Source organism: Rattus norvegicus, chromosome 8, assembly GCF_036323735.1.
Source record: "Rattus norvegicus strain BN/NHsdMcwi chromosome 8, GRCr8, whole genome shotgun sequence".
Taxonomy (NCBI): Eukaryota; Metazoa; Chordata; class Mammalia; order Rodentia; family Muridae; genus Rattus; species Rattus norvegicus.
Window position 1 is genome coordinate 77,575,801 of NC_086026.1, and position 60,948 is coordinate 77,636,748.

General features: G+C 43.2%; 1 pseudogene; it reads right to left on the minus strand.

The window, feature by feature from the left end:
- Positions 1 to 32,520: 32,520 nt before the first annotated feature.
- Akap8-ps1 (A-kinase anchoring protein 8, pseuhogene 1) lies at positions 32,521 to 41,163 on the minus strand (annotated as a pseudogene).
- Positions 41,164 to 60,948: the final 19,785 nt, after the last annotated feature.

Consider the following 60,948-nt stretch of genomic DNA (forward strand, 5'->3'; position numbering starts at 1 on the left):
ATCAGTAGACAATGTATCTTGGGGAGCTGCTGGGACCTGAGAAAAATGAGTTTGCCAGACACAGTTCTATTTTGATTTAGATCACAAATAGCTTGGCTCAGTTTTTACATTGATAACAAGGAGGATGGTAGCATTTCCCAAGCCCTGCAGCCTGAGACTCGTTTATCTCTGCGGGAGGAAAGACTGATCTTTTTGTCCTAGCTGTAGTAGTCTAGACCTGGATGCTGGGCATCTGACTGACTTGACCTCCATCCCCCTCGATTGAGGAGGGGGTTGACCTCTGCAGGGAGGACCAACCTGGTTTCTTGGTTTTCTCAGTCCCTCCTCTGCTACCCTAACCACTCTGTACCAGGGATCAGTGAACAGCCTCTGCTGGGGTAGAGGCGGTGAGGGTGAGAGGAAGCCAGGCTGAGAAGAAGGATGGTTTCTGAGGGGGCTGTGGTGGGGCCAGTGAGCAGGTGCAAGCGACTTTTTGCCTTTTCTGGTGCGATGGTTCATCTCAACTGTCAAGTTGATGGGATCTAGAGTCTAGGAAACAAGCCTCTGGGCATGCTCCCAAGCACCCAACTTCTTGAGAGACCCTGACTTTTAAAAGTTTTATTGCATTTCTAGAGCACCACAGACTGGGAACCAAGCCTCCATTTCAACACAGGACCTTTGGGGACAATGAAGATCCAAACTATACTGCCTTTATTTTTTGCTTGTTTTTCATTTATTCACGTAGACACAGAATCTCATGTATCCAAGAACACTCCAATTCACTACACAACCAAGATGACCTTGAACTTCTCATTCATTTCTTCCACTTCCCCAGCACTGGATTATAGTTGTCTGCCTCCGTGTCTGGTTTATGCATTGCTGGGAATTGAACCCAGGGCTTTTACTTTCTGAATCCTAAGTAAACATTCTACCAAACTGAGTTACATGCCTAGAAGCAATCCCCCACATTTAAACATTTGCATTTTCACCGATAAGGAAGAGGCTTAGGTCTAGTTGGTGATACAGTTCCTTGTCTTACTTTGCTGAGCTGAGGTGTTGGAAGTTTGAGCAGGCTCAATGGTGAGAAGAGAAAGCATATGTATTAGGTACAGTGCATGGGTGTTAGAGGGGCATACATGAGGTGAGTGTGTGCTGATAGCTAGAGACACAAACTGTGGACCTAGAGACTCACTGATGACTTCATTTCATGTCACTGTAAGTCACAACAGACACTTTTATTATTGTAGCATTGTAGCGTTCTACAAAGTACCCCAGCTGAGTCCCATCAACTCAGACTCTAGGTGCTGACACCTCTGTCAAAACATCTCTTAGAGGCACACAGCCTTCTGATCACTTCCTTGGAAAGAATTGTACATTGCATGCTGTCCCCACTGGGGTGAGGCATTGCTTTTATTTTTTATTTTTTAAATCTGTTACCAGTTGCTAGTTGCCAGTTAATGACTTAAATGTTTGATTAAGGAAGTGAGACTGGACTGAAGGCTGGAAGGGAGAAAGGGGAATCATGTGATTTTTGGCCACGTGACAAGTCTCTGTTGTTTGAAAGATGCCATGGGGAAAGGATGGTCATAAAAATGTCAACTGAAGTCACAGTTTGAAAACCAGGGAGAGGTGAGGTAAAGAGCTCCCTGTTCTTGCTCAGAACCTGAGGGAGACACTGTGGTTGGCTTGATGATTAGAAGACATTGAGATTGATGCTATTTATCCAAGGATGAACATTCTTGGACTCTACAGAAGCCCAGGCATAGCTGCAAAGGAGTCTTGTATGTGGGAAGCGTTAGGTGACTGAAAATGTGAGAGCTGCACTGTGATGGTGGAGAGGAGAGATGAACATGAGAGGAGGCACTGGGTACCTGGAGGGATGGAATGCTTTCTTCTGCAGGGTATGGGAGTGTGAAGGTAGACAGCTTCAGACAGAACAGTCTCAACTGGGCACTGCCAGTACTGACGTTGGGATGTAGTGCTAAGCAGTGTGGGTTTGTTGGTGTGATCCAGGAGCCTGGCTAGATGGTGTATTAGGTTTTTCATTTGCTGTAGTTAAAGTTCCAGAGAGAACAATACAAGGGGGGGGAAGACTTACTTAGAAGCACAGATCCACAGTGTCAGTCTATGGCTGTTTGGTTTCTTCAGCTTGGGCAGAACATCATGAAGATAGGAACAAGAGGCATGAGGGATCCTTTTACTTTGTGGTAGATGAGAACCAGAGAGACAGACAAGAAGGAATCAGGGACATGTTACCCACAAGGTCCTCTTATGTCCCCAGTGACTGACCTTCATCACTAGGCTCTACTTCCCAGAGTTGAAGAAGCTCCCAGAAGAGTACTGTCAGCTGTGGCTCTAGACTGTAACCCATGGCCCTGTTGAGAGCTAGGCTGGTCCAAGACATTTCCCAAGGCCTTGATATTTGGAGAAGAAACATAGCTCCTCCTCTAAACTAGGAACATGCTTGGCAGTGTCAGTAATATACCATGAAGTGGTTTTATGGGATTAGCGCCAGGGTGGATTTGGCTACATAACTTGTCACTGAGGGCACAGTCTTTGGGTTAAGGTTAATGCAGCCTTCATTCTTTCTTTTTTACATTTTTATATTTATTGTATTATATGATGTTTTTATTGATTATTTGGGAATTTCATAATCCATGATCAAACTCACCTCCCCGTCCTTCCAGGTCTACTCCCCTGTGTGACCTCCTGAAGAAAAAGATGGAGGAGGAGGAGAAGGAGGAGGAGGAGGAGGAGGAGAAGGAGGAGGAGGAGGAGGAGGGGGGGAGGAGGAGGAGGTGGAGGAGGAGGAGGAGGAAGAGGAGGAGGAGGAGGAGGAGGAGGAAAGTCCACATTGTGTTACCCATATATTCACTGGAGCAAACTGTCAGTGGTCAGCCCCTTAAAGAAAACTGAGTCCTTCCTCATCCATCCCTGCCAGAAGCCATCAGTTGGGAAGAGCTGTAGTTCCACATCCTTATCACGATTCTAAAGAGTTCTCTTTGATGCCTTTCTCTGGAAGCTGTCGGGGTTGGGTGGGTAGTGGTCATCCCAGAAGCCTTCCATATCCCTCTTTCTCAACTGTGAGTCTGCAGTCATTGATACCACTGCAAAAGTAGCTTCCTTGCCCGTTAGAGTTAGTGGGAGCATGGGTCATGGGCTTCCTCATGATTTCTGGTACGTCATGTGCCTGCCTTTAGTCTCAGCACTTGGGAGGCAGAGATAGGCAGATCTCTGTGAATTTAAAGTCAGCCTGGTCTACAGAACAATTGCTAAGACAGCCACTGCTATATGAAAAAACCTTGTCACAAAAGAGGAAAAGGAAAAGAAAAAACAACAACAAAAAAAATCCAACCAACCAACCAACCCCAAAACCCAAACCTAAAGCAGCAGCAGCAGCAGCAGCAGCAGCAGCAGCAGCAGCAGCAGCAGCAGCAGCAGCAGCAACAACAACAACAAAGAACTAGCCTTCAATCTCAGTTCAAAGGCTCAGCATCTCTGGGATCTTGGAGATTGTCACTCAGTCTAACCTCATCTTCTGTGTCTTTTTAAGGAGTTATGATAACAGTAGCTACATCTTGCATTGGTTGTTGCAAGAATGTTAGTCATGGCCTTTTATTCAGGGTTCTGGGGGTTTGCCCCTGAGGCCCTGATGATAGAGAAGGAACACAGCTCCCCTCTAAAACCAGGAACGTGATTGGAAGAATTGGTAATAGTCTGAGGCCAGGGCCATGGGGGAAGCTGCTGCTTCAGATTCTGAGAACCCAATTCTCCCTCCTGTACAACCCCACCCCTGAGTTCCAAGGCTGCTGTGTGCTCTGTCTGTATGTTCTTGAGATATTCTGTGTCCCTCCCAAAGTATAAATGCTTGATTAGCTTCCTCCTGACTTCGTCCCATTTTCCCCTTGGAAATAGTATATATGGTGCTGTACTTCTTAATAAGATGGCTTGCCATAGATACAGCTTGGGCAATGTCCTGAGTCTACTTATTCTGTCTACTTTATCTCTGATAGCGTGGACCTTCCTTTTTCAGGACTCTGTCACTGAAAAATGACTTGCTGGTTCACGAGACTGTGAGGGCCATATTCAAATGGATGGCAGTGTTGCCTGGAAGATATAATAAAGCGATCTAAGTAGCGAATCCAGGATCACCTTCGCCTTTGTCAAAATCATGGAGTCCTGGGAATCTCTAAGACGATGCGAGTTGAGAGAGTTATGGGTTGAAAACAGAGAAATGAAGGTTCGACAGCCATTAGACTTGGGATCTAGCTGAGTATAGCATATAGCTGGTGAGAATGGCCCGGGAGAAAAGATAACCAAGTCCAGGGAACACCAGGATTCATAGATGGAAAGACAACTCGTATTTTAGTTTTATTTCTGTTGCCATGGTAAAACATCCTTACAAAAAAATAACATATGGAGGAAGGAGGTATTTGACTTACAAGTCCAGGTTGTAGCCTGCCCTTTTGGAAACGTCAAGGCAAAAACTAAAGCAGCTAGTCACAGCGTATCTACAATCAAGACAAGATTAAACTCATCTGTTTTTGTTTGTTTGCTCTTAGTTAGCTTTCTTCTCTCTTACACAGTTTGTAGTGTAGCCTACGAGATAAGGCTACACACAAGGGGGCTGGAAGGAGATGACAGAGCTAGGATTAGTTACCCTTGGGCAATGTCATGGAACCCCAAAGAGGGGGCATTTTTAAGGAGAGGACACTGGTGACAGTGTCCTATGCCATGGTGTGACCTTATGGGACCAATGCCAGGGTGGATTTGGCTGCATAGCCTCCCACTTAGGGTACAGGGTTTGGGTTAAAGTCAATGAAGCCTTCAGTCTTGGTTTAAAGGCTCAGTATTTCTAGAATCTTGGAAATTGTTCTCATCTATGTTTTTCGGGTGTCATGATAACAGCAGCCACTTCATTGGGTAACTGCAAGAATCGTATCCACTTTAACTGTTATAGTTAGGACGGACAAAGTGGTTGTGAGATCTACTTACAAGCCCATGGTAAGAATTACACAAGAGAACATATTAACTCCATACCTCCTGTCCTGTCCCAGATGAGTGGGGCAAAATAGCCAGCCAGAAAAAATATTGGGCATGATCCAGGTCCATACTGGGAGGAATATGGTAAAGACCTGGGAGAGGCTTTGGATTTTAGATCCTGAATGAGCCAGGGTATTGGACTCAGCTTCAACGTATATAGGGCTCATGTTTGTAGGATCTGGCCTTAAAGTGATGACATCAGATGGTCATATGTATTGGTTTTAATGATGATCTAAAAAACCAAGTCCCTTAAACAAATGGACTTAAAAGGTTAGAAGAATAAACCTTCTAGGCAAGGATCTCAGCCTCTATTTCTATCCCCAGAAGCTACTTGGACAGCACACACTCAGATGCTGGGTTCCTGCTTTACAAGGAGCTGCTGCTTAGGGTCATTGTGGCACCCAGTGGCAAGTCTGCCATTAGTACACAGGCAGGGCATATCTTCTCTATCTCATGGCTAGGAGCTCTGCATGGTGTAAGTCTGCTTTTCATGGGCCCAGGACCTAGACCAGCCTGAAGGTGAGGGAGCAAAGTCTGGGTAACTAGGGATGGTTGTATAAGGACTGCCATCCAGTAAAAACCCCTGGACTGGTCTATGTAATGTGATTGTTGTTTCACATGGTAAATGACCCTTTGGCTTAAAGATCTTTCCATGATAAAACAAATGTTCAAAAATAATTCATGCATAGGCTCATTCAACAAGATTAACACTTGAGTTATCTAGAACCAAAACTTCAGTAGATAGCAGATGACGTTGCAGACTTGCTGGGCCCTGGGTCTTGAGAACAGGTAGAGGTGGTGTGCTTTATCTTATCTGTGATGTTGGAGTCCAAAAGCTTTGTATTCACAACTGAAGACAGACAGGGCCAAAGATAATTAGATGAAACTGACAACTGTAACACACGCTGTCTCCATTCAGTGCCTGGAAGAAGAGGTAAACCTTGAGGGTTTCTTTGTCAATGTTTTATCCCAATCCCTTACTGCCCACCTCTCTCCTCTCTCTCTCTCTCTCTCTCTCTCTCTCTCTCTCTCTCTCTGTGTGTGTGTGTGTGTGTGTGTGTGTGTGTGTACATGCAATCAGAGGTCAACTTGTGGAAGTTGATTCTCTCCTTTTACCTTGTTGATTTAGAGGATGGAACTCAGGTCATCAGGCTTTGCAACAAATACTTTTACCTACTGAGCCATCTTGCTGTCCCTGAAGGTGGCTTCCACTAATGCTTTGAACTATGATGTATTGTCTGTGTGGAAGGAAAGAACATTCAAAGCCATATCTCCAGTGCTTCAATTGGCTCCTGCTGATTCAAGGTCTAAATCTGTGATGACCTCAAGACCCCCAGAACAAGAAGCCAATCTACCATCATCAGACCTGGCCCTGGGCTGTGGATCCTAAGGGAAGAAACTAAACAATTTGAAAGAGAGGGATTGTAGGAAAGAAAGTACATGGGGAGCCAGAAAATACTCTATGTGAATTCAAATTCCCCAAAGAAAATTCCAAAGCATAAGGGTTGGAGCAGAGGCTCACAACTATTGGGAACAACCAGTGAGCTATGAACAATAGCATTTACTCCCACTGAAATGTAAATACCAAAGTGTCTTAGTTAGGGTTTCTATTGCTTTGAAGAGACACAGAGACTTTTATAAAGGAAAGCATTTACTAGGAGTTGGCTTATAGTTCTGAAGTTCAGTCCATTGTCAGCATGGCAGGAAGCATGGCAGGAAGCAGGCAGACATGGTACTGTGGAAGGAACAGAGAGTTTTATATCTGGATCTGCATGCAGCACACACACACACACACACACACACACACACACACAAACACACACACACACACACACAGAGAGAGAGAGAGAGAGAGAGAGAGAGAGAGAGAGAGAGAGAGAGAGAGAGAGAGAGAGGTATTGAACTTCAAAGTCTACTCCTGGGGAAACTCTTCTTCCAGCAAGGATACATGTTCTAATCCTGTGAGCCTGTGGTGGCCATTTCCTATTCAAACAACCACCCAGAACAATCTGAAGATAACTTTAAAATGAGCATGCCTGAGTTTTACAAAGATACAGAAGAAGGAATGACAAATAAGATGTCAAGAAGAAATCATGAAACAAAAACAGCCACAGAGAAATAAGAACAGACGCATATGAAGATGAACAAATTGGCCTCCACACCCAGAAAAAATAATTTAGGATAAAAACTTGTTTCAGAGACAAGATCAACTCTGGACTAGGTTTGTCTAAAACAGCAGCAATGAATTTTGGGATCTAACACTAGTGACTTTATCCTAAGGCTTGCACAAAGACAGAGATGTAAAGGAGAAAAGACAAGTTTGCAGACATGGAAGACAGACAGCAATCCAAGCCTATGTCTAACCAGGCTGCTAGAAGTAAGCATCTGGGGAACTGGGGGGGAAAGTAAAAAGCAAAACAAAAACAAAAACAAACCCATAAAATCTGAGATGATTATGAAATTGAAAGATAGATGAAAACATTCTGTTTTCTCTTTAAGGGCTTCCACCTGTTTACCTGTGTTGTTCTGTATTTCTTTAAGGGAGTTATTTATGTCCTTCTCTAACATCATCACAAATTGTGATTTTAAATAAAAATCTTGCATTTCCGGTGTGTTGGGGGATCCAGGGCTTGCTGTGGTGGGGGAACTGGGTTCTGATGATGCCAAGTGGTGTTGGTTTCTGTTGCTTCGGTTCTTGCCCTTGCCTCTCGCCATCTACTTATCTCTGGTAGATAAGTATCAGCTGGTCTTGCTGTCTCGGATAGTGGCTTGACCCTCCTGTAAACCTGTGTGTCAGTACTCCTGGAGACCGCTTTCTCCCAGCGAGATCTGGGTACAGAGAGCTGTGGCACCGGATCAGCTTCCCGCACAGGTGGAAATTAGAAGGAAGGATCCTGTCAGACTGCTCCTGGGTTCCTGTGTTCAGAGGGCTCCAGGTGGGTTCCTTCAGCAATGTGAGCAGAAGTGGTGGTCTCACCTGTGCTCTCAGGATTGTCCACACTTCTGAGAGTCCCGTTTTTTCCCCACAGGATGTGGATACAGAGAGCTGAGGCACAGAGTCAGCTTCGGGTGCAGGCAGAAACCCAGATGTAAGCATTCTGATTAGGACACGCTGTAAACACTGAGCAGAAATATGGCTCCCATAATGCCAAGTGAATAGAAACTCCTGGAAAAGCCCTAGTTCTTCCTTGCTCACCATGCCTCTGATTAACCATCGTGGAGAGATACAATATTCTTTTCCCAGAATTGCCAAAATTCTAGAGAGAGAAGCTCAGGGCCTCCCTCCCGACTCATTATACTCTGGCCCTTAATGGAAGGACTCCCACAGCCCTGGGAAGAATGGACCCTTTTGAGGGCCCCACTGATTCTGGCTGCTTGGTGGGGGAGGGCTTCATAGCTTTTCTGTTCTTTCATCTGCCTCTGATGGGTGACAACCTATGTCACTTCCGTGTTTCACAGATGCGTTGTTATTGGGGTGCTCTTTGATACGTAGAGATGAAAGATGCTGGATTAATTCAAAGCTGTGTGTGTGTGTGTGTGTTTTACTATTATTAATAGTTAAATTGCCGAGCACTGTGACAGTCCTGTCAGAAGCCCTCGGATGCGTCTGCATCCTCTTTCCTGCAAGAGTAAACACCACCTTCAGAGGCTTGGCTACTGTTTTATTTATTTATTTTTTTATTTCTTAGCACCGAATAAATGACTTGAAATCACAGTATTTAGGTTGAAGATATTTTTGATGTGCTTTCTCCTCTTTACAGGCGCCTTTGTACTTCTTACTCCTATGTGAACAGTGGGCAGGCAAAGGGGAGTTTAGGGGCCAGCTTCTCTTTGGCCTTGGAGGCTGGCTAGTGTCTGCACAAGGGTGACTATTCAGAAACCAAGGTGTCAAGAGGGTTTCCTCACATGCATTGGAAGTGCATACAAGGCTGTGGTCTGGATGTCCTGATTGTTACCCTTTTCAGAGTCACCTCTGAACATGGAGTGAATTTTTCTCTCTAAATCTAAATCTAAAATATGTAACACATACATTCATATATATATAATTTTTTATCAAATATTTGTACTATATTTAATATGTTAATATTATATACATCTCTACTGCAGTTTCCCTTCTTCTGTCTTTCCAGTCCCTACCTCCACCACCAACTCCCCCACCCTATCCACTCCTCCTCTATTTCTATTCAGCAAAGGGTAGACCTCCAGTGGATATCAACCAAATGTTGCCACAAGTTGCAGTAAAATTAGGCACCTTCCCTCATGTTAAGGCAACCTAGTATGAGGAAACAGGTCCCAAAAGCTGTCAAAAAAGTCAGAGACAGCACCTGCTCCCACTTCCAGGATTCCCACAAGAAGACCAGGCTGCACAGCTCTAGGATCTGTACAGAGAGCCTAGGTCAGTTCCATCATTTTCGTTCTTGGGATGGAAAAGAAAGACTTCAAATCAAATCAAATCAAATCGACATTTAAGACTCATTCACCTCAAATCCCACCCCAGGCCCTAAGAGATGTCCTGACAGCTTTGTCAGAGGTTGTACAAATTATGAGGAAGGACAAATACCTTTTCGATTCTACATTTACCCTGAATGCAGATAGTGCATGTGGCCAGTGGTGAGTTGAGGATTCCACGTAACGGAAAGTTGACTAGAATATTCCACTCGGAATGCAATTTACTGAGATTGCTAGAATTCAACAATAAAACAAGTCACAGGTGCCTAATCTGGACCTGCCTGAATAACACCTTCTTTAAAAAAATCTTATTTATGAAGGAACTGGGAGACAATTCAGATGAAGATTAATGGACCATGAAATGAAAGCAGTAAGATAAACGACTAATTCGATAACGTTCTCTGCTCCTTGATTGTAACCCAAATCTCACATTCTATTCAAAGCAGCAACTTTCTGAAGAGAAAGAGGTTTGTTTTGGAAGGAAATACTGATTAGGCTTTTGGGTTGCTTACCAATCCAGTTAATGACGTGGAGTGAGTCATATGAACACAGTGGAAACAATTTAATTAGGGAGAGGTCTGGAGCGAAACTGAGGTTGGCAAAGACAGTAAAATCTGCTAGACCCCATATTAGCATAGGACACTGATGGAAAAATTATCCCCAAAGCCATCACTTTATAAAGTAGTTGATCAGTTAGAGAGAAGTGAAAGACAACAGAAACTTATAGTTCACATGTAGAATAAACTAGATTTTCTGAGTTACAAGGATTTTAAAAGTTACAAGACATTATCAATACTGAGCTAGAGAGATGGCTTAGTGGTTACAAGGGTTTGATACTCTCGTAGAAGATCCAGTCTGAACCAACATCATCCCTGTCACAAATATTACTGGCTGAACCCCGAGGTGTCATGCCTGAGTCTCTTAGAGATGACTCAGACTCATGTCTAAGGAGATCCCAGAAATATGTCCTAGGCGCAGACTCTTAGACCACTTTTATAACCTGAACCCCCACATCAGAAAGATGGACTAGTGGGGCTAGAGAGACTGCTCAGCACTTAGGATCTTCCTGAGGACCTCAGTTTAGTTCCCAGCACCCATGTTAGCAGGCTCGCAGCTGCCTGTAACTCTGTCTGCAGGGGCTCAGGTGCTTTCCTGAATTCTTTGGGCATCTCTCCATATAATAAATAAAATAAAATTAAATCCAAGAATGAGAAAGGGACGAGGAGGAGGAAAAAGGAAAACCATTTGAATTTATCACAGAGAAGTGGAATAGACAGCAAACATGTAAATGGGGAGACCCTCAACATCATTAGTGTTATAATGCAAACAGAAATGACAGGCTTCAGATTGACCACCATTCAAGAGTCAAACTCAGACGCTAATGAAGGAACTAGGACCTGATGTTACTGCTGGTTCTTTAGAGTTTCAAAGGTAGTCAGTCTTACTGTGAATGAACATTACATTCATCTGAGAAATGCGTTTGGATTGTGGTTGCCTAATTTATAAGCCCCCAAACCATGGGAGACAACCCAGACGTCTTTCCGTCACCACAGGAACGAACAGACTCCTGTATGTTCATACAGTGGGATGCTACCCATTTGATAGGAGTGACTCACAAAATGCAAATGGATCTTTAAAGCATTTGCAAAATGATAGCTAGCAGGACCATGTCTTCTGTTGCTAAATATAATGAGATCCTTGCAGAAGTTCTTGATTTCATGAGTCAGGGTGGGGTAAAGGTAATGTGACCCAAGAGATGGAGGAGAAATTTGAGATTGAAGAAGCACAGGAGCCAATCTAAAAAGGGTTCTGAGAGGTCAAAACTTCAAGAAGTTAAGCAACAAACACAAATTATGGCATTTGCTGCTGTAAACTTTCCTCTTAGGACTGCCTTCATTACATCCCTAGGATTTTGCATGTTATATTTTAATTTTCATTTAAGTCTTGGAACACTTTTTAATTTCCCGCTTGATTTATTCAGTGACCCATCTATTATTAGTATGTTGTTTAATGTTGTGATGGTTTGTATATGCTTGGCCCAGGGAGTGGCACTATTAGGAGGTGTGGCCTTGTTGGAGTAGGTGTGTCCCTGTGGGCATGGGCTTAATACCCTGGAAGTCAGTCTTTCACTAGAAGCCTTCAGATTAAGATGTAGAAGTCACATCTCCACCTGCACCATGCCTGCCTGGTTGCTGCCATGCTCCCACCTTGATGATTATGGACTGACCCTGTGAACCAGTAAGCCAGCCCCAGTTAAATTTTGTTCTTTATAAGACTTGCATTGGTCATGGCGTCTGTTCACAGCTGTAAAACCCTAACTAAGACAAATGTGTACTTCAGTTGCTCTTAACCTGTGGGGAGAGTCACAGATCCGACATCCTGCATACATTGTAATATAATATTTGTATTACAGTTCATGACAGTAGAAAGTTACAGTTATGAAGTAGCCACAAAGTAATTTTATGGTTGGGGGGTCATCACAACATGAACCGTATTAGTCACAGCATTAGGAAGGTTGAAAATCACTGGTGTATTCTCTGTATCCCTGCGAATGTGGATATCCAACTTTATTCCACTGTGATTAGAGAGAATACAGACTGCGGTTTTAGATTTTCTGTATTTGTCAAGACTTGCTTAGTGTCCTAACACGTGATCAACTGGGAGGAAGTCCTATGGTCTGCTGAGACGACGTGCACTCTTTCATGTTTGGGAGGAATGTTCTGTAGATGTCACTTCACTGCAATGTTTCTCTCTTTAGATTTTGTCCAGATGACTTGTTTTTGTTTTTTTTTTTGTTTTTTTGTTTTTTGTCTTTGTTGGTGAGAATAGAAAATTGATATAATCCACTACCACTATGTAGGGGATAATCAGTAGTTTTACATCTAATAGTAGGTCAAGTGGAATTGTGTGCAACTGTGTTTGGTGCATAGATGTTTAGAATTCAAATATTGCATTGGTGAATTTTTCTTTTAAAGTTGTGAAATGTTGATAAAGCAAATTGAAGAAAACACAAATAAATGGGAAGGTAGCCCACATTCATAGAGGAATTAATTATTAAGTACCTATACTATCCAATGTGATCCATAGATGTATAATTACTCTTAAATTATTTTCCTTATGGCATTTAATTTTTTAATTAATATGTAGTTATACAAGTTTCCATCCTTTTGCTTCCTGCCACTTCTCTTATGTACTACCCTCAAATTCATGGCCTCTTGTGGATATATATATATATATATATATATATATATATATATATATATATCTGCAATCTACTGCGTTTGCTTAGTGTTGCTTATTTGCACACATTTTTAGGGGTCTACTTGGCATTAGATAATCATCTAGGTGGCTTATTCCTAGGGAAATTCTCCATCTCTGCACTTGTTAGTTGCAAAGGTCCTGTGGTCCTTGTATTCTTCATCTCCCCATTCTGTGATCTTCCCTGAGCCTTAAGGTCTAGAGAGACATTATACTGTGGATGTACCATTTGGTGTCTCATGGTCACTTGTTCTTGGCATTGTGACCAATTGTGGCTGTCTATTATGGTCTTCCTCTGCTTTAAAAAGAAGCTTCTTTGGTGAGAGATGAGAGCTACACCTGTCTATAGTTATAAAGATCAGTACTTAGAATGTAGTTAAGAGTTACACTTGTTTAGGGAAGTGCCAATCGTAAGTGTTCTCCTAAGGTCTATGACCTAACTAACCATGGATAGTTGGCTGGGTTCCCCAGAAATAGGAAAAACAATCCTAATAGTTGTATGGAACTACAGAAGAGCCCAAATAGCTAAAGAAATCTTGGTCAGAAGAAGAAAAGTTGAAGGTGTCATTTGATTTCAAAATTTGCTACGAGGCAATAGGGATATCCCATCATGGTGCCAACATAAAAACAGATTTCTATGCTAATGGGCCAGACTAGAGAGCTGCATGATAAACCCAGCACTTATGGCTAACCGCTCATTGACAAATGCACCAGGAACAAACAACAGGGGAAGAACAGTCATTTCCTAAACAACAAATTGCCTAGCCTTTGTCCAAAAATAAAATCAGACGATATATCACTCCATTCACCAAAATGAAACATAAAAATCTAAAATTATAGAAGAAATTTGAGATGTCTACATGACACTGATCTGGGCAAGGGTTAATTGGAACTGAAGCTAAAGCAAAGAGTGGGAAAAAACCAGACAATGAGATTACATTAGAGGAAGATGCTGATATACAGCAAAAGAGTGAAGAGTATAAAAATGGCATGGATGTCTGCAAGCTGAGTGTCTGCAAAACAGCCAACAATTGATATCCATAACAAGACAGCAAGAAGCCCAGTGTGGGAAATGACCAGAAAAGAAAAAAACTTTTCTCAAAAGGGTAGGATGGCCAACAGGTATAAAGGTTTAGCATCAGCAAAATCTCTCTCTCTCTCTCTCTCTCTCTCTCTCTCTCTCTCTCTCTCTCTCTCACACACACACACACACACACACACACATACACACACACACACACAAAATGTTTATATATGTACATATACACATGTATGTTTATATATATCTACACGTGTATACGGTCTCTCTCTCTCTCTCTCTCTCTCTCTCTCTCTCTCTCTGTGTGTGTGTGTAAGTACTTAGCATCAGCAGTCATCAGGGACATGAAACTTAAAGTCTGTTAGGGCAGCCATCATGGAAAAGAAGATGTGTGTAAACAAGGATGTGGAGACAGGACGCTTGGACATGATTGGAGGGAATATGAATTAGTATAACCATTGTGGAAAATAGTATGTGGTTTCTTCAGAGAATTAAAAGCAGACATTCTATAAGTCCCAGCAGTCTCCTTCTTTCTGCACAGCCAGAGAAAGCACAATAGTGTGCTGCCTGGGTCCATGTTTACTGAAGAGTTATTCACAATAGTCATGCCAAGTGTTCATCAGAAGAAGAGTTAACACAGAAAATGTGGTGTGTGTGTGTACAGTGGAATACCAATTCAACCTTCACATAGAGAAATCCCATCATTTGTAATGGCATGAATACATTTAGATGTTTATATATATTACTAAGTGAAATAAGCCTCATCTAGAGACAAATTCAGAATGGCCTCTTATACATGTAGACTCTAGACACATTGAACTCTCAAAGGCAGGAGAAGGATAAACCCATCCAGAGTAGTTAAAGGAGGACCAGCAAAGGTTCAGCTGTTACAAGAGTTTCATTAGAGGAGTAAGGTGTGGAGAGCTGTTGAAGGAGACCAGAGTTAATAATGTGTACTTGAAAATTGCCAGAAGTGTTAGCTTTAAATATTATTGTTACTAAAAATGATGAGTGTTTCAAACAATGGATAGACTAATTAGCTTGATTTGGCCAGTTCACAATGTGTATATAGGTACGCATATGTATACACACACACACACACACACACACACACACACACACACACACACACACACACACGTGTATCTTTAGTCAATTAAACATAACCAAAGGGGCACTGGGAAGATGTCTCTGCAGTTAAGAGATGTCTTGAGTTTTGGTTACCAGCACCCGTGTAGGGCAGCTCACAGCCACCTATAACTCAATTATATGGGATCAAATACCCTCTTCTGTGTACATAAACACACACAGATATATACGCAATTCATTAAAAATAAAACAGCATCTTTTAAAAAGTGAGTAAAAGGCCAACAAGATGGCTCAGTGGTAGAAAGTGCTTGCTCTAGGAGCCTGGCCACTTGAGTTTGACTACTGGACTCCATAGCAGAAGGAGGGAACCAACTCTTGAAAGTTGTGTTTTGTCCTCTCTACATGCCCTAGAGCACACACATGTCCATACTCACAGCACATCTCTCTCACATACAATGATACACAAAACAATTTTAATACAGAGACATTCTGTTTACAGTAACCAGGGTAAATTCAATGGCATAACTCCATCCTGTGTCTGTCTTGCACATGAATAGATACATTTTAAACCTTGGTTGAGACAATACTACATGGATAGTTTTGCTTGTAAACAGCACAATGTACGCATTTTCTCAGACCCGTGCATGGAGTTCTCTATACTGCTTGCAAACTCCTCTATGGAGTGAATACTATAGTCTCTTTAACTCTTTCTGGATGCAAAATGGGATTTTCTTTATAGACTATGCACATGCATGACTTTTATGAGCCATATCAAAGGATAGCATCCAGAAAAGTTTATACAAGCATAAACCACTTAGGTCCAGCCCAGAGTCTGTGAGGTTTGGGAAATGGCCCCTCAAAGGTTATGACGTTGGAAGCAATGGAAAATCACATTTTGGATCTAGGAAGGGCATGGAATTAAGCTCTTTGGTTGAGCTAAATGGAGTCTATTTCCAGGATGAGTGCCTGAGAGAATGTTTATTAAGTACCTGGAGAAAGGAAAATTAATACAAATGTCTATTAGTCACTAAAGCCCATGGAAGGACGAGACTGAGCCATGGCAGCAGAGAGGAAGAGAGAGCCATGGTAGTGGAGGCCTCGGCATGTGTGGAGACTTTCAATGAAGACAGAGCCTCACGGCATAATTAAATCAAGTCCTTGGACAGCTGAGCGACAGGCTGTTAATGTGACACAAAGGAGACTGAAGAGACTTTTGAGAACATAGATTTGGTGTCAGTGTCTGTGGAAGCCATGCAGATGTTGTGCCCCAGCATCTCAAACATAATGTGTGTGCTAATTAGTGATGTGTCTGATAAAGAGGGGCCTGGTTCTGCTGATTTGCCCAAGGTAATGACATGCAGATGGTCATCTATTTATTTAGAAAATGCCAGCATCATTTTATCAAGGAAGATTAGTCAGTGAGCAAAATCCGGATGCCTGGTAATGTGTGTGTGTGTGTGTGTGTGTGTGTGTGTGTGTGTGTGTGTGTACATACACATGTTTGTGTGTGTGTGAGTGTGTGTGCACTTGAGTATGGAAGTCGAGGTTGATGGCCAGTGTCTTTGTCGATCATTCTCCACTTATATACTGATCTTGGGTCTTCACTTGAACCTAAAGCTCACCCATTCATCGAGTCTAGCTGGCCGGCTTGCTATGGAAGTCAGTTCTTCATCTCCATGTACTGAGTGCTGGGATTACAAGCAGGCTGTATCCTGCCTGGCATTTATGTGGAACTGGGACTCCAAACTCCAGTCCTTATGCTTGTGTGACAAATGCTTTATCTGCTAAGCCATCTCCCTAGAGCAGCTGTGTATAGTGTTAGCTTTAGTCTATCCACATACTTCTAACGATACTGGTGACAATAAAGCCAGAAAGTCTTGGCAGGGGAAGAATAATATGAATGAAAACCATCGGTCCCGAGTCTTTGAAAAGGCTAGCTTAGCATGAAGCAAACTAGTAGCAGGGACAGTCAGCAACCTGCCAGGAAATCAGGACTGTAGAAGCTACCACTCAAGGAAAGGCTTGGGATCAGAGGTCCTTGTTCTTGTCAGGAATGCCTTCTTGATGACTACAGGTTTTCCTAGATTTTTTTTAAACAAAGCAACCACACTCTTCAGACCTTGTCCACATATCCTGTCAAGTGGATAGTCAGGATACTCCCAGGGGCTTGCTTAGCTGCTCAGTGGAGGAAAGAAGAAAAGAGGAAAATGGTTTCCATGATCTAGAGTGAAGTTGACTGTGGCCATTCCCAGCATTGTGTAGGTGTCTGATGGGGCGATAGTTGTTTCTGCCAACTAGAGAGGGATGCTGTGCTTTCCAATGAGATTAGCATTGTATTTCACCTTACAGAATAAGACTCAGTCTGTGGGCTTGTTTCCAATAAGGCATTATTCTCTGAAAGGAGGAGAAATAACATATTCCCAGGGACCAAATTTGACATGTTTGGATTCTGTTTTCTGCCATCCATAGGAAGATGGCATATACAAGGATCGCAAATTCAAGTTTCTTTGGAATCGCTCATTCCTGCCATGTGCTCCCATGAACTCATGGGTTTTAGAATTCATGGGGTTTTCTTTCAGGTCTCTAAGTCCTGGAAGATTGGCAAAATCAATGCTTTCCTCTGTCCCATGTACTGTCCTGTGGTGAATTGCTAAGATCCAACTTGATATTCAAGGCTCTTAGAGAATTTTCATGTCAGTCAAAGCTTCACAAAGAAGTAGATGATATCGTCATACTAGGGTAAGTCCGTTCTCTCTCTCTCTCTCTCTCTCTCTCTCTCTCTCTCTCTCTCTCTCTCTCTCTCTCTCTCTCTGTGTGTGTGTGTGTGTGTGTTAGTGTAGCAAAGCCACCAGTTGAAATAGTAGAGCTAACACTGTCAAAAGAACGCAGAGGGGAGACCTGTCATCGTTCATCATTCCAAGGAGATGAGTTACCAGAATCCAAACCCAAAAGGTCAGTCATGCATAAAAGGCCACCTTGTGGGAAGTCAGACCCAGCTGGTCATGCACAGGTTGTACAAACCTAACCCAAAAATAGGAAACTCAGAATATTTTCAAATCTGAAATGATTGAGTTCTGAATGTGATTCTACAATTGGAAAATTTTACCCTTGATGTTCTGCGATGGTCACAGCCAAGATAGACACACTGAAAACATTGAACCAAAACACCTTTAACCTACATGTATAAGGTGTGTATGAAACATGCATTTTCTGTTTGGGTCTTTCTGTAAGACATCTCATTTTGTATATGCAAAGATTCCAAAATCCCAAAGAAACTCACAATCTCCAAACATTTCTCGTCTCAAATGTTTCAAGAAAGGGTTGCTGAGTCCATAGGTCCTGTAGCTCTCCTTGTGTCTGTCCCTCTGATCTATAGGAGGTCCCAAGGACCACAGCTGAAAGCCAGGAGGAGGCTCTGCACCTGTGAATCAGCTCAGTTCTGAGTCCAAGAGCAGAGCAAGCCAGAGAAGGAAGAACAGTAGATGTAGCTGAGGAGAATGAAGCCCCATAACAGTCTCACTCTTGGGATCTGCTGAAGCCACTCTTGTCCCTTGTGGCATTGAAACGTTATAGTTTCCAGTTAGCAAGTGTTAAATCACCATCACTCTGTTTTCCCTTATGTGGGAAACATAACCCACAATCACTGATAATGCTTGAATACAGGTAGCAAAGGAGAAACTGCGCAATTAAGCAACATAGATGCTCTTGTCCTTACTTCTGTAGTGAGCCTTGAGGGTCAGAATGATAATCATGATTATTTATTTCCTCATGGGTTTCATCTGCCCTGTATCCTTTACTAGCCCCACATTTGAATGGGCTTTTTAATTTCCGCATGGCTGAAGACACTGGAATCGTCATTCTATCATGGTGGTGGACTTCATTTTATTGAGGTCTACTGGTCAAATCCATTGTCTAAGGAAGTACTCATAAGGCACTCAAGGGGATGGGGTGATGGCTCAGTCAGTAAAGTGTTGGTGGCACAAGATTGAGTACTTGAGTTTGGATCCCTAGCATCAGCAATCAAAGCTGGGTATGGCGTGGCAGCCTGCATCTGTAAGCCCATCACTGGGTAGGCAGACAGACAGATCTCTGGAGCTTGCTGACCATCCAGCCTACTCAAATTGGCGAGCTCAAGATTCAGTGAAAGACCCTGTCTCAAAAAATAAGACATTGGCCTCTACTGAAATATACACAAGGGCTCATGTATCTGTCATTACACATTACACACACACACACACACACACACACACACACACACACACACACACATGCACACATGCACAGAAAGAGAGAGAGAGAGAGAGAGAGAGAGAGAGAGAGAGAGAGAGTAGGGAGAGAACATTTTGTGTTTCTTATTTTAGGGGTTTGTATTGGCTGCTTTTGTGTGTCAACTTGTCAAAAGCTGGAGTTATCACAGAGAAAGGAGCCTCAGTTGAGGAAATGCATCCATGAGACCAGCTGTAAGGCATTTTCTCAACTAGTGATCAAGGGGGAAGGGCTCCTTGTGGGTGGTACCATCCCTGGGCTGGTAGTCTTGGGTTCTATAAGAAGGCAAGCTGAGCAAGCCATGGGAAGCAAGCCAGTAACATCTCTCCTAGGCCTCTACATCAGCTCCTGCCTCCCCTGTGTGAGTTCTAGTTCTGACTTCCTTTGGTGATGAACAGCGGTGAGATGAATAAACCTTTTCTTCCCCATCATGCTTCTTGGTCATGATGTGTTGTGTAGGAATAGAAACCCTCACTAAGACAGGTTTGTTTGTTTTTTTCTTTTCTTCTATTGGATAATTTCTTTATTTACATTTTGAATGTTATCCTCTTTCCTAGTTTCCTCTCCACAAACACCCTATCCCATCCCCCTCCCCCCTGCTTCTATGAGGGTGCTCCCCCACCCGTGCACCCACTCCCTCCTACCTCTCCACCCTGGCATTCCCCTACACTGGGGCATCAAGCCTTCATAGGACTAAGGGCCTTTCCTCCCATTGATGCCCAACAAGGCCATCCTCTGCTACATATGTGGCTGGAGCCATGGGTCCAACCCTGTGTACTTTTTGGTTGGTGGTTTAGCCCCTGGGAGCTCTTCAGGGTCAGGTTGGTTGATATTGTTGTTCTTCCTATGGGGTTACAAACCCCTTCAGCTCCTTCAGTCCTTTCTCTAACTCCCCCACTGGGGACTCTGTTCTCAGTCCAGTGGTTGGCTGTGAGCATCCGACTCTGTATTTGCCAGGCTCTGGCAGAGCCTCCCAGGAGTTTCTAATCCAGTTCTTATTTTCTAAGACATCGCTGATTCCTGTTCTTCCTGGATACTGTATCCATGCTCACGAACCCTTTCCAATTCCTTTTAGTTCAATTATGTAAGGTCAGAATGGCCCCTGAGCACTCTCAGCCTCTAACTCATTGGGACACTGGAACTATGACATCCAAACCCACTGAATCCAGGTTGTGGGGTGAGGAGCAGTAATTATTTAACTAGGCTTTGGGAAATGATCGGATATTAGTTTTCTAGTAGTTCCTTACATATCTTACTAGTTTCTTGAAATCCTAATGAGAAAGATGAACCCATTTGGAGTCTGCTGTTGAGAGTACATTCTGAGTCCTTTTAGGGGTGACCTAAGCTCACAGATGTTTCATTGAATGGCTTGAAACAGCCTTCAGGAGGCCACAGCACAACTCTACAGAGCCAGACACTTCTGAGTATGGTAAGACCCAGTGTATGATGTTACTGTTGTAAAATGTTTCACCCACCCTCCCCCAGTTTTTGACATGACCCTGAACACCACAGTGAATAAGAGACTCTGTAAGTCTGTAAAATAGCATCTTTAGTCCAAGCAGCTTGGATGGGTATGACATGCACATGTCTATCTTATATGCCTAGTCCCAAAATGACAGGGCAAACCAGCAGAGAAGTTCAATTTAATCAACTGCTACCACTTAGTAATTGTTAACTAATGACACGTGAACCTTTAATATTGAGATCAGCCTTCACAAGTGTTAGACTAGGCTAACCATGAACTATACACCTTTTATTCTTGAAAATATTGCCACATCATTCTCAAGGTATTCTTTATTTGTCTCTGCAGATGTAGTCACTTTGTACATGATCAGGCATCACACCTGTTGAGCAGGTACCAGGTGACTGGAGAAAGGGGTTACCTTGCTACCCACAGAATTGGACATCTTGTCTACCTGATAAATGACTGTCTGCACTGTGGATGCTCCAGGTGACCATTCTATTCTGAGAAGTTTGTCCCATCACTTCTTTTCTTGTCTTTCATCTTTCTTTTATACTATATTGGTTCTCATCAGGCAACCTCTATATCCCAAAATACCAAATAGAAGCCCATGCCATATCTCCTTTTGTGAGTTAGCTTGTTCTTAATGTTATTTTTTCTTTCTTTTTAGACAAATTTCAGAGAGTCTACTAGTTTGAATGAGGGGGAAAATACATCTCCATTTTCAGAAATATCAATGTGATACTTAGCATCTCTTCTATGAGTCTAGTCATCAAACCACAGTGGTGCTTATATACCCATGGCTTGACATGAATTGAAATCACATAGCAACACATACCATTGTTTGTAGATGGAGGCAACATATATGCATCACTACTTTGGTACCACATCAGTTTTTAAGAGATGCTGCTAGAAGCACTATGCGGTTTTCTGTTTGAGCAATGGCACTCATACAGCTAAAGTCATTTGTTCTTTCATAAGAACTTGTATTACATAAAGAGTTGATTTACTATTTTTTAGATTTATTTTATTTTTATTTGTGTCTATAGTGTCTGTGTAGTAGTCAGCTAAGTGTGTACAGGTACCTGCCAAGGTTGGAAGGGGGGCATCAGATTCCTTGGAGCTGGAGTCACCCAGCATGTATGCTGAGAACTGATCTCTGGTCCTCTGGAAGAGCAGTCCACAGTATTAACCACAGAGCCATCTCTCCAATCCCATTTATATTACTTTCAAGTATTTTTTTTATCTTCATCTCTTTGTTGATAAACTTAGGAAAATTGGTTGCCAGTTCTCAGAGTTTGCTAAAGTTTGAAGAACTAGATGGTTCCATGAAAATTCTTAGCTTTGTACAGCACACTTTCAAGTTTGCATTTGCCAAATAAGGAAGCACAATGCTACTGGAAAGATAGTGGTAGAAGCCATATGTCTTAGACCAGTCTGGGCTGGTTTGTGGACTGGAACAGAGGGATGAAGCTGATAGCCGCACTCTTGTTTGATTGTGGGCACTGGTTTGCTGTAGTTGACTTTTAAGGAAACCCTTCTGAAATCTGTCATGAAGAATTGGCATGCTCAGTGTACGGAGGAGGAAAGCAGATGCTTCTCATGATAGCCAGCTCCCTGCTTTTGCTCCCTATGTGCACGCTGGTGCCTTTAGAGAATTCTTATTTTGAGAGTCCCTTTTGGACACTACAAAGCCCTTCAGTATTTGGAAATGGTAGGAACATTTTTTTCCCCAAACAAAGCTTTGCCTAGAAATAAAAGCTTAAGACCTGCAGATGGCATCTGAAATGCTCCAGGAGGCATCTACTTTGGGTGTGTAGTGAAGATGGAAGTTTCTTGTGTCTGTGTCACTCATTCACAGATGTGCATTGGCATCATAGTTTTTCCTAACAATCCTGGAAGAATCTCCGTCAACATCCACAGGGCTTTTAGTTTCAGTAAAAGCAGATCTCTGGAGCCGGGGTGATGGTCATTCAGTAAACTGTTTGCCGTATTTGAGGCAATCATGGGACCTGACTTTGTTCCCTAAAAGCCATGTAATAAAAATTGAGACACGATGGTGTGTGCCTGTAATCACAGATCTGGGGAAATGGAGCCAGGCAGACCATGGCATTCACTAGCTAATCAGCTTAGGCTACTCTGTGAGCCCCAGGCTAGTGAGAGACTCAATTTCCACAAAAAGGCCAAGGTAGATGGTATGTATAGAGTGCCATTGAGGTTGAACACTGGTTTCTAAATGTATGCACATGCCTACACATGTGTGCATCTGTATCTACATTTTATTCCTTCATACACGTGGAGGTGCACATATGTAGATCTGTACACATGAACATGTGCACACACATGCACCTCTGTACTCACACACACGTACGCATGCACCTGCACACACATACAGAACAGGTCTCTGAATTATAGGGTATTAAAACAGCTTTTCCAAGAAATGGAGTCCTGATAGAGAAGCCTTTTTACACCTAGTAAAGTTTCTTTTGGAGGAGGACCAGGAACCGTCAGTAACAGGGAAAGGGAGAATGTCACTTCTTCTCAAGCAAAAGAAAACCCACTCTTGAAACTTTCTGAAGAAAGAATTTTACCCAAGAGTCTCTGACCTTGAAGGTATTTTTAACCATATGAATGAGATAAATCTTTCAACTCATGCCTTGAAGTTACTACCACTGTGGCTGAGGCTGAAAAATTCAAACTCTTCTTGCTTTAGCTGCTGATACAGAAGGAGACATGGGACACCTTCATAAACACTCCTCTGTCTGCAGAGTTGTCTCCAAGATGGAGGTGAGATACCGAATTCTCTGTCAATTTCTTTGAAATGATAAATCAGGAAACACCTGGAAAGTCTTCAAATATCTTGCCAATTTTATCTCTTCCTCCATGGCCCTGAAGTTGAATTGTGGCTTCCCTTCATAGGCTTTTTCTAATATAAATTATATGGAAAATATGTGGGGGCAAGGGAGAACATGTTGATTTGGGCTCCAGTACAAGCTTGGTACAATTAGGAATTTAACTAGGACCACCTCAAAAGATGGCTCCTGAGAGAGTGTTTGGAACTTGAGAGGGGAACTCTGTAAATGTCAGTGCATTTAACATGAACTTAAAAATTGTGATTATTAAAAGAAAAGATAAAAATCAGTTGAAAATCCAGCTTGACATGGCTAGTGCTGTTCCAACTGTCCAGAGTTTAGCATTCCTGTTCAGGCTAGTGACTATTATGACTTGGACATGAAGTTGTCGCCTCAAAGGCTTATTTATCGAAGGTTTGGTCCATAGCCAGTGACATTATTTTGAAAGATTCTGGAAAAATTAGGAGATGAGGCCTAGCTTTAAGAAGCAGGTCCCTGGGGTTAGGCCTTTGGGGGGGTTGTTCTAGGCCCATCTTTATTTTCTCTGCTTCCTGTCCATCATGAGGTGAATAGCCCCACCCCATTCCTCTTCTATTACTTCCAGGTCCTTCCTGAACCCATGTGGCTAAAGCAACCATGGATGGAACCTCTTGAAACCTTGGAAGCGAACAAACTTCATATCCTCTGAGTTGTTCTTAGACAGAATTATGTAAAATTTAACTGAGACAATTACTTTGACATATCTTCAAAAAGAACAAGCTTCAATCTTGACTTGCCTATATTATTCTTCTGTTTGATGTGATACTAAAGTACATACATTGCTATATCATATATATATATATATATCCCAATATAAAAATTAAATGTATATATGATTACTTGTAAATTACATTTTAATATAGTTGGCTTGTTTTGTTTCATATATTTTATCTTATGTACTTAAAAATAATTCTCTGTAAAGGAATACAGACTACACAGGGTTGTCAAGAAGGATCATGGGATATAGAACATTGTCTATACCAGTGCCGACCAGATTTGTAACTGTTTGGAGAAAGCCAGTCTGAGAATATACATGCTACTGATTTTTTTATTTGCCCGATTTGCTTGCTGTGGTTGCTTACTGCTTGAATGCTCTTTGAGTGCTCTGTGAGCCAAGGTTAGGAGAGGTTTGGGAGCCCCTCCCCCACAAAGTCCACATTCAAGGACTGGCAGCAGTTAGCAGAAAGAACAAGAGCTCAAGACAAAATATTTATAGTGAATACTAGGGGCCAGCAGATGACACAAGACTTGTTTGTAGGAAAGCTTACTAGACCCAGATTAGCAATTTCTCTTCTGGTGGAAGCTTAAAGTTGTTGAAATCCTTCGTCCCCCACATTCGAATCTGTGAAAGTTATATTTGCTTGCAATATGCATTATTTAGGGATTTTTGACAACTCTGCCACTGCCATAATTTAGGAAATCATAGTTGTTTTTGCCTTCAAATTGCTTCTGTGCTTCCCATTCTCCCACTCTGATTCATGCTTGAAACCTTCGTCAAGTCCTGAGAATTCAGTTGACCACTTTGGGTTCAACGCAGTTCTGCCCTTTCATCCACTAGCATCTCTCGGATGGTCAGATAAAATTTAATGGGGGGGGGGTCTGACCAAATCCAGTGGGTTTAACTTCCACAAAGCCTTGGTCCCAAGTCTCAGCATCAATGCTGTTCATAGCTCCAGGCTCCCATTTGCTGGATACTGCATTTCCCTGCATGTGCACATGGATTTGAATGAAGACTATTTCATTCTTGCCCCCAACCCTACCTTCCCATGAACAGTCGCCATGCATGGAGGAGTAAGTGAACCCAGACCTAAACTATTAAGCCTGAATCTCTACAATCTCTTGAAGAGAATACAGGATGGATGGGTAGAATCTTTTGGAAATAAGGTAATGAATTGTTTCGAAGATGGAATTTAAGAAATCATTATTTGTTATTGCTTGTGAACTTTATTACAAAAATATTGCAAGTAAAAAGATCAGACACCAAAATTAACCAGACCTGAAGCCCATACATCTCAGTTAAGTTCTGTACACTTTGAATACAAAATTCCAAAGCTGTGGATCTTCATGTTGGATTTGAAAACATTTGTCATCAAACATATTTTCATCGACTGCCAAACACGTTCGTGACAGAATTAGAACCAGAAAGACAGGCACCTCTACAGCAGCCTCTTCCGTAATTTGTGTCTGTCCGTTATTGTCTCTTCTTCCTCCCCTAGCACTCCGCCATTCTCGTTCTCTGTTCTGCGTGTAACACTTTACCTGCGCGCACCTTTGTTTACACATGCACATGTATTATTAACTCCGTTCCGCAGATGAGAGAGAACAAAAGGCATTAACTACAAAGGAACATTCTGATAAATTTGATTTCATCAAGCTAAATATTCCTCATTTTGAAATTGCTGTTAGAACAATAAAAGAGACAAACCAATCTGGAAGAAAAATATTCATAAATAACACAAAAAGGTTTTTTTTAAAGAATTAATTAATTAATTAACATCCCTGCTGCTCCCCCTTCTGGTTCTTTTCTCACAGAGTCCCTTCTCCCATTCCCCCCTTCTCCTCTGAGAGGATGGGGCTCTCCTGTGGATCCCCCTACCCTGGCACTTCAGGTCTCTGCCAGATTAGACATATCCTCTCTCACTGAGGCCAGATAAAGCTGCCCTGTTGGGGAATGGATACCACAGTCAGGCAACAGCTTTAGGGAGAGCCTCTGCTCCAGTTGTTGGGGGACCCACATAGAGACTGAGCTACACATCTGCCACATGTGTGCCAAGGTATGTGCTTTGGTTGGTGGCTCAGTCTCTGAGAGTTCTCCGGGTCAAGTTTAGTTGACTCTTGGTCTTCCTTTGGGGTTTCCATCCCCTTCAGAGCATCCCCTTTCTCTAACTCTTTTATGAGTCTCAGATTTCCATCCAATGTTTGGCTGTGGGTATCTGCATCTGTTTCAGTCATAGCTGCTGGGCAGAGCCTCTTAGAGGACAGTTATGTTAGGCTCCTGTCTGCATAGGCATAGCAGAGATTCATTAATAACATCAGGGATTGGTGCTTGCCTATGGGTTTGGAGTTGGGCCCGTTATTGGTTAGCCTTTCCTTCAGTTTTGTTCCTATCCCTTCCTGTCCATTTCTTCTGGACAGGACAAATTTTGGGTGGAAAGTTTTAAGGGTGGGTTGGTGTCCTTATCCCTCCACTGAGGGTCCTGCCTGGCTACAGGAGGTGGCCTCTTCAGTTTCCATGTTTTCCTTGTTTGGCATCTCAGATAAGGTCACCCACATTAGCTCCTGGGAGCCTCCCCTGTCCCAAGTGACTGGGGCTTCATAGAGATTCTCCCCTTCCCTGACCCCTAGCAGCTGAAGATTCTCCTGGCCTTCTGGTCCTCTCTCCTGTTTCTCCCTACACCTGATCCTGTCTCCCCATTTCCCACCCCTTCCCCTCTTGTACCCAGTTCCCTCCCTCCTTCTGTCTATGTCTATTTTGTTTCCCCTTCTAAGTGTGATTCAAGATTTGATTGAGTAAATATCCTCCCAGCCTCTTGCAGGCAGCCCAGGTTAAATGCAGTAGTCTTTCCTTCACTCTCCATTTGTGAGTAACCCTTCTGTGTATTCACATAGTGAGTGCCCCATGCTTGCCTTGAACACAGCTTTTTCAGTGTTTCAAATGTGAAGTGTTTGCTAAATGAGGTCTTGTGTCCTTCGTGTTCCCTTAGACCCATCGCTTTCACACAGTTGAACCAAATGCTTACTGGCAAAATAGAAATGTCCGCTAGACAGAACTGTTGAGCACACAGAAAGAAGGGACTCTCTGAAAAATGGGTTGTCAGAGAGCCTTGAGAATTCCCAAGCTTTCGTATCTCTTCCACTCCAAGGCTTTTAGCATCTTCCCCATGTCTCTGCTACTTAACAATGCTGTTCAGCCATGCAGCCTTTAAACCATTTCCTTGGTCTAGGCTCACAGAGATCTTTGATGCAAATTGTCTTATGGTCAGTGACCCATAAGCTCTAGGATAAAACTGGTACATTCGTGCAAAGTTCTTTCAGATTGATTAGTGTCTAACCCACAAGATGCGTCAACAGAGAACAATGGGAATGCAGTGCATAATTTAATTCCACTCCAAGTGTACAGTATTATTTGTCAGCCTGACTTATATCAAACTTCAGTTTGACAGGTGTCATATAGAGGGGTCTATAGTCAACTTTGATCCCTCTCGAGCAAACTCCATTTATGTGGTTAGGGTTTCTGTGTGCTCGTCCACGAGCCTCCAGAAAAATGCTAACTGGAGCATCCTCCAAGATCACTTTCAGACTGTGCACACATCTTCGCTATTAGGCAGAAGGCTTTGGCTTTCCAAAGAAGTGTGTGTGAGTAAGTAGGTGACTTTGATGTGAAGAACGGGCTCCGTCCTGGATAGAGGTCGGTGGGAAGATAAATGCTTCCTCTGCATTCATACTTCACACCGGTGGACAGAGTGATAGCCAGCCAGTTTATTTTCTAGCAGAGGGACGTGTCCGTGTGACACATGAAGAAGGAGCCTGCATTTACCTCCCAGGTATTTGACCCTGTCCTTCCGAGAGCTACGGGGCATATTTCAAGCCTAAATCCTCAGGAGAGCACTTCCAGAGCACAAGGCCCAGCACTTAGACAAGAACAGGAAGCAACCTGAATGGAGATGCATGAAGGAAATCTAATTCCATGACCTTCATCTATGTCAAGTACAAAACCCACGTCCTGTGTCATTTTTTGGTAATATGGCTTGACTGTCATTTTCCTCCTAATACGTCTTCTCCCCATTGAAGGGTTCCTACCTCAGGACTTGCAGTGAGAGGCACACGATTAATCTTTCCTGGACCTCTTCATAGGTTTGCAGGCAGTGTGTTTACAACATTGTTGTTGCCCTGAACCCCAAGTCCCGTGAGCCAAGGCCCTGGCTGAAAGGAATGACTGATTTAGTTCAACTCGAAAACACAGCTAGCTATTTGGGTTCAGCTCCGATGGTGTGTTTTTAAAAGACAGTCAGTGACGGATAAAACCCACTTTGTTTATAAAAATGTAGACCTGTGTGTATGTGTGTGTTTTCATGGGATGGGGTTGGGGGAAGGGTTGGTAGGAGATGAACTTTCTCAGCTCTAACAAAGTGTGTCCCCTTCCAGGATCCTGGCTTCCCGGGTGCCACCCCGTTTGCAAGCACTCCCCCTGCCATCAAAACCTCAACAGGGGCCAGCGTGCTTAACAGATAAATTGGTAGACATTTTAATAGCAATATGTTTTATCAGCTCAAAACTTAACTATGGGGTTGGGGATTTAGCTCAGTGGTAGAGCGCTTGCCTAGCAACTGCAAGGCCCTGGGTTCAGTCCCCAGCTCCGAAAAAAACAAAAAACAAAAAACAAAAAACTTAACTATGCATATTTAATCAGCACAAGCAGGGAAATATCTGAGGAAGGCAAGCGTTTGAACCTGTTGGTCCCTGGTGATGATGGCAACATGCACTAAGTTCAGCTTCTGCTTTAGTTTTATTTAAAAACAAAACATTCAGGTTTGACAATATTAAGTAAGGTCAGTAGCTGCAGATTTTAAGGTTTCTTGCTGCCTACCTGCTCCCTCAGAGAGTTCTTGCATTAAATAAAAGGTAGGAGGGACTTCATTCTGAAAGCTCCATTAAAAATTGGGTAGGGGAGGTGGCTCAGTGGTTAGGAACCTGTACTGCTCTTCCAGAGGATCGGAGTGTGGATTCCAACATCCACATCAGACGGCTTGCAAATTCCTCTAACTCCAGTTCTGGGGTATAGTTCACCCTCTTCTGGTCTTCACAGGTACTGCACTCACGTGCACATACCTCCATACAGGCACACATGTGCACACACATAAGGGAAGTTAATAAATCTTTTAAAGAATGCAATGAAATAACCTGGCAGTGGCTGTAATGCACATTCTCATAGTTTTCTTTTTGTTGAAGTTTGCCATGTAGTGCGTTTACATGTTCAGTGTGATTTTCAACAGTTTGATGAAGAGAATTCAAAAACCACAGTGTCAACTGCTCCATCTCTGGAAGATGGGTCAACACACTCTGCTGTGTGTCTGCCAGTAACCTCAAAGGGGAATGCCAGACTGAATCCATATGAACTGGAAATGAAGTAGAAGGAGGCTCCCATGTTCTTCCAACTGCAGGCAGGGAGATCCTCTGATTCTTTCCCCTGGGTCACTTAGTTGGAATTCAATGCAACCTCAAAGCCTGAGTTTTTGAGACAGGGTGTCTCCATAGCCTGAGATTTGTTGATTAATTAGGTCGGACTAGCAAAGCCCAGAGATCCTCCTGTCTTTACCTCCCTAGTGCTGGGATTGCAGGTACATGCCACAGCCTGGCTTTTTTAATGTGTGTTCTGGGGTTCTGAAATCAGATCCTTGTACTGGCTGAAACATCTCTCTAGCCTAGTGATGTCTTGTGGCCATAGTAGCAGAAAATGACCTATATAAGCCAGAAAGGGGGAAATCTTCATCCCTCTCCCATGCCTTTCTCTGGAACATACACCAAAAGTGGCAGAGAGCAACAGGGCTGTGGAAGTCTCAGGCTGGCAGTGCTTATTCCGAGGAGATCGATTTTCCCATGAGGGTTGAATCCCGCTGGCTACCTTTTTTTCACTACTTTATAGGTCCAATGGCTGGGGCAAGCATTGGTAAAGAAAGACCCTGGTTTTTGGCTATAGTGCTGAGAAGGGAAACTCCAGAGAGTTTGAAAGTGCTGAGATTAAAGGAGCAATCCTCAAAGTTGAGTATGAATTTTTAAGTTCAACTTCAAGATGCATAGGTGCAGACCTGATCCTAACCATCACAACGATGTTTAGAATCTATGTGAGCTGGAAATGAGGTTCTAGAAGGAGACTCCCAGGTCCTTCCAACTGCAGGCAGGGAGATCCTCTGATTCTTTCCCTGTGGGTCACTTAGTTGGAACTCAATACACTCTCAAAGTCAGAAGGGTACACTGGAGTTTTTGAGACAGGGTCTCTCCATGGTCTGGGATTGCTTTGAAACCTTAGCTGCAGGGTAGATGATGGCTGGGGTCCTAGCCTGAGAATTCTGGCATGCGGAAGCAAGGAACCAAACAGAGTCAACACTGAAGTCTGAACACAGCTTATAATGACAGAAAATAGATCTGAACTTGCAAAGCCAGAGCCTAGTCTGGCTGCTGGGTAACTGAAGCAAGCAGGCAAGTGTCATCTTCCTTTGTAGGACTCCAAGAGACCAAGGCAAGATACAGTCTAAATGTACTCGCGTGAAGAGACTTGGGAGAGGTCTAGCATCTGAGGAAAAGGATAATTGACAGGCAGAAATGACAGATGCTGGAACAGTTAGAGAGTTAGGCAGGCCACTGAAGCCAACAAAGAAATGAAAGATGGAAAAAGGAAAAAGGAAAGAAAGATTGAACATGAAAGTACAATGTGTAAAATGTTGGGGAAATTCCTGAGGTGGGCTCAGTAGCAGAATGGACAAGGCAGGAGAAGGAGCCAGAGACACCGAGGAGAGCCCAGCAGAAACTGGTATGAAAAGAACTGTCTGGTATGAAAGACAGAGAGAGAGAAAGAGAGAGAGAGAGAGAGAGTTCAGAATCTGTAAAATAATGTTTTAAAAATTTTTGAAATACATATCTGTGGACCAGAAATAATTGCAAACATAAACCCAAGTCACTGATTAAGGTCAGGGAAAAACTTTGCCTTCTTTGAAAAACAGCCACATTGCTGTTAAAGACGGTGAACCACACGAAACACATTTCAACATTTCCCTGCATCATTTTGTTTGCCAGAAACTGGCGAATTACATTCCAGCCTCTTCTGTAACAGTAAGTTTGGGCTCTTCCAGCCGAACACCATTGCTTATTTCTAGGACAAAAGATAAAGAAAAAGTAAAAGGTATAAAACTGGAAAGGAAGTCATGGAATCCTTTCTACCAGTAGATGGTTATCTTCACAGAAGGCCTTATGAACCCAAAGTCGAATATCAGACCCAATACATGAATTGTGGGGGATTGGCAGTTATCAGGTCAATATATGTGGCCCTGTGTTTTTAAATAGTAGTCCCCAATGGAAAATGAAAACATTTAAAACTAGTATCATTTGCAGCAGCAGCAGCAGACACAGTGAGATACTTAGGAGCAAATCTAAGAAAAGGATGTCTTTGCAGGGAAATCTATGAAATCCTGGGTTGTATAACACAGAATTGCTGAGAATAACCACAAACGATGAGATCTGTTTATTGTGCTTTTCTTTTCATCTGCCAAACTCCCCTTGTATTCCTTATATAAATCAACCCTCGTTGTCATGAAATATTAATCTTCTCAATAATTCTGGCTTTGATTCCCTTTTCAAAGATTTTCATCGTCGTCATCGTCGTCGTCATCATTGTTGTGTGTGTGTGTGTGTGTGTGTGTGTGTGTGTCTGTGTGTCTGTGTCTCTGTCTGTGTCTATGTGCATTATATAAGTGCACTGCTCTGGGAGGACAGAAGAGGGCGCTGGATCTGCTGGCAACAGTGAGCTACATGATATGGCTGACCATTGGGAATCAAACTCCTGTCCTTTGCAAGAGCAGAAATCTTAACCTCTGATCCAAATCTCCAGCCTCTAAATTTGAATACTTCAAAACAATTTTTTTGTAAAGATTTAATTTTCTTTACAAGATATGCTTGGATTTGATTTTCCTATAAAACTCATGTTTGGACAGTCAGATTCTGTAAACTCATTGAATAATTTGAAAATTGTGAGAACTCTATTTGTGGAAACAATTTGCATATGATTGGTATTCTTTTGATTTTTGACAAAATTAACCTGAAAAGTCATCTGGCACTAAAATCTCCCCTGTTAAGCAGTTCTGATTGTTAATTTAATTTCTTCTGCTAGGGGTGGCTGTTCAAGTTTGTCTCCATCTTTTTGTGTCAGCTATGATAATGACATCTTTCAACAAATTTATGCATCTTAACTAACCTTTTCCCCCTTCAGTTGGGAAAGCACTTTATTACTCTGGGCTTCCAGCCACGGCTACCTGAGCCCTGCCTGGTAAGGGCTATGGACCCCCTCCGCTCTCCTCATCCTCTTCCATGTCGAGGCCTGGGATCCCGCGGATCTGGCACTGCAACGCCTAGCAAGGGTACTGGGCTCTCCTCGTCCCCTGGTGGTGGCGGAGGTGTTGATGTTACAGTCCCTGCGGTGGGCTCCAGGAGAACGGGGGACTGTGCAGGCATGGCCTCTGTGAGTCCTGTTGCTTCCCTTGGTGCCCGTTTACCCAGAGTGCCAGCCTCCACCTCATCTTGTTTCTTTTCCTCTTCCGGGTTGTCAGGGAAAGGATTCTCGCCCCTGAGGTTTTGGTTGTCGTCCATAGTCTTGAGACGCTTTTGGATGATTCCAAACTGCATGGGGATGAAAAGGTCACAGGCCGCACAATAGGCCTCCTCCACCTTCTTCACAAAATGCTCCATAGCAATTTCTTGGGTCAGAGGTTGGTCTCTGTAGCTTTGTTGGATCAGACCATCAAGGTCCTCTACAGTTTTTTGGAGCTCCTCTGTCTTCTTGGTCTTGTTGGTGACATATTCCTGCAGGAAGTCGGCGGTCTGCTTGGAAAGCTTGGTACCTATGTATCTGAGGTGTTCCTTGTGGAACTTGCCGTCAAGGTGGCTACACATCTCATCCTCATAGAAGGTCCGATATTTGCAGGGAGAACACACAAACTGGATCCTTTCCACCTTTCAGTCTCGCTGCCACTTTTTCTGTTTGTCTTGGCTCTTCTTGCTTTTGTGCAACTTGCGCTTGGCCTGGCTGCTCTCATCCTGGGCGGTCAGGGCCCTTTTCTCTGAATCTTCTTTGCCTTCTTCTCTCCCATCCTCTTTTCCCTCCTCATCCTCTCCTGCTCTGGAGCCTTTCCCCATAGCCTCAGCGCTTTCCGTACCTCTGCAGCTTTCCCCTCAGGTCCTTCGTCATTGTCGGAATCACGGTTGTCTGAGCACTTTGTTCTTGTGGCTTTGCTGTCTGACTCATCAGGACTGTCACCCTACTTTTCTTCCTCTTTGTGGTCCGGAAGTCGGCTGTGGTCCAGGTCTTCCATGTCTGCCTCATCTGCTTCATGCCATTGCCAAATCTGAAGCCAAATCGGGAGCCACCAGAAAAGGCACCCCTACCACGCATGCCATACTCTACGATGTTCTGGGAAAAGAGGGAGGGCAGCCAGGAGGCGCCAGACATGCACTGGCCCCAGGCTCCCATGGGGTCTTCCCACATGTGCCTATAGCCTGAGGCCATTGACTATCCACTCTGGCCATCCCAGGCCCAGCCCTGAGCCCTTGGACCAAATGTATCTCTTCTGTGCCTTCGAAGCTGGTCATGGTAGGCATCATATTGACCCTAATAGGCATTTCCATCTCAGGGTCAAGTTTGCCATAGTCATAGCTCGACCGGTAGAGGTCTCATTTGTTCAGGATGGTCCTTGAGGCACAGGCCTCACAGGAGTCGTATCTTTCTCCACCTTCTGAGCTGTACACACCTCCTTGTATCATGTCTGTCTCCAAGTGTGTTATCATATCTACATGCTGGTTAAATCTGGATAAAACCAAATCGGTGCTGGCACTACCTGAGGCACTTAGGGTTTGCATTTGTGTCAGAGCCAGCCATTTCCCAAGAGTGTGAAGTGGCCATACCGTACCCATAGTTGGTGATGTTATCCTGGCCATCTTGATGTTATCCAAGCCATAGTTCTTGTAGCCTCTATTTGTCCCAGAGTTCCAAGTTTCATATCCATAATCACAGGTGGGCTGGGAACTGGTGTCAAAGTATGTAGACTGCAAAGTAGTTTAGGATCCTTGGACAAAGCCTTTGTAGCTCCTGGTCTCAGAGAACACTGAGCCTTGGACACAGACCTCTACTCTGTGCGTCTGACACCACGACAGTCCCTGGGAGCCTTCCACACACACCCCAGCCACTTGTTACTTTTTGTTGGTATAGTTTTTTGTAATATATCCTTGCAATATTTTATGATGTTACCTCTAGTGATGCCCTTATATTATAGATATGCTAACGCATATATATATATATATACTTTATGATTTATTTATCTATAGTTTTTACTTTTTGCAGTGCTGGGTATTGAACCTAGGTACTTGTGCATGCTAGACAAGTGCTTCACCACTTACCTGTACCCCTAGCTATATCCGTGCTCATTGGTTTTTGTCAACCCGATACAAACCTAGACATTTCTGGGAAGAGGAAATCTTAATTGAGAAAATGCTCACAAAAAATTGGCTTGTCAGCAAGTGTTTGGGGTATTGTCTTAATTAAGGATGGACGTAGGAAGGCCTAGCTCACTGTGGTTGGTGCTATCCATGGGCAGGTGGTCCTGGCTGCTATAAGATATCAGGCTGAGGAAGCCATGGGGAACAATCCACTTAGTGCTGTTCCTCCATGACGTCTGTATTAGTTCCTGCCTTGAGTTGCTGTCCTGACCTCTCTTCATAATGGATTACCTCTATAAGCTGAAATAAACCCTTTCCTCTCCAACTTGCTTTTGCTCATGGTCTTTTTACCACAATAGAAACAAACCAAGAGAATTGTTCAGGCTGACCTTGAACTTGTGATTCAGCCTCAGGTCCCTGAGTAGCTAGAACACAGACCCATACCATCAACTCCTGCTCTTCTTTTAGTTTTGATAAATGTAGCCAGAGAGGTTGTGGCATTAAATCAGAGAACTATTTGCTTACATTTGTTTCATCTTTCCTAATTTCCTTTCTACGGAATTAAGTTCTCTCTATTCGACATTTTACTTACATTGTATCCAAGTTTCTTATTTCAGCTTCTTAGGGAGGAAATCCAGATCATTGCTTTTATGGTGTCTCCCTCTGCAGACAGAAGCAGTTAAAGCTATAAACTCTGTCCCCTGCGCCAGCTCCCCTGGATCCCACACGTTTTCACCTGATGCAACTTTCTTACCGTTCGGTTCTGAGTGTTTCCTCACTTTCCTGAAGATCGCCTCCTTGGCTTCTAATAGTGCTTGAAGTCCAAATATTTTGGGCTTTTTCATCCGTCTTCTTTTTCTCTTTTATGTGGGCCTGTGGTGGCTGGTGGCTGTCCTCGGATTCCAATATTCTCAGAGCTCTGTTTCCTAGCTTGGTCAGGTTGGTTCAGTAAACATTGTGTCGACCAATCCCTGAGGAAAGTCCACTCTGCTCTTGAGTGGGAACAACCTTCTGGAAATATCAATTAGATTAACTTACGTGGCCTTCGCAGACTCTGCTGTGACTGGCTTTTGTCTATTTGTTCTGCTGGTTCCGTCCCTGGGACTTTGGTGTCATCTATCTCCTCAGCTCATGCCTCACAAATCTTGAAGTTCTGTTGGATCTATGCATAATTGGGACAGTTAGGTCTTACCCCCAAATTGACAGGTTTATCATCACAAGATGTCTCCTTTGATCTTTGCTCCCTGTTTGTGAGCTTTGTTGTCCGTAAGCCTACCTTAGATCAGGTCTTACTTGAGGCAATGCTTTTGTCTTTTTTCCCCACATATGTGTGGTATCTGTCTATGCCAATGCATCTGTATGTGTCATAGTTAGTGTTAATTGTTAACTTGACTCACCTGGGAAGAGGGAAGCTCTTTGAAAGGGTTGCCTCCATGAGACTCAATTGCTAATTGATGTATTAGGACCTTTTGAATGCATAAGTCCATAGGGAGTGGCACTCTCTGGACGCATGGCCTTGTGTGTCAGTTTAACCCTCTGTTGAAAGGTGGTTTCGGTGTTTTAAAGGCAGCATTCTGTTGTCTTCTGTGGTGGGAAGTTGCCAGCCATTTCTCCTGCTCCTCCCTGGTCATGTGTGCTTTCCTCTGGTTTGCAATGGTCGCTTTATCTTTATTTTTGACCAATTGGCTGTGACGTACACGTATGTGGTTCCCGTGGCTCCTGGAGTTTCATGGACTCCTCCTACATTGATTTACAACCTCAACCAATGACAAGTTATTTAGCTGAGGAAAGGTATGGCGGCAAAAGTTACTCCTTCAAACGTTTTCCTCCTTTCCTCCTTTGTCCTCTGCTTTCAGGTCCCGGCCGCAGGAAGGGTAGCTTGGTGTTTCCTCCATGTCACTGGAGCCTGGGTCATTCTCTCTCTCTCTGTCTCAGACATGCTCTTTCCTGTTACTTTGGCTCCAAGGCCACTTCCTAGTACATTTGTAATTTACTTGGTGAAATCTGTCCTTTCAGTTACTAGAACTTTCAGTTCTATCATGACTAGGATTGAAAGAAAAAACCCACCTTTCACTCGCTTATTAAGGTCCTCTTATGCATATTCATTGTGTCTACCTTCTGAAGAGCGTCTTACCACAGTAGCTGTTTTTTAATGTTGTCTGCTAATTCTAACTTCTCTGGCCTCTTTGGATCTGATATTTTTTTCTCCCTCTGGTATCAGTGGTCTCTTCTCAACTCTTTGTGAGGCGAATCATTTAGATCGTGTAAGGGACATTGAGTGATTGGAGTTCACCGTCTCTCTCTAGAGACACTCAGCAGTGCATCTCTGGTTAATACTTGTGATCCTTATTAGTAAATGTTGGTTAGAGAAACATTAGTTGCTCTGGTCTAGAATTCTAGTCAAATGACCGGGAGTATTCTGCAGGGTCTCCAAACTGCTTATATTCCCCCCTTTCCACTGGCTGATTCTTATAATCTTCATTTAGATTATATTTCCAGGACAGGCTCGGCTGCATGAACAGCCTGGGATATATACATTAGTGTTCTGTGTAGGAATTAAAGGAATTGCTACATGGATTTCTGGGGCTTCTTTCCTCTCTAGCTCACCTCCCTCCTCTGTGATCTCAAAAATCAACTGTCTCTTAGATCAGCACACTTCAAAATCCTGTCTCGAAAATCAACACGAATCATTGGTCCCGGATCACAGCTGACACCTTCAGCTCAGGACTTCATACTTCTTGGTCATCTCTTCCTCCCCTTGTGATCCTGAACCCCCAGCTTGAAGAGAAAGCTGGGTGCTGGTGCTCTCAGTCTACACTTCCTTCTCTAAGGAGGGCAATGTTGTGCTGAGTCCCCAGCAGGGATGACACTCACTCGCTGGATCAAGCTGATGGTAGACGCCACTTTCCTCTCATGTACAACGTAAGGCTAGTCTGGCCTCATGTGCAGCCCTGTAGTTATAAGCAAGAGTTTCACGTATGCATATTTGATTGGCATTGATTTATTATTGAATGTTGGGTTAGCTAAATACAACTGCTATTCCTCCTTGCACTCCTTAAAAAAGCCAAAATCATATGTGAGCAACTGAAATAGCAAGGGCTGGGATTGTGAAATATATATGCATATAACTAATACTACTATGGAAAGAAATTTTCCTAAGAAAGCATAAGCTGGCATTTAAACTTGAATTCTGAATTTAGCATGATAATTTGAAAAACTCCTTTGAGGAAGAATTTAGAAAAGGCAAGTGGAATTCTCTCTGCAGATTTAGTATTGGAAGTTTGTTTTCTTTCTATTTGGAAATATTGATTTCTTCCTTGCCTGTGTTTCTTTATGAGGTGTGTTGATTGACATGTCAGCCTAGGAATGGCCAGTCTGTTGTATTTTACTTTTTTTATCATCACTAAACATCTTGATTCACGTCTCAGGGCCATTGATTGATGATGTGTTGTCTTAGAAATAGTGATGGGATGCTTTGTTTTAAGATTTCACTTCTGTGGGTAAAGCTTCCATAAGGAGTCTATCATTTTATAGTTTCTACATCAAATGGTTAATTTTGTGACTATTCGGATTCCTATAATTTGTCATCATCTATGCAATTGCTAACAGACTCTCCTTGTCCCCAGTATGTAGGACTCATGTATCTGAGGCTGACCTTAAATTCATCATGTAGCTAAGGGTGACCTTAAACTTCTGATTTCGTACCTCCACTTCCCAGGGCTAGCCATGCAGACTTATAACACTGTGCCATGTTTATGAAGTGCTGGAAATTGAACCCAGGACCTTGTGTATGCAGGATAAGCACCCTACACAATGGTGCAATGTCCTCATCCTGGAGATCTTTCTCTTAACAACAGCAAAGGATTTTAAGGAAGTAAAAGGCTCCTGAAAATTAGCCTTTCTAAAGTCATGGGTTATGGAAAGGGACTGAGAGTCCATCTGCCACAGAACATGGCTGTGCAGACTTAACCAAACTGTTGGGCTCCCTAGTGACTGAGTAGGAAGATGCTGGGATTAAGGCAGTCTGAGCACAATGATGAGAGAGACAGGGGCAGACAGAGTGGTGGGGTTGTAGGTGATTTCAGCTCTTATGGCTGAGGACGATGTTCATGAGTTTGAGATTAGTCTGAGATACGTAGTACGGCCCTGGGTCAAGAACAACCCTTGAAAGTGTTATTGAAGTAGAAACAGACATCCCCTCTTATACTTTGTAGTTTTACTTGGTCTCATCTAAAGATCTCCGCTGTTCAGGGCTCACTGTCCTGTCCTCACTGTCTTACCATTCCTTCAGCCATGATGTGTCTTTGAGATCAGATGGACCATGTCTCATTATCTTACTGCTTTCTCTACTCAAAAGACCTCAGAGAAGTGTGTGTGTGTGTGTGTGTGTGTGTGTGTGTGTGTGTGTGTGTGTGTATTTAGTGTTTGGAAATGAAATTACTCTTTAATATTCTTGGCTACATCATAATAGGCTTCTAGGATGTTTCCTAAAATTGTTGCTGTGGCTACACTCATTTAGATTTTCCGTTTTATATCCACACTCCTTGGAAATAACAAAACAGTATTTGCTTTAAGAGTGCAATGAAGACTTTTTTTCTCCTTATTCTCTATTGAATCAATGTCAAGTTTGGTGTATTTTAATTCTGAGACTTTGAAAATGCTCTTGGATCCTTTTCAGGTTCTGGGGAGATGTTTATTTTACACTCTGTTAGAATCCGGTGTTTTCTAACCCCCACACAAGTAATCCACAAACAACAGAAGCCCAAGTCCCCATTCATCTCAGGCTACCATTAATGGACTGGCCTGGGCTAACTCTCAGAGCAACTGGTATTTGGAAACTGAGTATGGCCTGGAGAAGTCTATGAGTAATTCCAGACTTGGGAATGTTTGATTGGTCATACCCTCCTGTCCTTGGTTGCCCTCAGAATGTTTCAAGGAGAGTGGCAATCTCCCCAAATCCTCCCCCATTCATATGTTTGCCTCAGACAAGAGATGGCCTACTGTTAAAGATGTCTCCACTTGGAGTTGACAGCCATCTTACATTCTCACATGCAAAGGATGATAGGAGAGTCTTTAATAATAATAATAATAATAATAATAATAATAATAATAATAAATAAACCTTGTACAAGTAAGAATTTGTAAAAGATTTTCTTTTTCTTTTTAGACAGGGTCTCAGGTAGCCTAGGGTGGCCTTGAACTCACTGTAACACCAAGAATAACTTTGAATATCTGCTCCAACAGGATCCACCTCTTGGGTTCTGGGAAAATAGGCATGTGCCACAGCCATAGTTATTGTCATAATTAGTAGCAATAGTAGAGACAGCGTTCCACTTTGTAGCTTAGGCAGGAATTGAACTCAGCCCCGGATGGCCTCAAACTGGTCATCCTCCTGCCTTAGCTCTAGAGTTATAGCCAAGTGCTACCATTCCTGGGTCTCAAAATTGTTTTTATTGGTAAAAATGCAGTTTTGTGTATATGTGTGCATGTATGTTGTTTGTATGCACACACATGTATTGTATCTACCTCTGTAGGCCTGAGGACAGCCTCAGGTATCGTCTTTAGGAATCCAGTCTACCTCCTTTGAGATAGGTTCTAAACCTGGATCCCACCAATTTGGCTAGACTGGCTGGTCAGTAAGTCCCAGGTATCCTCCTGCCTCCACCTCTCTGATGCTGGGATTACAAACACACATATTGCCACATGTGGTAATTTTATGTAGGTTCTGGGGATTGAACTCAGGTCCTTGTATTTGCAAAGCAATTACTTTGACTGCTCAGTAATCACACCACCCCTACGATGATGTCCTTTGAGGAAGACATGGTCACGACGATAAAAGCAGTGTGAAACTGTGAATACTATCACTAGAGACCCTCCCACAGTCTGCCCATGAGGGCTCCTGCACACACCAGCCATTCTGTTTTGTATGGGAAGCCATGGTGAGATAATATGACTGAAAGTACCCTAAACATATAACATAAATAAGAAAGCATACTAAAATATGCAAACAGAATTGATATTTAAAGCATCTCAACAGCTGATGCGAAATGCATGGAAATTAAGAACTCCATGGAAGGCTCGGAGAAGAAGCCCAAAGAATAAGAGGAATTTGGAATGAATGCTGGGGAACTCTTTTTTGGATCTTACTGAGTAGATCTGAATTGTTTATTTACTTGGCATCCTTACTGTGTGTTCCAGAATCATTAGTGTCTTATATGTGGTGAAATGGAAACACTTCAGAACCTGGATCTGACCCATTGGATGCCTCTTGACTATTCCACGCCCAGAGCTGATAAGGTGAAGCAAAAAGTGTGCCTGAAGGAGACAGCTCTGTGAAAAAATGGACTACGCAGGCACCCGTAAGCAACAGCTTCCATCCGTTCTCCACCTCCCCAAGTGCCAACATCTTTATTCCCAGACTCGAAGGTGACATTTTCCCATTTCTTTTCCAAGCCCTGTTTCAGGAGCTCTGGCTTTAAAAGTACCATGTTCACAAGGAGCAAAGTGGTGAACATTCTAATTTAGTTAAAATTCCTGTGACTTAAGCAGCTAAAAAGGATCTCGTACAGAACAGTCTTCCAGAGCATGGTCTCTACTGGCCTGACGACTATTTTTAGGGAGAATGCTGGCAGGCAGCATCCTAATGAAAGGCACAACTCAAGTCTCCCAAATGCCTGCCCTCTTTATTTGGTGCAGACTGAGAGAGAAGGTCGCTTGTGCGCTCATGTTTCCCTTGGTTCAAAGATTTCACATCTCTGTGCATATGTCTTACGGTTCAAAAAACTGCTGCGTTCTGTGCAGAGCCAAAAGAACCATTTGTAATGTCCTTGATTAAGAGGCACTGTTGGTTGGTCAGGAAAGATCAGACCTCCTGGTTCAACGGAGTGTGGGAGAGTGACATCCAAGAATACAGAGTAAAACTGAGCCACTGTGGATGTGGGAAATGAGGATTTGTTTTTCCTTGCAGGAAATACCGTGTTTATCATTATTGATGCCTTGGTTGAAGGCAAAAGATTTGTTTCACTGTGGTTGGAATAAAGAATTTTACTTACAGAACAGGAACAATAGGCAGGGCATTCCTCACAGGCTGCCTGTGGCTTTAGGTGCCTTGTGGTTCGGATGTTTTAAGGAGGTCTGGCTGGCGAAGAGCAAAGGGCAGCAAAAGCCAGTCCAGGTGAGGCAGAATCAGGAGATCAGAGCCAGTCAACTTCTGTCAAGCACTATTTGCCATGACACCAAGGGATAGCCACTGCCCTTGGGTCTCAACTTTTTCAGCTGGACTGATATTTCCCACAGCTCACTTGGGTCTGAGTGTGACCTGGTGTCTAATCGTTCAGAGTTCTCCCTTTTTCAGTTGACAACTTTTGAAAGTAACGCTTCATTTGTCAAATAGCTGAGTCATGAGCTGTCCTGAATCTGTGCTTTGCCAGTGTGGTGGACAGAGTCAGCAGCAAGTCTTGTCTTCCATTATGTCTGACACAGAGTCTTAGGTAGCCCAGGCTGGCTTCAAACTCACTATGTAGCTGAAGATGATCTTGTGATTCTTCTTTTTCTTAATTAAAAAAAGTAATTATGTAGGTGTGTGTGTGTGTGTGTGTGTGTGTGTGTGTGTATGTACATGAGTACAGGTGACTGAGGAGACTAGAAGATGGGATTGAATCTTTTGGAGCTGCAGACAAAGGCAGTTGTGTCATCCAATGTGTGTGTTGGGAAAAATCTTCTAAAAGAACTGCTCATCTCCATTTGCATTGCTGGAATATGGGGATTACAGGCGTCTAACAGGATCACAAGTTTATACAGTGCTAGAGACCGAACCCTGGACCACCTGTAAACTAGGTTAGCAATTCCCCAATGGATCTAGTGCAAACAGTCCAGCACAATTCTACCTTAAAAGCTTTGTTTCTTGGATTTAGTATGTATTTCGGAAATGCTAAAACAGTGTGTCCAAGGACAGTGTGCTACATAGGCTAAGTCCAGTGCGGAAGAAAAGGCTTTGAGGTAATTGCCAGAGGGAGTGCCTGTTAGGTAGTTTGGGGAAAGTTTTCTTGAAAGCATTTGAATGGTTCCTTTGTTCCCTGACAGGCAGTGTGACCTTGGGATCTTGTCTGTCCCCCTCTGTTCTTGCCTTTTCCACTTCTTGGCTATAGGATCTAGGCAAGTGATTCCTTCTCTTTATAGCTCAGTTTTCTCATCTGTAATCAGGAAGGAGGACAATATTCTCTTCATAGGGTGGTTGTAAGGATCAAGCATTAAGAATGTAGAACAAAGCCAGGTCCTTGTTGGGTACAGGCTAAGTATTACAACTGATATGATTGTGTGATTGATGCCTGGCCCTACACAAAAATGTGAGCACCAGGAGAACAAGGAATTAGCTGTCTTTATATATAATAATTCTAGTGCTTATCAAGGTTTATTAGAAGGCTAGTCTCAATAAATGATTACCAAATCAATGTATTGGCTAATGCGTTCTCTATTAGATGTTAGCCAGTATGTTCTCCTGTCTGTGCCCGTGACATACATATACTCCATTCCCTGACCTCACTAGTACCCTACATCTACTCTGAAGAACAGAGTTCAAGCAAAGACCTACAGAAGTAACCTCTGCTGTGGTTTGGTAGAGAACCCTATTCCCAGGTCCTTGCACACGATGGCTGCCTTTGCATCAGCAGCCTGCAAAGTCTGGCCTACTAATAAGGACAAAAGTAGTTGCTAGAAATAAATGAGTAAGAAGACCTGCTGGTCTCACAGCTCAACTTTCTCAAGGCTGTGCCGATCAGAAGGCAGATGATGTCCTTGAGCGACTCCACAACCCAGATAAGGCTGTCTCAGACAAAGGGACTGTCCCTGCTTTGACAAATGGGGTTGACCTTCCAGTCCGGCTAAAACATCCTGGTTTCAACAAAGTCGGTATCAGGTGGGAGATGATACATGGCCGTTAGGATGTAAATCTACAGCGGGTGTTAACTGGCTGCCTTGTTATGCAATTAACCCACAATTCATAAGCACAGCCCAGGAAGAAGAAAAGCCCCCCTCCCCCATTTGTTGTCTTTTCTGGCTTCTTAAGTGGCTGTGTTAAGAAACACTTCTGCAGAAGGGAAGATTCATTAGTCGTAGATTCTAAGAGTCTCTGTCTGAATTAAGACTCTGTAATTTAGCCTCAAATAACACTTGTCTAAACATAAGATGAGTCAATTAGTACAATCAGAGGGATTCTGAGCTTTCTTTGTGTCTTTGTTGGTCCCACCTCCAGCAGTCAAAGAAGGTAACTAACCGCACAGACATCTTTAGCCGATCGGGCTGGAAGTGAAATGGCAACTGAAGAATGAGAATTTCACATTTAATTTGAGTCAAAAGAGAAAAAGACATCCTATGTTATTTGGTCCTCTGTCCTGAGTTTCAGATAGGAGCCTGCTTCCCAATCCATTATCTCTGTCTCTTCCAATGTGTCAGCTTGTATCTCCGACTCTGAGGCTAGATCAAATGGCTGCACTTTCCCCAAACTTGCAATTTAATGCCACCGTATTTTCTTGGTGCTTGAAATTTTGAACTACTAATTGAAATTTTGATTCAATTTGTTAAACGGAGGACCTGGGAGGGCGTGATAATTATCTCCGACTAGTCTGGAGTCTGTCATGGGAAAGATAAAAAAAAAAAAAAAAACAAACGTTGCTGGCTGAGGGTATAGAACAAGGGACAGAGGCTGAGGAGGGAGCCCCTAATTCATTAGAAAGAGTTGTTTGTCAACTGAGAACGAGCAAGCTGGAAATGGGCTATCCTGGGCGACAGTAGAGTGTCTTTGCAGGGTAATCCCTGGACTGCCCAGAGACTGTGAAGAGGTGGTCTTTAAGGCTACTGGGCATTATGGAGTTCTCTGTTCAAAACAGCCGTTGGAGGACTCTAGTTCCTGCTCTCCTGGTGGTTCGGGGAAGCCAGGTGACTACTTCTGGCCTTTACAGCTAGTTCATACCTGTTTAGTTCATTTGTTTATATTTATTTACTTTCGGTTTTTGAGACAAGGTCTGGTAGCCCACACTGGCTTGGGGTTTAGCCAGGGACTCCCTTAAACTCTGCTCCAACTTCCTCCACCTCCCCAGAGCTGAGATCACAGGTGTGTGCCACCAAGCTTGGTTTATTCAGTGCGGTCGGTGCTTTATGCTGCACTTGCCCCCTTTTCAGCCCCTCGACCTTTTCAGTATGGCAACACACTCCCTGGAAACGAGGTGCCTCTTCCCTTGCCTAACTAACTCTCATTCTGCTTCAAATATTATTTCAGTTACTGTGTTCTCAGGGGGCCTTTTACCACCTTCTCCAGGGCTGATTTTCTTGCCCCTCTGCACACTCGACCTCTTTTTTCTTTTTCTTTTTCTTTTTTTTTTTTTTTTTTTGGAGCTGGAGACCGAACCCAGGGCCTTGCGCTTGCTAGGCAAGCGCTCTACCACTGAGCTAAATCCCCAACCCCACACTCGACCTCTGTTACTCCCAGTGATGTCAGCATAGAGCTACAGTGACATCATCATGGAGTTAGACTTTCTTATCATCCCCCCGATCTCTCACTACATTGTATTTCCCTGAGGATGCCAGTCACTGCTTCTATTGCAGGAGAGGCATCTGGCATGTCCCAGGTGCCCAGGGTGAGCTGTGTGCGGTCTTCATTAGATGCCTCTTTTCTAGACAGATGCACGCATGTGGGCTTTGAGAATACCTCCAGTCAGGATATGAGAGCGCACAAGAGAATGATGCCGAGAGATATGCCAGGGATGGAACTCAGGTCCTCATGCTTGCAAGGCAAACACTTTGCAGACTGAACCATCTCTTCAATGCTTCATGTTCATTTCCTGTTATGAATTCCCCTCACTGACCCTGCTCTACTCTCTGCCCCTTTGGTGGTGCTTTGTGGCTGTTCTTACTTAGTCTCATTATTGTACTTCAATAGCAATGAACCATTCTTTGCAGCATTGTGGACAGTAGACAAAGCATGGTACATGTGTCTAGGGAAGGTACCAGGTCCCCAAATGTGGTTTTAAATGTCCCCAAGCAAGTCAGACGTTTGAACACTAACACATTCAGAGTTAAGCTTAATATTCTTGGAGTCCTTTCTGATTTCAGAGGGATTCCTTTACAAATGCCCATCTAACCAGGCTTTCCCCTTGTTTCAGTTTTCTTTAGAAGCTTAATACTTTGCCTCTCGCGTAACACACACAGCTTTTCTTATTTTCTGTTGTCTTTAGGAATTGTGGAAAACCTGTCACACTCTATAAAGATTGTGTAGCAGCTGAGAAAATTTTATACCAAGTGGGAAAAGTGTTTACTGACCTGTCATCAGCAGCGACATGATGCCAACAGAGAGGAGCCTGTAAACACGGGGATGGCGTCTTTCAATCTGCCAACTATTCACTGTGTCAACATCGGGACCAGCACTGAATTTATAGAAAAGGGTTATAGGATTTTGAGAAATGGGAAATATTCAAAGGATAGTATACACAATTAATCTTCACGACAGAGTTCGTACCTAACACTTCACTTGACAAAAGGAGATCTAAGTATGGTGTGGAGGGTGAAGGTCAGGAGCAGCCTGGGTTAAGGACGGGGAGGGAATTGTTGACCAGACAGTTCATCAGTGGGCTGTAAAGATTCTTAACCTTTAGAACTTGCACAGACAGGGTGACATAGCCCCAGTAATAACAGTAGGTAATAAATACTTCGGTCTTTTTCTAAGGTCCTCAGTATTTTCTCCCATGGCAGTGGAATCTACTTCTCCATCCAGTTCATAGAGGAGGGAACCCAATATAGAAAGGGGCAAAGACCTACCAGGCTAGAAGCAGCTGCACTGGGATTCAAATCCAGGTGTCCAGCGTTACAGATCCTGTGCTTGGTACTGTATGTGTGGGAGACCAGTGTTTCCACACACTTTATGCTGAGAAATGCAAAGGGGAGGAGATGACAAAGTGCATGGACCTTTACTTGAGTCAGGTCAGCATCCCCTTTTGCTCATACCCAATTGTTTCTGGGTATGAAGTTTTCCCAAGTCACCTCTGAGCCTTGACTGTATTGGGATGCATCATTCTGATTCCCACTGACCAGTTCCTTGTACAGTCTCTACCTGTGTTCTTTTAAGGCATGCCTTGGCCCCACCCCTACCCTTCACCATGTCACTTTTGCACACGGTCAGGGAACACAGCGACCTTTCACTCACTGTCCTGGCTCTGTTTCGGCATGGAAAATACTAGAAGATGCTTACTGCCTCCTGACTTCAACACATGCTCTGGGCCCTACATGCTCTACTCAGAGATTTGTATTAAAATCAACACATCCAACACATCTTGGCACAGGGTTTGTTTGTCTCAGCTTTTGGGGATGTGTGTGTGTGTGTGTGTGTGTGTGTGTGTGTGTGTGTGTGTGTGAGAGAGAGAGAGAGAGAGAGAGAGAGAGAGAGAGAGAGAGAGAGAGAGCTTTGAAAGGAAAAGATGGCTGGCTTTGAGAGAAGAGAATTGCTTTCTTAATAAAAGAGAAAATGGCCAAATGAGGGTAGGCTCGCATCCCTGAGATGAGACTAAAGGCCATTTATTTAAATGGTAAATGGCTAAAAATGCAGATCAGATTTATAGGGCTTCTACAAATAATAAAAAATGCTTGTATACAGACACACATGTAATAAGCCTGAATTGGCTATGAAATTTATCTTCATGAGTAAAGAGGGAAGGGACTGTTGATGCTGTTAGGATTTTTACCCCATCTTTCCAGGGAAGACAGGATTAATACCAGGAGAGATAAATCATGATGTGATTTTTGTATGTATGCACGAAGCAAACACAATGAATATTTGATTTTCTCCAACTTCTGCAGGGCTAAATCAATTTGAAGAGATAATGGTAGGGGATTAAGTTATTGGAACGTGTGTAACTATAAAGTTTTGAATATAGTTAACTCACAAGTTATTACAATTTCAGCAGAACATCTGTTATCATTGAAATAACAGATGTGTTGTGTATTGTGAAAAGGAGAGAAAATTGGATATGCACATGGTTTGCAAAATAAACCAGTCTCATATTAAATTTTTTGTGAGATGTAATGCTGTAAAAATTATTACAAAGAGTGGGTTCCCTGAAGAGGTGTCCCCAGGCGAGGCTATAACGCAAAGAATGCCACTAATAGGCAGTCACCTTAACACATGAAGCAAACAAAATGTTCTCTGGACTCTTTTGTGTGTTAGTGTTATAGAAGGGAGTTTACCATACTTAGAGGCACAGAACAGTTCAAAGCCATAAAGTAGAATGTAGCAATTCCAGGAAGGGCTTGGTGTAGAGAATACTGATTTTCCAACATTGCCAACTGTACAACTGGTTTACTGCAGTAACTAAACTACAGGTTCCTAGAGACCAGTGACTGGTTTGTATTCACCCTCTCTCTTTGCAGGGTTCATATTTTCTTCCTCTCCTCCATCCCTCCCCCATCTTTTCCTCCCACTTCTTCCTTTTTCCTTCTCCTTCCCCACTCCCTGCCTCTCCTCCTCCCCTCCTTGTCAAGATCTTGTTACTACATCTTGAATTCATGACCCCTTTTGCCCAGCCTTTCATGTGTTGGGATTATAGATACCTGCCACCCCTGGGCAGATCTTATATGTGTGTATGGGCTTGTGTGTGTGTGTGTGTGTGTGTATGTGTGTGTGTCTATGTATAGATATGGATTTACTTATGTTCATGTGTGCATAGAGGCCAAAGGACCCCTCTGGACACTGTCACTCTTGGGTCTTGTGAATGGTCTCTCACTGGCTTAAATCTCAGTTATTAAGCTAAGCTGGCTGTCTAGCATGCCTGAGGAAACTGCTTGTCTCTGCCTTCTCAGCCCTGACATCACAAGCAGGAACAAACACACATGGCTCTTTTTATAGTTGTTTACTTGTTTGTTTTTTTTACATGGGCTCATGAGATTCAACTTGGACCTTCATGCTCGCAAGAGAAACATTTTACCCATTGTGTTGTCTTAGACTTTTGAGTTGTATTTTTTTAAACTCAAAGTTGAATTAGCTTATATAATCTAGCAAAGTGTGGTCACTTTGCCTGTGTTACCCAGCAAAATGTCAGCCACCAAAGCAAAGCTTAGAATCTGCCTGGCAGCCTGCACTTGGCTGAGTGTCCTTCATGTACCTCCGTGACATTTATGACTATATTACAATGACTTATGGTATTAGTATCATTCGGCTGTTTGTGTAGAATTTGGAAATCTGTTGCTACCTTTTAATTTTCTTTCTCTACTTATTCAACAATTGTTCCTTTCTTTAAGAGAAGGTTTGGGGAAATGAATCCCACCATACTGTTATTCACCACACACACACACACACACACACACACACACACACACACACACACGGAATCTGGGTCTGGAGGTAGTGTGTGTGTGGGGGGGAGAGCTAATTAAGCTTGACTCTGTCGGGTTTTCAATTCTACCACCATTGACAGCTCGCTCCTTGGAGGAAGAGGTCCCAGTTGGTCTCCATTACAAAAAAAGGTTTTTAATAAAATATTCAAGATAGCTGAGGACCTTTAGAATGGGTAATTTTATTCAACACACACTATGATCTTCCTGCTGGTTGTGGGCTCTGGACCAATACCCAGGAGCTCCTTCGGTGTGAATGGCGATTATGCAGGATGTTAGAGGACCCCGAGAGCAGTCAATTTCTTACAAGTCAGATATACCACATTTTAACTTCGAGACTAAAATCGTCTCTGGGGTTTAGTTTGCTGCCATGATTAAATCCTTACTGTTCTGAAAATCCTAGATTTATTTTTAACTGTTTCAATGCTGCATTTTTTAGAAAGATTAATGAGTGGTTAAAATAAAGAGGGAGGGAAAAATTGAAGATTCAGGAAGAATGCTCTGATAAAGTGCAAACTTTCATTAAATAGTGCCTGTAGTGAGTTTATCTGCCTTTGGCTTTGCCTCTGGTTTTGTGAGCCTGCCTACCCAGGCCTACAACTTAATGAGGTGGCTCCCTTCAGTGTCTTAGACACTTAGCTCTCAAAAAATCTCTATCTTCAAACCAATTTTTCCCATCCATTACAAAATGAGCGAGAGAGATGGAAGGCGTGGGTTGAAATCCCTGTTAATCAATTGCACTAGTCCCCCTGGGTCGTGGTTGAAGAGCGAGTTTTCATTATCTCTAATAATTAGCATCATCGTGGTAGAAATTAGCTGAATGGACTGACACAGTAATCTGTGATGGGCACGCCGTGTATCTTTTCATTATTAACTCTCTTTGGGATGGTGGGAGGCGGGGTGCCCGTGTAGGGAAAATGGTCTATGGGAATTTGTTTCTCATCTGGACGGCATTTCACAGGGGCATGTAGGGGTGAGTTTATACTGATTTTAGATGATCTAGAAGTGCCGTGGGCAGGGGCTTGGTAGACACAATGGACAACCTGGGTCTTGTTTTTTACAGCTTACTTGGTGAGCGATGTTCAACCGCTTCATTACCTCTCTTAAGTTCAAGTGTCTGTCCCTGCGAAATGAAGACACATTTCACCATATCAGGTTGTTCTGGAAAGAGAAGGCTGATTATAAAAATAAGGGTGCTGTAAAGATTGGACTTGAGAACATACATAGGGTGCGTAAAAAGTTAGTGTATTATAGCTCCTCACTGAGAGGCAGAAGGAGTCAAGATGATTCCCCAAAAGGGGTAGCAGATATGATCACAGGAGGCTAAGGAAGCTACATGCTTCTGATGGAGGCAGGACTTCCACGAGAAGGCTGAGAGTAGAGGAAGTGGTGGCTCTCCTGAATGATTTGGGGTATGATTCCTGTGAAGAGAGTCCCAACACTTAGCTCTCCTTGTTAGGGTGTTAGAGACCAAATATGCTTTTCCAAAAGCTATGTGTTGAAGCCCTGGTTTCCTGTAGGATAGCAGAGGGGCGGTTGGACTTCTTATGTTTGCATGGGATCATGAGGAAGGGTGTTTTAGTTAGGGTTTTACTGCTGTGAACAGACGCCATGACCAAGGCAAGTCTTACAAAGAATGACATTTAATTGTGGCTGACTTACAAGTTCAGAGTCTTAGTCCATTATTATCATTGCAGCATCCAGGCAGGCATGGTTCAGGAGGACCTGAGAGTTCTACATCTTCATCTGAAGGCTGCTAGCAGAATACTGGCTTCCAGGTAGCCAGGATGAGGGTCTTAAAGCCCACACACACAGTGACATGCTACTCTAACAGGCCACACCTTCTAATAGCACCACTCCCTGGCCCAGCATATACAAAACAATACAAAGGGCTCCTGCAATGAGGTGAGTCCTCTTTGGGAAGGGAGAAGTCATAGGGTGCTCTTTACTCCTTTCCCTGAATCCTCCTTCCATGCTGCCTCCTCCTCTCTTTCTCACTCCATCTTCTTTCCTTTCTCCCTGCTGCCTTCTTTCCTATCTTTACCTTCCCCTTCCTCCCTGTCTTCTTGCCTCCATCTCTCTTACTTTCTTCCTTGCCTCCACCTTGTAAGAAAATGACAAGAAGTCTGTGTCATCAAGTCAGCAAGTAAGCTGTTAGCAGGAACCAAATCTGCTGATACCTGGCCTTGGACTTCATAGCTATACTCATTGCTGTAGTAAAACTCCCCAACCGAAAGCGACTTGTAGAAGAACTTATTTTGGCTTGCAGTCCAGAGGGAGAGTGTATAAAGGCAGGGAGACATGATAGCAGGGGCCCAGAGCAGGACCCTGAGAGATCATGTCTTGCACACAAAGGACAGAGAGAGCAAACTGGAAGTGGGGTTAGGCTAGGAATTCTCAGAGCCTGACCTCAGTGGTATACTTCCTACAGTGAGACCACAGCCATCTTTCTAAACAGTGGTCCTTCTGGGAAGCAAGTGTTCAAATATCCGACCCTATAGGCTTTCTTCCTTTCTTATTCAAACCACCTCAGTGCCCTTTGGAACTATGAGAAATAGATACCATATATGCAAGTCAGCCTAGGACATCTTGTTCCCTTCCACCTGAGGTAAGTCAGGAACTTCTGAGAACACCGCCTGTCCTAAGCAGCCTTTAAGATCAGCTTCTGTCAGCCAGTGCTTTTTATTTGCACCCCAGGAGCTGACCAGCCCATCCCTCAGCACAGATCTGTAGTCTCTGGCCATATGACAGCTTCCTCCTTAGCATGCCTTCTTCCCTTCATGCTCTTCGTTCCTTCCAAGCTAAGCCTACTCCCACTCAGCCTCAAGAGTTGGGGGGATCTGACTGGCCTCCTTAATTACCACTGGGCAGCCTATGATCATAGACATTCTGAGAAGACTCTATTTGACCTAGACATTGGGCTGTGCTATGGCCAGTTTGGAATAAGTGTTACTCAAGGTAGAGCTTGGGACATCTTCCATCAACCAGGAGGCAAGAGTAAGATGTATCTCGGAAAATGCCATGACTGCCTCCTTATCTAGAATAGCTTTCTTCAGATCACAGAAAGGAGGGCATGAGCTGCCAAACACAGAGGGGCAAGTCAGCACAGAATAGCTGGGGAAGTCAACAGAGAGGATCCAATCCCTCCTCTTCTGATGTCACCACAGTGTTGATGGCTTTTCCTGGATACATGCTTCCAGGTGCTGCATAGATGACTACTCGTGTGTGTGTGTGTGTGTGTGTGTGTGTGTGTGTGTGTGTGTGTCTGTGTCTGTGTGTGTGTGTCTGTGTGTGTGTGGGGGGGGGAGGTGTAAGACATAACAACATGCAGGCAGAGATACAGTTAAATAAGAATAAAGGAAAGGAAATGGAAGGGGTCCAGAGATAGTTTTGTTGTTACCCACACTCACTCTGAGAAATCTTGGTTCTTTTTCTCATTGTCTTTAATCCTTTTCTTCTCTCCTTTGTCCCCATCCCCTTGGATTTACATAGAGGGTGGTCTTAAACTCACTGCTTAGCTGAGGATGACCTTGAACTCCTCATCTTTCTGTCTCTACCTCCCAAGTTCTAGAATTACAGAATGTGCCAGCATGCCTTGTTTTATATGGTGGTGAGGACAGAATCCAGGGCTTGTGCGTGCTGGGAAAGCATGCGGCCAACTGAGTCCTAACCCCAGCTGCATCCTGCTACCTTTTCCGGTCAATGCTTTTCTTCTGGTGGCCTTTGCTATTCCACCAATTATCAATGACTTCTTTAGGGATACCAGGTCTTACAATTTGTAATTTGTGTTATGACATAAATCTTTCCTTCTGTCCTGCCTTTTGTCTGACATTTGGCTCGTCCATACAAGAACTCTAATGGCACTCATTAGTATTGGGAGAGCCCAACGTCTGCTGGCTTCCTTAGTGCAGTTGCACTCATGTGGGTCTTCCATTCCCGGGCACACTGTCCATTTATGCAAGTTCATTACCAGTTCCTGTCCTTTTCTTCCTTTGTCCTCTCTATGCCCTTTCTGGCTTGCACACCCTATGCAGATTAGGCTGTTTTCTACAGTCAGAACCAATTCTTATTCCCTTCCCACTCACTTGGGCTCCTATGGGCATATTGTTTGGGGCCAGCTGTGTCCAAGTGTAAACCAGGGGGCTATTGCCACTTGCTGTCAGCCACCACAGGATACAAAGTTGGTAGTGAGCACCGGTGCTGGTGAGCTGCCGCTCTGCATTCTTGCTGCATGGACAGGCTGGGTAGCTGGGTCTGCCAAGTCCTCAACTAAGAAAACACTGTCTTCACTCAGCTTCCCAGTTAGAAGAAAACTGGTCGGGCAACTTTTTTTTTTTTTTTGCATGAGGTTCATGTAACTTTAATGCCTTGTCCATCCTGGCACTATTGGCTGCCCCGGCTGGCAGTGGCCCCTTTGTGTGGCATCCTGGAGGACAGGATTGGTTTGGTGCCTCCAGGGCATGATATCTTGGGTCAGCAGATGGCCCTCTGATTACTCCTTCCAGCTCATCTTACCTGACCATTCCTTCTCTGTATGAACAGCTGTCTCCTTCACTGTAGGGCTGCCCAACCGGATTGGTGATTTTTCTTCTGCCCTTTTGTTTGAACAGGACATAAATCTTTCTCTTTTTCTGACCTGGCCTGCGGTTTCATCCACCTGTGCCCGCCTTGAGCAATATATAACTCACCAGGCTCTCTTTCCTTTACTGGCTTCAGCCTAGAAACCCAACTTTCTTCTTTGCTCCCCCTCTTCTGGGCTGATTCAGCACTCTCTTAGCACCTGGCTGCCAGTTAGCACTTAAACACAGAAAAAGTACATTATCTTGTGGGTCTGACCTGCTCTGGAAACTTCCAACAGAATGAGATACTCAAAGAAATCTCCATTCCATTGGCCTCTTTTCTCTCTTCTTCCGAGTCTGAGGAGACTTCATTTACACCAGGTTGGTCGTGACTGCGCTAATTGAAAATGAGTTAATTGAATAACTTTGTACTTAGGAAGGATTTTTGAGCTGTCAAAGGACAATCAGTCAATTGAGCCAATCCAGTTAATGGTTTAGCAATGATCACAAAAATTGGATATGAACTTAAAGGGAAAGGGCCTTCTTTTCCTGAGAAGGGGCCTTAAGAATCCCCAAATGTTAGCGATCAAGTGCTATCGACCTCTTGGATTGCTTCAAGCAGTGCTTGTGTTTGCAAAATTGTTTAGCTTCCTGGGTTAGAGCAAAAATCTCCCAAGTGTTTTCTTGATGCCTTTGTGTCCTGACAGGTACATTATACCCTGGAGACACAGTTTCTTACCTTCACTGAAAAGCAAGAGGATAAAGTACTCACACAATAAAACTTGGAGCAGCAGACTCCTCAGCTAGAAGGCATTTCCTTGTGGTTATGAGCAGTGTTGCAGTGAAATGAGTGAGAGCTGCTGCCAGAGGATCTGGAACCTTCCATACGTACATGTATACAGGCAGCTCTTTCTAGGAGTGAACTGGCTGAGAATGTTTAGTGATCTTTTCATTTCTTCTAAATGGTAAGTGTATAGGTTTATAACCCCCTTTCCTCTTCCTTCTCCTCTCCTAAGTTTTGCTTGTAGATCAAGGTTTGGTGTGCAATTAAGCCTTAAAAGAGTCGGGAATGGTGGCCCATACTTGTGATCTCAGCATTTAGGTGCCTGAGGCAGAAGGATCAGGGTCAAGGTTAGCAGAAACTGTGCAACAAATTTGAAGCCAATATTCACTACAAGAGATTCTGCTCATAAAAAAACAAACAAAAAACCTGGCCTAACACATCAATATTCCCCCATCAGTAAATGATCCTGAGAAAAACTGTGTTGTACTTGGGACATTTTCAAGCTGCCCTGTGCAGTGAGCATCTGGATGAAAGGTTGCAGTGTTCTGTCCCTTGGAATTGGTGTGTTGAATCTCGCTTGAATTAACTGGTCCTGTCATTTCTTAATGAGCTTTATGGAATTTGAATGATGGTTTTATGGTGCAATGTGTGTTTGTAATTGTTATCTTTTCATCCACACATCAACCCTGTGAGACACCACATACAACCTTACTGTTCCCTATGCAGAAACAGCCAAGTATGCCTGATATTACAGTTTGTGGTTCAATGGACCTCTGGCTGTACAAGATTCCAGGGTGCTGTCTAAGTATATGTCACGTGGCATTGAAGGTGAGACTACATCAGATTCTGCCGATGTTAGAGAACATCTTCTTCTGGTGCTTGTATTCATCTATGGGACTCACATTATTTGCCAAGCAAACTGAACACTCAGCTATTCAGAATGCATTTTGTATGTATGTATTGTGGCTGAATAGGAACCAAAACGTGAGTGACAACAAAGAGGAGAGCTATGCATGAGAGCTTTTATGTTCAAGGTGCAGGAACCAAGGCCCATGAAGGAGAAGTCTCTCCAAGTCTTTAGAACTATTTAGCAGTAGACTCCAGTGCCTGTTTACCATGGGGTTAGGTCAGAAATGTGAACCCACAGCCATCCTCAGGGAGGAGAGACAGGGAAGCTTTCCCAGGGAGTCTCATGGTAGACATAGATACAATAAAATCATATTTTTATCTATAATATCTCTGTAGCAACAATCTACAAAACCCCTACATTGTACATGTATATAGTAAATGTATGATTTATTTAACAGTATTTAATTTGGAAAGACTTGGTTATCAATATACTATATTACTTTTAAAGATATGATTAATTTTGTTTTATGCTCATGAGTGTTTGTCTGCACCTATACTTGTGTATCATGTACATGCAGTGCTTGTAGAGGTCAAATGTGGGTGTTTGGGAGCTCAAGTTCCAGATGGTTGTGAGCCGTCAAGCAGGTGCCAGGAGCTGAATCCAGGTCCGCTGAAGGAATAGCTAGTACTCTTAAGCCCTGAGCCATCTCTCTAGATGTACCATAAAGACACTTGAATTCATTTTAGCATCAGTGACACTCTTCATGCTTGATGTCTCTTGAGGACTTATAATTTCCCTGGGAACTTAAGAACAGGGTAATTGTTTGGGAGTGAAACTCCTACAGGCTTGCCTCTCACACACTCAAAATAATTAAACGTGGTGAGAATGTTCTGGATTTCAGCACTTTGGTTCGCTTTTCTCACCCAGCTTCCTTAAACCTCCTAAGAAGTCGATACATTAATAATTCCTCTTTCTAGACAATGAAGCTGAGGCTCAGAGAAACTCCAGGGTACCTGTCTGTGAATGCTAGTATTTCGGTTTGACAGGGTCCGAATTTAAAAGCCACAATCTTAACATTATTAGGGTTATATTATTTTTTAATTAACTATAAGAAATGGTCACCGTTGCTTGATTTCCCAAATATGTTGGCTAGTGTTTTCTGGGAAGGACTTTTGTTGACCCAGTAGTGGCCAAATAGATGTCCACTAGAGTTTATGCAGGAGGGCTCTACAAGGCTGCTCACCACTACATCTAGATTGTAGAAAGACTCACAGACAGAAATTTCTCTAGCATGTTCTAGACCTTAAAAGAAAATGTTAAGTATACATCAGGAGCAAAATGCACAGTGTCTTTCACAGTGTGATCATGTGATCAGGTAACGATGATACATACTTAAGAGATGACATGCAATGTGGCTTGTTCCAGGAGTCCTTTGAAAGCACTTGTGAATTTATGAACAAGGGCGGTAGTTTACATATCTTTCCTCCTTTCTCTGTGCATCCATTCTGTCGGCATCATCAGTTAAATTTTATGTTAGGATTGCTGGAAACTTGGAGTGAATGGTCTTATGGTTTTATTGCTGTGAAGAGACACCAGTGGTGATGGTACTCTTATAAAGGACAGCATTTCACCAGGGTGGCTTACGACTCAAAGTTTAATCCACCGTCATCATGATGAGAAGTGTGATGGTACACAGGAAGACATAGTGCTGGAGAAGTAACTGAGAATCCTACATCTGGGTCAGCAGGAAGTAGGAAGAGAGAGGCACTGGGCCTGTGGTTGAGCATCTGAAACTTACAAGTGCAACTCCAGGGACACACTTCCTCCAGCAAAGCCACACCTACTCCAACAAGACTATGCCTCTTCCTAGTGCCACTCCCTGGTGACCAAGTATTCAAATCTATGAGTCTTTGGGAGCCATTTCTATTCAAACCAGCACATGAAGCATCATGGCAAAGGTAAGCAGCTTCCCATCTTAGTGAAAGAACTTGGTTATTTTGGCCTTTTAAATCTCAGCAGTTTAATAGAGAGCACAGAGAGTTTACAGGGACTCCTAATATCTCCCTTACAAAGCCATTATCCGTTGTCTCACCAGTTCTTTCAATAAACATGAACCTCAGCAAAAGCTACCTAAATTTTTCTGCTTCTCATATTCTGTTTCCCTTTTTAAGTTGCAAACTCAAGCCTGATTGTATTTGCACTCCAACCAAAAGACCCCCTCGGGCAAGAATCACATTATGGAAAGCTATTTATGAGTTTTAAATTATCCATATTAACATGCTTAGCATTCACCAGTTGAGGTCTCTTGATGCCAGATTTCATCTACAGTGTGGTCCCTGCACTTGGTTACACAGTCGGCTACAAAGATTCCCAGAGGAAGAAAATATACAGTGCAAACTGAGGTCTGAAAGATCCCCCAAGGAGCTGACTAATCTATCCCCCTGCCCCTGGCACAACCAAAAGCAAAACCTACTTATGTATCTTTATGGGTCTATTTTCCTTCTCTGTTTGTAAAATCTGATTGGTCCCATCTCTTTCCATTTTTTTTCCTTGAGTAAAAGCTGTAGGCAAAATATTATTTGGCACACATAGATGTAAATATATACAGCTTGTTCTTGATAACTATCTACTGATATTCTCCTCCTTGTAAGGATAACACCAAGCTCAGAAATCTAACTCAGTATGGGGCTGAAGACAGTTTAAATGATGCACACCACAGACATTTTAATTTCAATTGAGACTGGATTGTGTTGAATAAGTATTACAGAGGCTTGAAGTGCACTGGCACAGGCGGTTCCAATCGCATCCCCTCAGTCTCTTCATTCCTTAGTACTTTTGTGTCCTTGGGAATTTGTTCGCAGCATTTCAAAATTACAAAACTTGATTTTAGAGAGTGTGGAGACATCCCATTTTCCTAACTTGAATGGTTGCCCAGAAAGGGACCTACTCTCTGTGCTCAGCCCACTGCTAATGTCACCATTAGGGCAGGTGTGAAAAAAACCATTAAAGCAGAGTCAATGTCCCTATGCAAGGTTGTGCATAGTCAGGAGGTACTTTCCCATTGAAGAGGAGCAGTTAACAGCCCTTCCATCCCGTCTCTCTCTGAGCTATGGCTTATATGGTGCTGGGTACTCCCATCAAATCTGAGACACCAACATCCCAAGGAACTAAGAGGAGGCATCTCTCTCTGCTTCTTTCTCTGGACTCACCATTCTCATCGTGCTGTTAAGGAGGAAGGCAGCTACATTTTTCTCTACTATACTTGGGGATCAAGCCCAACTTACTCCCTCTGCTTAAGGGGCCACAGGCCATCTGACTACTGGCAGGCCCTGTAATTCGCTCAGCACTTTATCCTCAAACTAAATTGTAGCACAGAGAACGTACCCCATCCTACAACTTTCTTTCCTGGGAAGCCATCTCAGCTGTCCATACCCATCTGAATGTGGCATGTGGCACTGAGGCCTCTTGGGAAGCAGACACACTAAAGTCTCTGTCAAGTCACCCCGATGTCCTGGGTGCCACTGAATATTCTTCCCTGACAGAATGGGTGCTGGAGTGCTCTTTGTAAGTTCCAGAGACTACACAGAAAAGACTCTGGGGTATTACTTAAAACTCTACATCTTGTAACCTGCTTTACTGTAGAACAGTGATTCTCAACCTGTGGATTGTGACCCCTTTGGCGGTTGAATAACCCTTTCACAGAGGTCACATATCAGATATCATGCTCCTCAGATATTTATAGTATCATTCATAACAGTAGCAAAATTACAGTTATGAAGTAGCCACAAATAATTTTATGGTTGGAGTCCCCACAACATGGGGAATTATATTAAATACTTAGAGGCAGGATTAGGAAGGTAGAGAACCACTGCTGTAGGAAGAACATGTTTTGTATAGTGGATTCAAGGCATCTGGGTGTAAAGTCTCAGGTCAGTCCCTTAGGTCTCTGACTCTATAGCAGATCACACCAGATGCTTCATTATGATCTTTTAGCCTGACACCGCCATCTACCTTGGTCAGCAGCGATTGGTGATACTAAATCTGAAACCAGTTCAGTGATCTAAAACATCCAGATGAAGACAGGATTAGAGCCACCATGGCTCATTCCTCCTGAGTTGCAAAGAGTTTAATTAAAGGTATCTGGGTATAGTGACTCATGTGTAAAAACTATGGTCTGACAAAGTTCAGAGTGCTGCAACAAATGCCATGGACTGAGTGGCTTTAAAACCAGACATTTATTCCTCAGGTGTAGGAGGCTGGAAGCCAAAAGTTAGTGTCCAGGCTGAGGGCTCTTCCTGGCTTATAATGGCAGGTCATCTTGTGGCCCTAGAAGGATGATATTCTTATCATTCTAGAAGGATGAAACTAAGAGCTCAAGTCTCATTGAAGAGGGCTCTGTCCTTACCAAAACTTATCTCTCAAGGGCTCCCCACTAATACCATGGCCATCATACCGAGGGACTATAAACGTTCAATCCATATGGAGAACCAAGAGGATTATGTAAAGTAGTCACTATCTACTTATTCAACATGTAAATTGAGCATGGGACAAGCCAGTCTCTTTGTTGTTAGAAAGCCAACGTTTTGTTTGAAGTAACCCATATGTCCCCTGGGTCACTATCAAGGTCTTGTTGTACCCCTTGCTTTCTGCTTGCTTTTGTATCTCCTTAACAGTCTATTGTCTTCTGTGTCAAGAGCAATGGCAAGGCAATGAATACTAATTTCCCTGTTAGGAAAATACTGGTTATGTGTTTCAAAACATGGGACTGAATATACATTCTCAAACTACGTAACTTCTCTGGCCCTACCTGGAAAGGTTGCTCACCCTCTCAAGGGAATCTGCTCCTGGGAAAGAATCACTATCCAAAAGGTTTAGTGTGTGTGGTATTGTGGAAAGAATTATCTTGTAAGGTTCATGCTGGAGATGTCATGAAAAGAAGGAAGCAGGTATTTCTAATACAGGTACTGACAGAGTGAGCCCATCAATTTCTGGTTATGACTGATTTTCTTTTGTCCATTTCTCCTCCAAATCTCTCCATCAATTAAATGTGGTTGCAAGAATTTAGGTATTTCTGTGTGTATGACTCTCTCTCTCTCTCTCTCTCTCTCTCTCTCTCTCTCTCTGGTGTGTGCATGCATGTGTGTATATTATATATACCGATGTATGGATGTGAATGCTAGAAGACAACCTTGGCATATCATTCATCTGCTACCCTCCATGTTTGAGTTTTGAGACAGTTTCTCACAAGTCTGAAACCCATCAATTAGGTTGGGGATGGGGTGGTGCTAGCCACTGAGCCTTAAATACCTTCTCTTTCATATCCTCAACTGGAGTTACATATTTACTTGACATCATGTCTGGATTTGTACATGGGTTTTGGTGGACTATTTATTGCACCTGCATTTTACCAACTGAGGATACATGCCCAAACCCAGACTTAGCTATTAAAACATTTTACTATCAGCCATGCTAGCATGCTTAATAACATTTAGAATGCCTTTAATGAGAAACCATTTTATTTTCTCCCATTGAAACTTGGGGTGTAAAAACCCTTGAGGCAGACACTCTTCAGACAAGTAGTCTTTCAAAAGTAGACCTTGATGTGGGGGCTAGGAACAGTGCACACGACGTTTGTGCACCCCTGAAGAGAGCATAAACACACACACACACACACACACACACACACACACACACACACACACACACA